Source organism: Scomber japonicus, chromosome 14, assembly GCF_027409825.1.
Source record: "Scomber japonicus isolate fScoJap1 chromosome 14, fScoJap1.pri, whole genome shotgun sequence".
NCBI classification, from domain to species: Eukaryota; Metazoa; Chordata; class Actinopteri; order Scombriformes; family Scombridae; genus Scomber; species Scomber japonicus.
In genome coordinates this window covers 9523474-9580043 of record NC_070591.1, presented here as the reverse complement: position 1 = coordinate 9580043, position 56570 = coordinate 9523474, and the positions used below count along the sequence as shown (strand labels likewise).

General features: G+C 37.8%; 6 protein-coding genes across 6 annotated transcripts; 1 reads left to right on the top strand and 5 right to left on the bottom strand.

The window, feature by feature from the left end:
- Positions 1-5163: 5163 nt before the first annotated feature.
- On the bottom strand, positions 5164-14053 carry LOC128373327 (heavy metal-binding protein HIP-like). The gene is made up of 8 exons (XM_053333616.1): positions 13734-14053; positions 13609-13650; positions 13380-13442; positions 6833-6895; positions 6705-6746; positions 6552-6614; positions 6188-6316; positions 5164-5447 (listed from the first exon to the last, which is right to left on the bottom strand). Exons 1-8 carry the CDS (start codon positions 13999-14001, stop codon positions 5164-5166), a joined length of 954 nt encoding a protein of 317 aa, XP_053189591.1. The 5' UTR covers positions 14002-14053.
- A 1164-nt stretch (positions 14054-15217) lies between these two features.
- Positions 15218-19055, bottom strand: LOC128373326 (uncharacterized). The gene is made up of 11 exons (XM_053333615.1): positions 18792-19055; positions 18667-18708; positions 18437-18499; positions 17950-17991; positions 17619-17681; positions 17522-17535; positions 17020-17077; positions 16892-16933; positions 16739-16801; positions 16375-16503; positions 15218-15661 (listed from the first exon to the last, which is right to left on the bottom strand). Exons 1-11 carry the CDS (start codon positions 19036-19038, stop codon positions 15378-15380), a joined length of 1047 nt encoding a protein of 348 aa, XP_053189590.1. The 5' UTR covers positions 19039-19055; the 3' UTR covers positions 15218-15377.
- A 1374-nt stretch (positions 19056-20429) lies between these two features.
- On the bottom strand, positions 20430-31672 carry LOC128372744 (uncharacterized). The gene is made up of 9 exons (XM_053332897.1): positions 31353-31672; positions 31228-31269; positions 29901-29963; positions 27288-27350; positions 26293-26355; positions 23375-23416; positions 23222-23284; positions 21465-21593; positions 20430-20729 (listed from the first exon to the last, which is right to left on the bottom strand). The coding sequence occupies exons 1-9, from the start codon at positions 31618-31620 to the stop codon at positions 20446-20448; spliced, it is 1017 nt and encodes a 338-aa protein (XP_053188872.1). The 5' UTR covers positions 31621-31672; the 3' UTR covers positions 20430-20445.
- A 581-nt stretch (positions 31673-32253) lies between these two features.
- Positions 32254-35254, bottom strand: LOC128373325 (zinc finger protein ZFP2-like). Its single transcript, XM_053333614.1, has 3 exons — positions 34955-35254; positions 33750-33798; positions 32254-33379 (listed from the first exon to the last, which is right to left on the bottom strand). The coding sequence occupies exons 1-3, from the start codon at positions 35252-35254 to the stop codon at positions 32274-32276; spliced, it is 1455 nt and encodes a 484-aa protein (XP_053189589.1). The 3' UTR covers positions 32254-32273.
- A 1239-nt stretch (positions 35255-36493) lies between these two features.
- LOC128373316 (ubiquitin carboxyl-terminal hydrolase 37-like) lies at positions 36494-40086 on the top strand. Its single transcript, XM_053333605.1, has 11 exons — positions 36494-36514; positions 37303-37379; positions 38211-38252; positions 38402-38533; positions 38655-38778; positions 38877-39028; positions 39245-39344; positions 39433-39509; positions 39663-39771; positions 39871-39931; positions 40046-40086. The coding sequence occupies exons 1-11, from the start codon at positions 36494-36496 to the stop codon at positions 40084-40086; spliced, it is 936 nt and encodes a 311-aa protein (XP_053189580.1).
- A 6832-nt stretch (positions 40087-46918) lies between these two features.
- On the bottom strand, positions 46919-52777 carry LOC128372745 (galectin-related protein-like). The gene is made up of 5 exons (XM_053332898.1): positions 52621-52777; positions 51987-52070; positions 51815-51903; positions 50872-51058; positions 46919-47630 (listed from the first exon to the last, which is right to left on the bottom strand). Exons 1-5 carry the CDS (start codon positions 52651-52653, stop codon positions 47487-47489), a joined length of 537 nt encoding a protein of 178 aa, XP_053188873.1. The 5' UTR covers positions 52654-52777; the 3' UTR covers positions 46919-47486.
- Positions 52778-56570: the final 3793 nt, after the last annotated feature.

Below are 56570 nucleotides of genomic sequence, written 5' to 3'. Positions count from 1 at the left end.
TCATTTTTCAAAAATAAATATTCAGAATATGTAATTATCTTCTGATTTACTTTAAGCTTTTACTGTTATCATTGTATTGCCTGTGAAGCATTATTAAACATTATTATGTTTCCAATGAATCTTCTCCCACCTGACAACTCTTCCTGTTTTGTCCCATCCTGTCCTCCTCCTCAGCGTCCCCATCAATCTGCAGGCTGCTGACTTGTTCTCTAAACTGAGTCCAAGTTTTCCCCTCCTCCTGAGCCCTCTGCTCCTTGAACTCCGCCCACGACCCGTCTACATCCTCTTGCGTGGGCGCAGAGCAGAAATCTGCGAAGCTGTCACTCGGCGGGAGGCTCCCAAGAATCTGCACCCCTACCTCAGCTGTTTGGGCGTGATCGTAATCCCTGTGAGGCTCAGAACTGCCGTCTTTGAAGTCTGCAAAGTCACCGCCTGTATATGTTGCACAGGACTGTTTAGAGGTAGCAGAAGTTTCCTGAGTCGCAGATTGGTCGCAGTGATGATGAGAATCCTTCTCTGCCTCTGACTGTGACGGTCTGAGATTTGTCATGCAGCTGTAGTCTCCCAGTTCTTCTTCCTCAGCATCAGTCTGGTCCACGTCAGTCTGATCATCTCGTGAAGCCAACGATGAAACATTTGGCTCAAAATCCTCAGAGGGACACTCAAATGAAATGTCATCACAGCAGGATCCCAGGTCCTCTGTAGCAGACTCATACTCACTGACTGTTTGGGGCACTGTAGAAACACTGTTCTCTCGATCTTCTCCATCTTCCTCTGCCTCTCTGTAATCCTGCCCCTCAGGAATTTGTACAGAATTTAACTGATGCCTCCTTTTGCTCTGGCAGTCTGCTGTCTTGCCTTGCTCCTCATCCCCAGAATGAGATGGATAATCAAAAGCTGTCGCTGCTGCAGCTTCCTGAGACTGACAGTGGTCCTGAGATGATTGCACGATGGCCGCATCTCTTTCCTCACAGTGCTTGACCTTGGTGCAACCGTTTTCTCTAGCCTTATTTGCACAATGAGATCTAGGCTCAGAGTCCATAATTATCCCATGTACTGGATCACAGAGTTTTTCACCCATACCGTTTGTCCCTCCTATTCCACCACCCCACTGCTCTGTGCTGCCCATAGGAGAGAAGCCACAGCACCAAGGATGTGCTGCCTGCTCTGTAAACACAGTGAAATCAGCAAACCCTGTTTCCTCTTTAGGAGAGCAAGCACCTGATGTAGAAGCAGTGTGAGTCCCAGAGATGTGGTTTCTTTCTGCGTAACCATTCGTGAGGTGAAAAGGTGATTCGGTGTTACTATATTGGCCCCTGCTGGACCCTGAGTTACCAGTAGATTTGGGTTGGGATTGTTCAGCTGGGCTAGGGTTAAAGCTGGAGTTGGGTTGACGGGTGGCTGCTTTTATGGTTGGTGAAGGCTGTCTGAGTCTGGATGGTGGCTCAGTAGAATCAGCGAAGCCAACAGAGGAATAGGAACCCCCATCAGAGAATCCTCCAAACTCCCCAAACTCGTCCTCTTCTGATCCCACCTCTCCGTCATCATCATCCAGTGGAGGAGGGGAAGACGAGTGAAAGGGCATGATATCTGACTCCATGAGTTCTCCTGACAGGACCTGAAGGCTTCATGCACCTGTAAGAGAAAAAATGAAAAGGAAAAAGTGTTTAAAAAGTTTTCTAAATCACTGCTACAATACTACGTCAATGAATTTTGCTTTTGTCTAGACTCTTGAGGGCGATCAGTGAAAGTTGGAGAAGTGAAATGACACGGCATATGAGATATTACTCCAGTTTTAGCATCCTTTCTTTGGCTGCCTGTTTCTTCCAGGTTTGGTCCTCAAATTGTATTCGTTACCTTTATAAATCATTAAAGATAATGGCATTGGGTCAAATTCCAGAGTTACTCCCCATGAATGCAGCCTGAGGTCTTCAGACATGAGCCATCTGCCTGTTTGATTTGTAATTGGGTTAAAGAATGGTCTAAATAGCTCAGATAGATAGAAGAGAATTAAACTGAAAACAAAAAAACAGCTGTGTTGTGTACCTTTTACCCACAACTGTCATTATATCCACATTACTGATGATTACTTATCAAAAATGTCATAGTGTAAATACTGTGTGAAAGCATCAACAGCCATCTCTACAATATTGTTGCAATATCGATATCGAGGTATTTGGTCTAAAATATTGTGATATTTGATTTTGTCCACATCCCCCAGCCCTACCATTTAGCAAACTGTTAAAAATAGAGGAACCTGCACACATGATTGTTCCTCAAAATCTGGAAAAAATCTGAACTTCATGAACTTATTACACAATATGATCCTTTGACAAACCCCCTTTGTGTCTCTTAAAAAATAATCTGTCATATGTTTAATGTCTAATTGAGATTTTTAATCAGCTCTATATGACTCCCCTCCTGAACCTGGAGTGGAAAAAGTCTCCAGTAAACTGATACAGGAAACACTATCCGCAGCCTTGTGCTACTTACTTAGGGATGAACAGTTCAAACCAAACCCTGAGCCAGAAGAAGCCAACTCAGGATCATGGACTAGTTTGTAACACTCTTGTTTTATTTTTATTTTTTCTAAAATTATAATTTGCTTTATGTTTATTTGTAATTATTATTTTTTTCTAGGCTATTTCATACTTATTTTTAAACTAACTTGTGAATTCTGCATAATATAGGTAGAGGCCCTGTATAAGCCTCTTTTGGGTTTCTTGCCACTACCTTGCACCTTTCTTTTGTTATTTCATTATCTTTTGCTTTTTTGTCTTCTTATTGTGCAGAATTAAAAAATTAAAAAATGTTTCTGCATTAAAACCTACATCACAAACATGAATCTACTCCCTTAAAAATACATTGTGGAAAATACAAGAAATATGCCTGTTATTTTTTAAGACAATGTATATCATCAATATTATTTTGCACACATCAGCTGACATCCTGCCATTTTCTCCTGTTTCTCTTATCTGTGGACAGAGCAGGTGTAAAAAAAAATGCCATGACATGAACAGCTGATTGTGCAGCCGTGTAAACATGACATGTAAACTGAACGCTGGCAAGGTGAAAGTTAATATAAAAGGTATTTATTTAGGGGGGGACTAATTTAACTTAACTAAAACAAGGTGCAAAACCAACGTCACAGCAGCTGATTAGCTGGCATCACCGCCACTAGCTCATGTTAGCCAGTTCTCTAATAATGCTAGGCAACCTTCCATAGCAACCACACGTTGTCACGCAATTTAAATGAGGCTTACAGCTCACTAGAAATACAAAATTACTTATAAATTCATGTACCTGCAATCATTCACTTCGCCTTCCCGTCACTTCTCGTGTATCAGTGGTGCAGTCTTGCTCCCCATCACCTCCCAACATTATTGCTAGCCGGGATGTGTTTTAAAAAAGAAGAGCACTCACTATGTGCTGTTAACTAGTACCGTAGTTACTCAGCAACAAGGGCGGTTGGGTGTTCGTTTTGTAGGCTGGATAGTGGCGCCTCTTCATAATAGACGATCTTTGCTGTTTGGGGCGGACAGCACCGCCTGCTGGTAGTGATGGGGAAGTGAAGCTCTTTGAAGCATTGGATCAATATTAAACAACCGCATTGACAATTCTTCACTGCTTCCAAGAATTTGATAGTCAAAATGGCGATATCTGTTGGTAAAATATTGGTACTACACTTGTAAAACTGAATTTAAATCGATGAGAGATTATAAATAAAAAAATATATAAATATAAAAAACTAAACTCAAAACCTACCTGTTCAGCCTGCCTAGCTTTCGGTTGATAGATGTTTATAGTGTTTTGTAATATTTTATTGTATTTGTTTTGATCTTTATTCGTTTTAGTCGAACTTATAGTCCATAAAGTGAAGATTACTTTCTATATTCAATTGTAACAAAAATAAATACAAACAATGGGCAAGATCTCAAGAACTTGTGATTGAAATTTTCCAATTTTTCTTTTTTTGTTTTCACTGTGTATTAGTAAATCCTTGGCTTAACTGAGTGCTTGGGTTGATTGTCGAAGTAATCTTTTTTCCCAGAACCCAGAAACTTCATAAAATAGATGTTTTGTTCTTAATTTCTACAAAACTACCATTTGTTATCCATATCAAACAAATGAGGTAACCACTGCTACCATCTGCTGTTAATGGGGTCATTTCTCCCATGAAATGAAAAATGAAAATCTGTCAATGTAATATCCAAGGATGAATATGACTCTCTCTATCCTAAATTATGAATGAAAGCTCATCAATGTTGGTGTGTGTGTGTGTGTGTGTGTGTGTGTGTGTGTGTGTGTGTGTGTGTAAGAGGGAAAGTACACATTATTTATATTTTTATTTTCTTCTTTAGTACCATTTACTGCTTTTTCTATTGTTATTGTATTGCTATTGATGCTGCAGTGTAGAGGAGCTGAAACCCAACAATGTTATCCCCTTAAAGTTGAATAATGGGATGTAACAATTAGAGCCCCACTGATATATTGGTCAGTCGATATCATTGGCTGATATTGACCTATCACACATATATTGGAGTCGGTGAATATGTTGTCTGATATGTGCCGATTTTCTTTTTTTATTGTTTAAAGTTTTAGAGGTTCTTAATTAAGTTTAATATATAAATGTTCATTTTCTTTTCTTTTTTTATTCATAGTTAATTATAATTATTGTATAAAATGACATCAGTGCAATGAAACAGTAATCAATGTAATGTAATAACGTTTATTGTTAAACAGTGAAATGTCCTGCCTACATTACATATCTTTGTCAAAAGTGTTTGATAATCACATTTGAGGGATCATTGCAAAAAAAGAAAAATAATTTATATATTCTGTACATAACATTATCAGCCAATATATTGATATCAGAATTTCTTTGAAATCCAGTATTGGTAGGGCACTAGTAACAATAAATGAATATTGAATTATTTATTTGACTAGAAGCCCAATTTGTGAAAAGCCAGAGTCAGCACTTTGTACTGACTATGAAGTCAGTCATGACTTCATAGTCATTCTTTTATTTCACATGTAGTTTGTTACAGAGCAAAGCCAACACAGCAACAATGTGCATCCTTTCATTTACATATGAATACTGTATGACTTGTTTGTAGACTATGCAAAAAACATTTGGGGTAAATACATTCTCATGTTTTAGTCTCACAGTGGAAAAAGCAGAAATCCCTTAAAGGTAGTACCATTATTGGTATTATCATATAGACTATAGTTAGCAGGTAAAACCATGTAGACCACATCCCCCTTTTCCAGCTGAAGAACCAGTGAACTAGAAAGTCTGGTATAGCCATGTTCATCATTGTAATTATCATTATACAACAATCTCTTTTCATTGTGATAGAGACAAAAACCACTCCATACGTTCTTCCGGAAATCCAGTGTATTGAGTGAGAAGTAGTAGACTCCTCTGACTGGGGCTGTGAAGTGACCTGCATCAGAGGAGAAAATCAGTGAGACTTTTTCCTGCTGTTGAACTACCTCTTCTCTAAGTTCAGTAGGCTGTTGCTTGCTTCTCAATACTTTGGTCAGACTGCTGTAGGTGGGTTTGTCTAATCTGAAGGAATTGTTGTTCAGTGCTCTTGCTTTGTTAACATCACATTTACCCAGCGACTGTATAGTCTGTAAAAGTTGAGAGCTCTCAGTTACACATTCAGTGAGTCAGTTTGCATCCCATAATGTTTATAGAAAGTGATATAACAGAGAGATATAAGTGATCACCTTAAAACAGATCAAAAACCTGTCAAAGTCTTTGCAGAACATTTCATTCTCTTGTGTTTTGTAAACTATCTGTAAATGTCTGTGCAAAGGTTTCACAAAACTGCATAAAGGAGAAACTCACTTCATCATAAGAACCTTATCAGTCACCAAATTAAATGTAATTACATAACACAAAATCACACATGACTCAATGTTGGCAAAGTACCAACAACCAGGCTCGAGCCCTCTGAGAGGACACAGAGGAACTACATTAAAAGTGTCATGATGCACTTTAAAAGGTAAAATGGGTGAAATCTCAAAAAAGCCAATTCAAAGAGAAATTTCTCCTCCTCAAACAACCAAGTGTGCAGCTGGAGCCATAGTGGAGAAAAAAAGCAATTACAAAAGAATTATAATGAGTTCATTACATTATAATAGTTCATTTGTGTGTGTAGCAGAAAGAGATGAGTACCTGTAGTTGGACTGTAGGCCTGACCAAAGTTGCTGATGACTCTACTGAACTTAAGTGTGATGTCAGTATTGAATGGTCCAACTTGTCCATCATCAGTGAGACTAAGTGAGAACGCCACCTTTGGTCGGTCTGTGTGAATGTGAGAAGATTCACATAGAGGAAAAACATAGCTCCACTTATAAACAGTTGATGAACAAATTGTATTGTGTCTCGTTTGGTGAATAGTATTCATAGAAACTGATGTTACTCTGATCCTGTTGCATTTGGACTTTTTGAACGGAGCATGGAACTTCTGTGAGACGGCAGTATGAGCAGGCTGATTACTGGATGAAGTTACTCTTTAATAATGATATAATCAGTTTACCTGCATTCTGTCTCTTCAGCTCCTCCACCTCGTTTTCATTGGCAGTCATCCTGGCCTCCAACACTGTCAACACATTTAACATTAATATTATTGTGAACTATGTTTATGGCCAACAGGTTTTAAATTGTTCACATGATCACTATGGAGGCTGACCTGTGCTCTTATCTTCAAATGATGTTACTCTGGATTGAAGATCTGCAATAGAAGGCAAAATTAATAATCAGATTAAAAATTGATCAACAGGCAGCAGTTTTTACATTTCAATGATTGTTGTAGTTTACCTGTGTTCTCCTTCTTGAGCTCCTCCATCACATTTTCACTGGTGTTCATTCTGGCCTTCAAAACTGTGAACACATTCAACATTTTTATTTTAAAGGAGATAATCTACATAACTGGAATTTGAAATATCTGTATGTGTACCTAATAAACTAGCAGCTGTGTATTTTGCAGCTTTCTTCAGCTCCTCCACCTCGTTTTCATTGGTGTTCATTCTGGTCTCCAACACTGTCAACACATTTAATATTAATATTATTGTGAAGTGTGTTTATGGTCAGCAGGTTTTAAATTGTTAACATGATCACTATGGAGGCTGACCTGTGCTCTTATCTTCACTCGCTGTTACTCTGAATTGAAGATCTGCAATAGAAGACAAAATTAATAATCAGATGAATAATTGATCAACAGCAGATTAAAAAATTGAATATTGAACTTGTCTCTGCTAAATAGATAAATATCTTTTGACTTCTCTTCAGTCACTTTGGGAATTAAAACTGGCAAAAGTGCATCATTAGCGACACCTTGATATCAAATACATGTATTCTCATTGTTACCACACAGTATAAAAGAGACATTTTTACATTTTATGATTGTTGTAGCTTACCTGTGTTCTCTCTCTGGAGATCTTTGACCACATTTTCACTGGCGGTCATTTTGCACTCCAAAACTATCAACACATTTAAAGTTTTTCACTAAAACATTTATTTTGAATCTTTGATTTTTATGTCATTAAACATATCTAAGAAATTGTTACATTTAATTTTTTTTTTACATTTAATCTTTTGACTTCTCTTCAGTCACTTTGGGAATTTAAACTGGCAAAACTACATCATGAGCAACACCTTAATATCAAATACATGTATTCTCATTGTTACCACACAGTATAAAAGAAACATTTTTACATTTTTTACATTGTATTGATTGTTGTAGCTTACCTGTGTTCTCTTTCTGGAGGTCTTTGACCACATTTTCCAAAACTGTGAATACATTTTTAATTTTTACAATTTTAATTCTTTAATTTGACAGAAAAAAATCACAAACATAAATGAATGATACACTTTATAAAATATAAATATATACCTGCATTGTTGCTTTCACTGGCTGTCAGTCTGGCCTGTATGTCTGGAATAAAAGCAGTAAATTACTCCTAAAAGTAATGTTTATGTGAACATTACATGAATTTGTTGATCACTGTATGATCCATCACATCTTCACTGGTTTTCAAAAACTATCAACACATTTAACATTTTTATTTTAAAGGAGATAATCTACATAACTGGAACTTGAAATACCTGTATGTATAACTAATAAACTATCACCTGTGTATTTTGCAGCTTACTGTTGTTCTTAATAATGATATAATCAGTTTACATGCATTCTCTATCTTTATTTATAGCATTTCATTTATATTATGTAGATTACCTGTGTTCTCTCTGTTGAGTTCCTCCACATCTTTTTCACTGGCGTTCATTCTGGTCTCCAACACTGTCAACGCATTTAAAGTTTATCACTAAAACATTTATTTTGAATCTTAGATTTTAATCTCATTAAACATATCTAAGAAATTGTTACATTTATTTTTTTAGTTTGACAGGAAAATAATCAGAAACATTAATTAATTATATAGTGTTTTATAAAATATAAATATTTACCTGCATTCTCTATCTTGAGCTTCACCATCTCGTTTTCACTAGCCGTCAGTCTGGCCTGCATGGCTGGAATAAAAGCAGTAAATTACTCCTAAAAGTAATGTTTATGTGAACATTACATGAATTTGTTGATCACTATGTGAATGAACCTGTATTCTCCTGCTCCAGCTTCTCCATCTTGCTCTTGCTGTTGCTCAGCTCCACACTGTGTTTGATGGCCATGTCTCTCAGCTCCTTCAGCTCAGCCCAGATGTCAGGGGTGACGTTGGTCTGATCAGTGGTTGCTTTGACACCCAGGATCTCAGACTGAACCTCCGTCTGAGTGATATCATTCCCTGTCACCCCTCCACTCTCACCCTGAGCCCTCGTCCAGTACAGACAGAGCAGCAACGCCAGAAAAGCTGCAGCACGCCTCATTGTGAAATATCACCTCTTTAGACAGCAAGATGCAGTCTGACACCACTCCTTCAGTTCCGTCTTTATATCCACGTAAAACAGGTCACTGAACTGCTGTATGAGAATTAAACAGGTGTCTTTGATAAGGAATGCAAAAATAGCACCAAAGATCCTTGAACACTGAACTTAAAGCAAACAACAAGTTAGAATGATGTTCTTTCATAAATCGTTGGTAGTGAAAATTTGTAGTGTAAAGAGATGATAAGAGCAATGTCAGTGTTTTATTAAGCATAAATATGTATGTGTTTGTTTCCCAGACTCAAGTTGTAAAGAGTCTGGGTCATCGTCCATCTGATGTGTATTTTTATGTGTCTGAATTTATTGCAAATCCAACACAACAAAAAATATGCACTAAACATACGTTAAGACTCTGCTGCACTGTTATGGACTAACTCAATCTCATCAGATGGGATCCCTAAGACTACATTGGAGATAAAAAAAAAACCTAAAACTGACATTATAAAGACATGTTTCAATACAGAGGTTAAGATATAGCAGTTTACACAAACTATACATTATTTATATTTGTATTTTCTTCTTTAGTACTATTTTACTGCTTTTTCTATTGTTATTGTATTGCTATTGATGCTGCAGTGTAGAGGAGCTGAAACCCAACAATGTTACCCCCTTAAAGTTGAATAATGGGATATAACAATTAGAGCCCCACTGATATATTGGTCAGTCGATATCATTGGCTGATACTGACCTATCACACATATATTGGAATTGGTGAATATGTTGTCTGATATGTGCCGATTTTCTTTTTTTATTGTTTAAAGTTTTAGAGGTTCTTAATTAACTTTAATATATAAATGTTTATTTTTATTCTGTTCATTTTCTTTTCTTTTGTTATTCATAGTTAATTATAATTATTGTATAAAATGACATTAGTGCAATGAAACAGTAATCACCGCTGGAAATGTAATAACGTTTATTGTTAAACAGTGAAATGTCCTGCCTACATTACATATCTTTGTCAAAAGTGTTTGATAATCACATTTAAGGGATCATAGCAAAAAAAAGAAAAATTATTGATATATTCTGTACATAACATTATCAGCCAATATATTGATATCAGAATTTCTTTGAAATCCAGTATTGGTAGGGCCCTAGTAACAATAAATGAAAAGTGAATTATTCATTTGACTAGAAGCCCAATTTGTGAAAAGCCAGAGTCAGCACTTTAACTTCATAGTCATTCTTTTATTTTGTTACATCATTTATTTTGTTTAGTTTGTTACAGAGCAAAGCCAACACAGCAACAATGTGCATCCTTTCATTTACATATGAATACTGTATGACTTGTTTGTAGACTATGCCAAAAATTTGGGGGTAAAGAAATCCTCATGTTTTAGTCTCACAGTGGAAAAAGCAGAAATCCCTTAAAGGTAGTATGATTATTGATATCATCGTATATACTATAGCTGGCAGGTAAAACCATGTAGACCACATCCCCCTTTTCCAGCTGAAGAACCAGTGAATTAGAAAGTCTGGTATAGCCATGTTCATCATTGTAATTATAATTATACAACAATCTCTTGTCATTGTGATAGAGATGAAAAGCATTCCGTACGTTCTTCCGGGGATCCACTACAGTGAATGAGAAATAGTAGGCTCCTCTGACTGGGGCTGTGAAGAGACCTGCATCAGAGGAGAAAATCAGTGAGACTTTTTCCTGCTGTTGAACTACCTATTCACTAAGTTCAGTAAGCTGTTGCTTCTCAATACTTTGGTCAGACTGCTGTAGGTGGGTTTGTCTAATCTGAAGGAATTGTTGTTCAGTGCTCTTGCTTTGTTAACATCACATTACCCAGCGACTGTATAGTCTGTAAAAGTTGAGAGCTCTCAGTTACACATTCAGTCAGTTTGCATCCCATAATGTTTATAGAAAGTGATATAACAGAGAGATATAAGTGATCACCTTAAAACAGACCAAAAACCTGTCAAAGTCTTTGCAGAACATTTCATTCTCTTGTGTTTTATAATCTATCTGTAAAAGTCTGTGAAAAGGTTTTGAAGACCTGAGAACCTTATCAGTAACTAAATGAAATGTAATTACATAACACTAGGGGTGTGACGATATTTATACGTTGTTCTACATGTGTGTTTATGTGATACAGGATTTGTGCAATTTACTTTTATTTGTGTGTTTTTTTATTAGCAATATTTTATAATTTGTGATTTGTGATTGGATTCTTTATTTAATTTATTGTATCTAAGTTTTGTATTTTATTTTATGTTATTTCCATAAAAACCAAAATTATCTATCTATAAAATGTCTATGTATATGGGGAAAGCTTTTACAGTGCTTGAATTGTGCATTTTGCATACTGCATATGATAATTATATATTCAGAAAGTAGAACTGAAGTGATTCATTACAAGATGATCTGTTAAAACATTTCAAAATGCACCTGCATTATTTCCATTTTGTGAATTTCAAATAAAAGAACAGTCATATATTTTCTCATGTTTTCTTAAAAATATAGTTAAAATCTCATCTGGTCTCGTCTTGTGTATCGTCACACGCCTACATAACGCAAAATCACACATGACTCAATGTTGGCAAAGTACCAACAACCAGGCTCGAGCCCTCTGAGTGGACACAGAGAAACTACATTAAAAGTGTGATGATGCACTGTTAAAGGTAAAACTGGTGAAATCTCAAAAGAGCCAATTCAAAGAGACATTTCTCCTCCTCAAACAACCTAGTGTACAGCTGGAGCCATAGTGGAGAAAAAAGCAATTACAAAAGAATTATAATTAGTTCATTACATTATAATAGTTCATTTGCGTGTGTAGCAGAAAGAGATGAGTACCTGTAGTTGGACTGTAGGCCTGACCAAAGTTGGTGATGACTCTACTGAACTTAAGTGTGATGTCAGTATCGAAGGGTCCAACTTGTCCATCATCAGTGAGACCAAGTGAAAACGCCACCTTTGGTCGGTCTGTGTGAATGTGAGAAGATTCACATAGAGGAAAAAAATAGCTCCACTTATAAACAGTTGATGAACAAATTGTATTGTGTCTCTTTTGGTGAATAGTATTCAAACTGATGTTACTCTGATCCTGTTGCATTTGGACTTTTTGAACGGAGCATGGAGCTTCTGTGAGACGGCAGTACGAGCAGGCTGATTACTGGATAAAGTTACTCTTTAATAATGATATAATCAGTTTACCTGCATTCTGTCTCTTCAGCTCCTCCACCTCGTTTTCATTGGCAGTCATCCTGGTCTCCAACACTGTCAACACATTTAACATTAATGTTATTGTGAACTATGTTTATGCTCAGCAGGTTTCATATTGTTAACATGATCACTATGGAGGCTGACCTGTGCTCTTATCTTCAAATGCTGTTACTCTGGATTGAAGATCTGCAATAGAAGGAAAAAATAATAATCAGATTAAAAATTGATCAGCAGGCAGCAGTTTTTACATTTTATTGATTGTTGTAGTTTACCTGTGTTCTCCTTCTTGAGCTCCCCCACTTCATTTTCAACGGTCTTCAATATGGCCTTCAAAACTGTGAACACATTCAACATTTTTATTTTAAAGGAGAAAAATCTACATATCTGGAACTTGAAATATCTGTATGTATACCTAATGAACTAGCAGCTGTGTATTTTGCAGCTTACTGCTGTTCTTAATATTCAACAGTAAAATCTAGAATAGAATTTAAAATCCTCACTTTTAAAGCTCTCAATGGTCAGGTTGCATCATATCTTAAAGAGCTTATAGTACCTTATGTACCTACTAGAACACTGCGCTCCCAGCATGCAGGCCTACTTGTGGTTCCTAGTATCTCTAAAAGTAGAATAGGAGGCAGAGGCTTCAGCCATCAGGCTCCTCTCCTGTGGAACCATCTCCCAGATTCAGTCCGGGTGGCAGACACCCTCTCTTCATTTAAGAGTAGGCTTAAAACCATCCTTTTTGATAAAGCTTATAATTAGGGTCCGCCAGGCTTGTCCTGGACCAGCTCCTAGTTTATGCTGCTATAGGCTTAGACTACCGGGGGACTTCCACTCCCATGATGCACTGAGCTCCTCTCTCCTCTCTCTCTCTCTCTCTCTCTCTCTCTCTCTCTCTCTCTCTCTCTCTCTCTCTCTCTCTCTCTCTCTCTCTCTCTCTCTCTCTCTCTCTCTCTCTCTCTCTCTCTCTCTCTCTCTCTCTCTCTCTCTCTCTCTCTCTCTCTCTCTCTCTCTCTCTCTCTCTCTCTCTCTCTCTCTCTCTCTCTATTCATCCATCTATATCCATTAACATTCATGTACTAGCATTCAATAACCTAAACTTCTTCCCTGCTAAGTGCTTGCTCATGTGGGAATGTTGGGTCTCTTTAAAATTAAAACCTGAAGAGTTCGGTTTAGAACCTGCTCTATGTGTAAAGTTGTTGTGGTTTGGCGCTATACAAATAAAGATTTATTGATTGATGATTGATATAAGCAGTTTACCTGCATTCTCTATCTTGAGCTTCACCATCTCGTTTTCACTGGCATTCATTCTGGTCTCCAACACTGTGAACACATTTAAAGTTTTTCAGTAAAAGCTTTATTTTGAGTCTTAGATATTAATATCAGAAAACATCTTAAAGAAGTGTTTAAATTTAATTCTTGAGTTTGACAGGAAAACATCGCAAACATGAATTAATTATATATAATTTTATAAAATATAAATATCTACCTGCATTCTTGCTTTCACTGGCTGTCAGTCTGGCCTGTATGGCTGGAATAAAAGCAGTAAATTACTCCTAAAAGTAATGTTTATGTGAACATTACATGAATTTGTTGATCACTATGTGAATGAACCTGTATTCTCCTGCTCCAGCTTCTCCATCTTGCTCTTGCTGTTGCTCAGCTCCACACTGTGTTTGATGGCCATGTCTCTCAGCTCCTTCAGCTCAGCCCAGATGTCAGGGGTGACGTTGGTCTGATCACTGGTTGCTTTGACACCCAGGATCTCAGACTGAACCTCCGCCTGAGTGATATCATTCCCTGTCACCCCTCCACTCTCACCCTGAGCCCTCGTCCAGTACAGACAGAGCAGCAACACCAGAAAAGCTGCAGCACGCCTCATTGTGAAATATCACCTCTTTAGACAGCAAGATGCAGTCTGACACCACTCCTTCAGTTCCGTCTTTATATCCACGTAAAACAGGTCACTGAACTGCTGTATGAGAATTAAACAGGTGTCTTTGATAAGGAATGCAAAAATAACACCAACGATCCTTGAACACTGAACTTAAAGCAAACAACAAGTTAGAATGATGTTCTTTCATAAATCATTGGTAGTGAAAGTTTGTAGTGTAAAGAGATGATAAGAGCAATGTCAGTGTTTTATTAAGCATAAGTATGTATGTGTTTGTTTCCCAGACTCAAGTTGTAAAGAGTCTGGGTCATCGTCCATCTGATGTGTATTTTTATGTGTCTGAATTTATTGCAAATCCAACACAACAAAAAATATGCACTAAACATACGTTAAGACTCTGCTGCACTGTTATGGACTAACTCAATCTCATCAGATGGGATCCCTAAGACTACATTGGAGATAAAAAAAAAACCTAAAACTGACATTATAAAGACATGTTTCAATACAGAGGTTAAGATACAGCAGTTTACACAAACTATACATTATTTATATTTGTATTTTCTTCTTTAGTACTATTTTACTGCTTTTTCTATTGTTATTGTATTGCTATTGATGCTGCAGTGTAGAGGAGCTGAAACCCAACAATGTTACCCCCTTAAAGTTGAATAATGGGATATAACAATTAGAGCCCCACTGATATATTGGTCAGTCGATATCATTGGCTGATACTGACCTATCACACATATATTGGAATCGGTGAATATGTTGTCTGATATGTGCCGATTTTCTTTTTTTATTGTTTAAAGTTTTAGAGGTTCTTAATTAAGTTTAATATATAAATGTTTATTTTTATTCTGTTCATTTTCTTTTCTTTTTTTATTCATAGTTAATTATAATTATTGTATAAAAATGACATCAGTGCAATGAAACAGTAATCACCGCTGGGAATCTGGCTACATTACATATCTTTGTCAAAAGTGTTTGATAATCACATTTGAGGGATCATTGCAAAAAAAGAAAAATAATAATATTCTGTACATAACATTATCAGCCAATATATTGATATCAGAATTTCTTTGCCCCTTTATATCTGTATCGGCATCAGCCACTAAATCCAGTATTGGTAGGGCCCTAGTAACAATAAATGAATATTGAATTATTTATTTGACTAGAAGCCCAATTTGTGAAAAGCTAGAGTCAGCACTTTAACTTCATAGTCATTCTTTTATTTCACATGTAGTTTGTTACAGAGCAAAGCCAACACAGCAACAATGTGCATCCTTTCATTTACATATGAATACTGTATGACTTGTTTGTAGACTATGCCAAAAATTTGGGGGTAAATACATTCTCATGTTTTAGTCTCACAGTGGAAAAAGCAGAAATCCCTTAAAGGTAGTATGATAATTGATATCATCGTATATACTATAGCCGGCAGGTAAAACCATGTAGACCACATCCCCCTTTTCCAGCTGAAGAACCAGTGAATTAGAAAGTCTGGTAAAGCCATGTTCATCATTGTAATTATCATTCCACAACAATCTCTTTTCATTGTGATAGAGATAAAAAGAACTCCATACGTTCTTCCGGGGATCCACTGCAGTGACTGAGAAATAGTAGACTCCTCTGACTGGGGCTGTGAAGTGACCTGCATCAGAGGAGAAAATCAGTGAGACTTTTTCCTGCTGTTGAACTACCTCTTCTCTAAGTTCAGTAAGCTGTTGCTTCTCAATACTTTGGGTTTGTCTAATCTGAAGGAATTGTTGTTCAGTGCTCTTGCTTTGTTAAAATCAAATTTACCCAGCAACTGTATAGTCTTAAAAAGTGGAGAGCTCTCAGTTACACATTCAGTCAGTTTGCATCCCATAATGTTTATAGAAAGTGATATAACAGAGAGATATAAGTGATCACCTTAAAACAGATCAAAAACCTGTCAAAGTCTTTGCAGAACATTTCATTTTCTTGTGTTTTATAAAGTATCTGTAAAAGTCTGTGAAAAGGTTTCACAAAACTGCATAAACGAGAAACTCACTTCATCATAAGAACCTTATCAGTCACCAAATTAAATGTAATTACATAACACAAAATCACATATGACTCAATGTTGGCAAAGTACCAACAACCTGGCTCAAGCCCTCTGAGAGGACACAGAGAAACTACATTAAAAGTGTTATGATGCACTGTAAAAGGTAAAATGGGTGAAATCTCAAAAAAGCCAATTCAAAGAGAAATTTCTCCTCCTCAAACAACCAAGTGTACAGCTGGAGCCATAGTGGAGAAAAAAGCAATTACAAAAGAATTATAATGAGTTCATTACATTATAATAGTTCATTTGTGTGTGTAGCAGAAAGAGATGAGTACCTGTAGTTGGACTGTAGACCTGACCAAAGTTGCTGATGACTTTACTGAACTTAAGTGTGATGTCAGTATTGAATGGTCCAACTTGTCCATCATCAGTGAGACTAAGTGAGAACGCCACCTTTGGTCGGTCTGTGTGAATGTGAGAAGATTCACATAGAGGAAAAACATAGCTCCACTTATAAACAGTTGATGAACAAATTGTATTGTGTCTCGTTTGGTGAATAGTATTCATAGAAACTGATGTTACTCTGATCCTGTTGCATTTGGACTTTTTGAACGGAGCATGGAGCTTCTGTGAGACGGCAGTACAAGCAGGCTGATTACTGGATCATGTTACTCTTTAATAATGATATAATCAGTTTACCTGCATTCTGTCTCTTCAGCTCCTCCACCTCGTTTTCATTGGCAGTCATCCTGGTCTCCAACACTGTCAACACATTTAACATTAATATTATTGTGAACTATGTTTATGGCCAACAGGTTTTAAATTGTTAACATGATCACTATGGAGGCTGACCTGTGCTCTTATCTTCAAATGCTGTTACTCTGGATTGAAGATCTGCAATAGAAGGCAAAATTAATAATCAGATTAAAAATTGATCAGCAGGCAGCAGTTTTTACATTTCAATGATTGTTGTAGTTTACCTGTGTTCTCCTTCTTGAGCTCCTCCATCACATTTTCACTGGTGTTCATTCTGGCCTTCAAAACTGTGAACACATTCAACATTTTTATTTTAAAGGAGATAATCTACATAACTGGAATTTGAAATATCTGTATGTATACCTAATAAACTAGCAGCTGTGTATTTTGCAGCTTTCTTCAGCTCCTCCACCTCGTTTTCATTGGTGTTCATTCTGGTCTCCAACACTGTCAACACATTTAACATTAATATTATTGTGAACTATGTTTATGGCTAACAGGTTTTAAATTGTTAACATGATCACTATGGAGGCTGACCTGTGCTCTTATCTTCACTCGCTGTTACTCTGAATTGAAGATCTGCAATAGAAGACAAAATTAATAATCAGATGAATAATTGATCAACAGCAGATTAAAAAATTGAATATTGAACTTGTCTCTGCTAAATAGATAAATATCTTTTGACTTCTCTTCAGTCACTTTGGGAATTAAAACTGGCAAAACTACATCATGAGCGACACCTTGATATTAAACACATGTATTCTCATTGTTACCACACAGTATAAAAGAGACATTTTTACATTTTATGATTGTTGTAGCTTACCTGTGTTCTCTCTCTGGAGATCTTTGACCACATTTTCACTGGCGGTCATTTTGCACTCCAAAACTATCAACACATTTAAAGTTTTTCACTGAAACATTTATTTTGAATCTTTGATTTTTATGTCATTAAACATATCTAAGAAATTGTTACATTTAATTTTTTTTTTACATTTAATCTTTTGACTTCTATTCAGTCACTTTGGGAATTTAAACTGGCAAAACTACATCATGAGCAACACCTTAATATCAAATACATGTATTCTCATTGTTACCACACAGTATAAAAGAAACATTTTTACATTTTTTACATTGTATTGATTGTTGTAGCTTACCTGTGTTCTCTTTCTGGAGGTCTTTGACCACATTTTCCAAAACTGTGAATACATTTTTAATTTTTACAATTTTAATTCTTTAATTTGACAGAAAAAAATCACAAACATAAATGAATGATACACTTTATAAAATATAAATATATACCTGCATTGTTGCTTTCACTGGCTGTCAGTCTGGCCTGTATGTCTGGAATAAAAGCAGTAAATTACTCCTAAAAGTAATGTTTATGTGAACATTACATGAATTTGTTGATCACTGTATGATCCATCACATCTTCACTGGTTTTCAAAAACTATCAACACATTTAACATTTTTATTTTAAAGGAGATAATCTACATAACTGGAACTTGAAATACCTGTATGTATAACTAATAAACTATCACCTGTGTATTTTGCAGCTTACTGTTGTTCTTAATAATGATATAATCAGTTTACCTGCATTCTCTATCTTCATTTATAGCATTTCATTTATATTATGTAGATTACCTGTGTTCTCTCTGTTGAGTTCCTCCACATCTTTTTCACTGGCGTTCATTCTGGTCTCCAACACTGTCAACACATTTAAAGTTTATCACTAAAAGCTTCATTTTGAATCTTAGATTTTAATCTCATTAAACATATCTAAGAAAGTGTTACATTTATTTTTTTAGTTTGACAGGAAAATAATCAGAAACATAAATTAATTATATAGTGTTTTATAAAATATAAATATCTACCTGCATTCTTGCTTTCACTGGATGTCAGTCTGGCCTGTATGGCTGGAATAAAAGCAGTAAATTACTCCTAAAAGTAATGTTTATGTGAACATTGCATGAATTTGTTGATCACTATGTGAATGAACCTGTATTCTCCTGCTCCAGCTTCCACAGCTCCACACTGTGTTTGATGGCCATGTCTCTCAGCTCCTTCAGCTCAGCCCAGATGTCAGGGGTGATGTTGGTCTGATCAGTGGTTGCTTTGACACCCAGGATCTCAGACTGAACCTCCGTCTGAGTGATATCATTCCCTGTCACCCCTCCACTCTCACCCTGAGCCCTCGTCCAGTACAGACAGAGCAGCAACACCAGAAAAGCTGCAGCACGCCTCATTGTGAAATATCACCTCTTTAGACAGCAAGATGCAGTCTGACACCACTCCTTCAGTTCCGTCTTTATATCCACGTGAAACAGGTCACTGAACTGCTGTATGAGAATTAAACAGGTGTCTTTGATAAGGAATCCAAAAATAACACCAAAGATCCTTGAACACTAAACTTAAAGCAAACAACAAGTTAGAATGATGTTCTTTCAAAAATCGTTGGTAGTGAAAATTTGTAGTGTAAAGAGATGATAAGAGCAATGTCAGTGTTTTATTAAGCATAAGTATGTATGTGTTTGTTTCCCAGACTCAAGTTGTAAAGAGTCTGGGTCATTGTCCATCTGATGTGTATTTTTATGTGTCTGAATTTATTGCAAATCCAACACAACAAAAAATATGCACTAAACATAAGTTAAGACTCTGCTGCACTGTTATGGACTAACTAAATCTCATCAGATGGGACCCCTAAGACTACATTGGAGATAAAAAAAAAAAAACTAAAACTGACATTATAAAGACATGTTTTAATACAGAGGTTAAGATACAGCAGTTTACACAAACTATACATTATTTATATTTTTATTATCTTCTTTAGTACTATTTTACTGCTTTTTCTATTGTTATTGTATTGCTATTGATGCTGCAGTGTAGAGGAGCTGAAACCTAACAATGTTACCCCCTTAAAGTTGAATAATGGGATGTAACAATTAGAGCCCCACTGATATATTGGTCAGTCGATATCATTGGCTGATACTGACCTATCACACATATATTGGAATCGGTGAATATGTTGTCTGATATGTGCCAATTTTCTTTTTTTGTTTAAAGTTTTAGAGGTTCTTAATTAAGTTTAATATATAAATGTTTATTTTTATTCTGTTCATTTTCTTTTCTTTTTGTATTCATAGTTAATTATAATTATTGTATAAAATGACATTAGTGCAATGAAACAGTAATCACCGCTGGAAATGTAATAACGTTTATTGTTAAACAGTGAAATGTCCTGCCTACATTACATATCTTTGTCAAAAGTGTTTGATAATCACATTTGAGGGATCATTGCAAAAAAAGAAAAATAATAATATTCTGTACATAACATTATCAGCCAATATATTGATATCAGAATTTCTTTGCCCCTTTATATCTGTATCGGCATCAGCCACGAAATCCAGTATTGGTAGGGCCCTAGTAACAATAAATGAAAAGTTAATTATTTATTTCACTAGATGTCCAATTTGTGAAAAGCCAGAGTCAGCACTTTAACTTCATAGTCATTCTTTTATTTCACATGTAGTTTGTTACAGAGCAAAGCCAACACAGCAACAATGTGCATCCTTTCATTTACATATGAATACTGTAAGACTTGTTTGTAGACTATGCCAAAAATTTGCGGGTGAAGAAATTCTCATGTTTTAGTCTCACAGTGGAAAAAGCAGAAATCCCTTAAAGGTAGTATGATAATTGGTACTATCGAATATACTATAGCCGGCAGGTAAAACCATGTAGACCACATCCCCCTTTTCCAGCTGAAGAACCAGTGAATTAGAAAGGCTGGTATAGCCATGTTCATCATTGTAATTATTATTCAGCAACAATCTCTTGTCATTGTGATAGACATAAAAACCACTCCATGCGTTCTTCCAGGGATCCATTGTAGTGAATGAGAAGTAGTAGACTCCTCTGACTGGGGCTGTGAAGAGACCTGCATCAGAGGAGAAAATCAGTGAGGCTTTTTCCTGCTGTTGAACTACCTCTTCTCTAAGTTCAGTAAGCTGCTGCTTCTCAATACTTTGGTCAGACTGCTGTAGGTGGGTTTGTCTAATCTGAAGGAATTGTTGTTCAGTGCTCTTGCTTTGTTAACATCACATTACCCAGCGACTGTATAGTCTGTAAAAGTTGAGAGCTCTCAGTTACACATTCAGTGAGTCAGTTTGCATCCCATAATGTTTATAGAAAGTGATATAACAGAGAGATATAAGTGATCACCTTAAAACAGACCAAAAACCTGTCAAAGTCTTTGCAGAGCATTTCATTCTCTTGTGTTTTATAAAGTATCTGTAAATGCCTGTGCAAAGGTTTCACAAAACTGCATAAATGAGAAACTCACTTCATCATAAGAACCTTATCAGTCACCAAATTAAATGTAATTACATAACACAAAATCACATATGACTCAATGTTGGCAAAGTACCAACAACCAGGCTCGAGCCCTCTGAGAGGACACAGAGGAACTACATTAAAAGTGTTATGATGCACTGTAAAAGGTAAAATGGGTGAAATCTCAAAAAATCCAATTCAAAGAGAAATTTCTCCTCCTCAAACAACCAAGTGTGCAGCTGGAGCCATAGTGGAGAAAAAAAGCAATTACAAAAGAATTATAATGAGTTCATTACATTATAATAGTTCATTTGTGTGTGTAGCAGAAAGAGATGAGTACCTGTAGTTGGACTGTAGACCTGACCAAAGTTGGTGATGACTTTACTGAACTTAAGTGTGATGTCAGTATTGAAGGGTCCAACTTGTCCATCATCAGTGAGACTAAGTGAGAACGCCACCTTTGGTCGGTCTGTGTGAATGTGAGAAGATTCACATAGAGGAAAAAAATAGCTCCACTTATAAACAGTTGATGAACAAATTGAATTGAGGCTCTTTTGGTGAATAGTATTCATAGAAACTGATGTTACTCTGATCCTGTTGCATTTTGACTTTTTGAACGGAGCATGAAGCTTCTGTGAGACGGCAATACAAGCAGGCTGATTACTGGATGAAGTTACTCTTTAATAATGATGTAAGCAGTTTACCTGCAATCTGTCTCTTCAGCTTCTCCACCTCGTTTTCATTGGCAGTCATCCTGGCCTCCAACACTGTCAACACATTTAACATTAATATTATTGTGAAGTATGTTTATGGTCAGCAGGTTTCAAATTACTAACATGATCACCATGGAGGCTGACCTGTGCTCTTATCTTCAAATGATGTTACTCTGGATTGAAGCAATAGCAAAATTAACAATCAGATTAATAATTAATTAACAGCAGATTTGAAATCTAATATTTTCAGATACCCTGGGTACACAAAAATGACAGATATTTCAAAACTATTCAAAGTCAACTATGGGAAATTGATGGGTCAAGTAAAAAGCAGATCTCACAAAATGATAAGTAGCCAGGGACATAAGACAACTAGGAGCCCTAATTGGAAAGAGTTTGGATGGAAGATTAAAATTAGATACTAAACTCCACGTTACATCAAAATGGAGCAATACCTCAGAACAGTGCTGGAGGGGATGTGGCTTAGTGGAAGACCACAGGCATATATTGGGACTGTCCAGAACTATCAGAATATTGGTAAAATGTATAAAAAGAAAATAAATAATGCCTATTTATAGAATGACCATTATAATCTTCATACTTCATATCTGGGATATTACCAGATGATCTTGAAGAGAATAACCAAACATATCTGTTCAGAGTTGATAGTAAATAAAGTAATTACAGCCTCCTGACTGAAGCCACACCCTCCCACAATAACACAGTGGAGGGAAAGAATTCAAGATGTTTACCACATTTAAAATATGACTGTGGCATTACAGATGAAATCAGATGCCTTCATTAACAAATGGACCCCCATTGCCCTACATTTCAACCTGATATGATACACTAGTTATCCTGCCCCCCTCTTCCCTCTTTTATTTTCCCTTCTTCTTCTTCTTTTCCTCCCTGGTTAGAGTTTGACTGGTCATTTTTAATCCTATTCTTCTGTTGTAATGTATATCTAAATGTAATACTGTGCATAATGCAATATTGTGGTGATGAACAATCCTCATTTAGCCTACATATTCTGTGTTGTTATGTTTTGCCCATGATCGGTAAGGTTGAGAGATTCTTGGACTAGTAACCCCTCAAGACATTTATACCGATGACATTTTTTATTTTATTATATTTTTTCTCTTATTGTAATGTATAAAAGATGTATTGTATGACTGCACTTGATAAAAGGCAAAACAGTTTCAAAAAATCTAATATTGAACTTGTCTCTGCTGAATATCGTTTGACTTCTCTTCAGTCACTTTGGGAATTAAAACTAGCAAAAGTTCATCATGAAACACACATTAATATAAAATAAATGTATTCTCTTTGCTAGAATATGATAAAGAAGAAAAGGTTTTGCATTTTAATTTATTGTTGTAGTTACCTGTATTCTGTCTCTTCAGCTCCTCCACCTCGTTTTCACTGGTGTTCATCCTGGCCTCCAACACTGTCAACACATTTAACATTAATATTATTGTGAAGTATGTTTATGGTCAACAGGTTTCAAATTGTTAACATGATCACTATGGAGGCTGACCTGTGCTCTTATCTTCAAATGCTGTTACTCTGGATTGAAGATCTGCAATAGAAGGCAAAATTAATAATCAGATTAATAATTGATCAACAGCAGATTAAAAATTGAATATTGAACTAGTCTTTGCTAAATAGATAAACATCTTTTGACTTCTCTTCAGTCATCATGAACAACACCTTAATATCAAATACATGTATTCTCATTGTTACCACACAGTATAAAAGAGACATTTTCAGATTTTATGATTGTTGTAGCTTACCTGTGTTCTCTCTCTGGAGATCTTTGACCGCATTTTCACTGGCGGTCATTTTGCACTCCAAAACTATCAACACATTTAAAGTTTTTCACTAAAACATTTATTTTGAATCTTAGATTTTTATGTCATTAAACATATCTAAGAAATTGTTACATTTAATTTTTTAGTTTGACAGGAAAATAATCAGAAACATAAATTAATTTTATAATGTTTTATAAAATATAAATATTTACCTGCATTCTCTATCTTGAGCTTCACCATCTCGTTTTCACTAGCTGTCAGTCTGGCCTGTATGGCTGGAATAAAAGCAGTAAATTACTCCTAAAAGTAATGTTTATGTGAACATTACAAGAATTTGTTGATCACTATGTGAATGAACCTGTATTCTCCTGCTCCAGCTTCCACAGCTCCACACTGTGTTTGATGGCCATGTCTCTCAGCTCCTTCAGCTCAGCCCAGATGTCAGGGGTGACGTTGGTCTGATCACTGGTTGCTTTGACACCCAGGATCTCAGACTGAACCTCCGTCTGAGTGATATCATTCCCTGTCACCCCTCCACTCTCACCCTGAGCCCCCGTCCAGTACAGACAGAGCAGCAACACCAGTAAAGCTGCAGCACGCCTCATTGTGAAATATCACCTCTTTAGACAGCAAGATGCAGTCTGACACCACTCCTTCAGTTCCGTCTTTATATCCACGTAAAACAGGTCACTGAACTGCTGTATGAGAATTAAACAGGTGTCTTTGATAAGGAATGCAAAAATAACACCAAAGATCCTTGAACACTAAACTTAAAGCAAACAACAAGTTAGAATGATGTTCTTTCAAAATCATTGGTAGTGAACGTTTGTAGTGTAAAGAGATGATAAGAGCAATGTCAGTGTTTTATTAAGCATAAGTATGTATGTGTTTGTTTCCCAGACTCAAGTTGTAAAGAGTCTGGGTCATCGTCCATCTGATGTGTATTTTTATGTGTCTGAATTTATTGCAAATCCAACACAACAAAAAATATGCACTAAACATAAGTTAAGACTCTGCTGCACTGTTATGGAATAACTAAATCTCATCAGATGGGATCCCTAAGACTACATTGGAGATAAAGTCAGAGTCAGCACTTTAACTTCATAGTCATTCTTTTATTTTGTTACATCTTTTATTTCACATGTAGTTTGTTACAGAGCAAAGCCAACACAGCAACAATGTGCATCCTTTCATTTACATATGAATACTGTATGACTTGTTTGTAGACTATGCCAAAACTTTTGGGGTAAATACATTCTCATGTTTTAGTCTCACAGTGGAAAAAGCAGAAATCCCTTAAAGGTAGTATGATTATAGATATCATCATATAAACCATAGCTGGCAGGTAAAACCATGTAGACCACATCCCCCTTTTCCAGCTGAAGAACAAGTGAACTAGAAAGTGTGGTATAGCCATGTCCATCATTGTAATTATTATTCCACAACAATTTCTTGTCATTGTGATAGAGATAAAAACCACTCCATGCGTTCTTCCGGGGATCCATTGTAGTGACTGAAAAGTAGTAGACTCCTCTGACTGGGGCTGTGAAGAGACCTGCATCAGAGGAGAAGATCAGTGAGGGCTTTTTCCTGCTGTTGAACTACCTCTTCTCTAAGTTCAGTAAGATGCTGCTTCTCAATACTTTGGGTTTGTCTAATCTGAAGGAATTGTTGTTCAGTGCTCTTGCTTTGTTAACATCACATTACCCAGCGACTGTATAGTCTGTAAAAGTTGAGAGCTCTCAGTTACACATTCAGTGAGTCAGTTTGGATCCCATAATGTTTATAGAAAGTGATATAACAGAGAGATATAAGTGATCACCTTAAAACAGAGCAAAAACTTGTCAAAGTCTTTGCAGAACATTTCATTCTCTTGTGTTTTATAAAGTATCTGTAAAAGTCTGTGCAAAGGTTTCACAAAACTGCATAAACGAGAAACTCACTTCATCATAAGAACCTTATCAGTCACCAAATTAAATGTAATTACATAACACAAAATCACATATGACTCAATGTTGGCAAAGTACCAACAACCAGGCTCGAGCCCTCTAAGAGGACACAGAGAAACTACATTAAATGTGTTATGATGTACTGTTAAAGTTAAAACTGGTGAAATCTCAAAAAAGCCAATTCAAAGAGAAATTTCTCCTCCTCAAACAACCAAGTGTGCAGCTGGAGCCATAGTGGAGAAAAAAGCTATTATTATTTTATTTTTATCATTTTTTATATTATAATGAGTTCATTACATTATAATAGTTCATTTGTGTGTGTAGCAGAAATAGATGAGTACCTGTAGTTGGACTGTAGGCCTGACCAAAGTTGGTGAAGACTTTACTGAACTTAAGCGTGATGTCAGTATTGAAGGGTCCAACTTGTCCAGCATCAGTGAGACTAAGTGAGAACGCCACCTTTGGTCGGTCTGTGTGAATGTGAGAAGATTCACATAGAGGAAAAAAAAAAACTTCACTCATAAACAGTTGATGAACAAATTGAATTGTGTCTCGTTTGGTGAATAGTATTCATAGAAACTGATCCTGTAGCATTTGGACTTTTTGAACGGAGCATGGAGCTTCTGTGAGACGGCAGTATGAGCAGGCTGATTACTGGATAAAGTTACTCTTTCATAATGATATAATCAGTTTACCTGCATTCTGTCTCTTCAGCTCCTCCACCTCGTTTTCATTGGCAGTCATCCTGGTCTCCAACACTGTCAACACATTTAACATTAATGTTATTGTGAAGTATGTTTATGGTCAGCAGGTTTTAAATTGTTAACATGATCACTATGGAGGCTGACCTGTCCTCTTATCTTCAAATGCTGTTACTCTGAATTGAAGATCTGCAATAGAAGGAAAAATTAATAATCAGATGAATAATTGATCAACAGCAGATTAAAAATTGAATATTGAACTTGTCTCTGCTAAATAGATAAAAATCTTTTGACTTCTCTTCAGTCACTTTGGGAATTTAAACTGGCAAAACTACATCATTAGCGACACCTTGATATTAAACAAATTTATTCTCATTGTTACCACACAGTATAAAAGAGACATTTTTACATTTTTTACATTTTATTGACTGTTGTAGCTTACCTGTGTTCTCTCTCTGGAGATCTTTGACCACATTTTCCAAAACTGTGAATACATTTAAAGTTTTTCACTAAAACATTTATTTTGAATCTTAGATTTTAATCGAAGCAAACATCTTAAAGAAGTGCTTACATTTTAATTCTTTAATTTGACAGAAAAAAATCATAAACATAAATGAATGATACATTTTATAAAATATAAATATCTACCTGCATTCTTGTTTTCACTAGCCGTCAGTCTGGCCTGTATGGCTGGAATAAAAGCAGTACATTACTCCTAAAAGTAATGTCTAAGTGAACATTGCATGAATTTGTTGATCACTGTATGATCCATCACATCTTCACTGGTTTTCAAAACTATCAACACATTTAACATTTTTATTTTAAAGGAGATAATCTACATAACTGGATCTTGAAATACCTATATGTGTACCTAATAAACTATCACCTGTGTATTTTGCAGCTTACTGTTGATCTTAATAATGATATAATCAGTTTACCTGCATTCTCTATCTTTATTTATAGCATTTCATTTACATTATGTAGATTACCTGTGTTCTCTCTGTTGAGTTCCTCCACATCTTTTTCACTGGCGTTCATTCTGGTCTCCAACACTGTCAACACATTTAAAGTTTATCACTAAAAGCTTTATTTTGAATCTTAGATTTTAATCTCATTAAACATATCTAAGAAATTGTTACATTTATTTTTTTAGTTTGACAGGAAAATAATCAGAAACATAAATGAATTATATATTATTTTATAAAATATAAATATCTACCTGCATTCTTGCTTTCACTGGCTGTCAGTCTGGCCTGTATGGCTGGAATAAAAGCAGTAAATTACTCCTAAAAGTAATGTCTATGTGAACATTACATGAATTTGTTGATCACTATGTGAATGAACCTGTATTCTCCTGCTCCAGCTTCCACAGCTCCACACTGTGTTTGATGGCCATGTCTCTCAGCTCCTTCAGCTCAGCCCAGATGTCAGGGGTGACGTTGGTCTGATCACTGGTTGCTTTGACACCCAGGATCTCAGACTGAACCTCCGTCTGAGTGATATCATTCCCTGTCACCCCTCCACTCTCACCCTGAGCCCTCGTCCAGTACAGACAGAGCAGCAACACCAGAAAAGCTGCAGCACGCCTCATTGTGAAATATCACCTCTTTAGACAGCAAGATGCAGTCTGACACCACTTCTTCAGTTCCGTCTTTATATCCACGTAAAACAGGTCACCGAACTGCTGTATGAGAATTAAACAGGTGTCTTTGATAAGGAATGCAAAAATAGCACCAAAGATCCTTGAACACTGAACTTAAAGCAAACAACAAGTTAGAATAATGTTCTTTCAAAATCATTGGTAGTGAAAGTTTGTAGTGTAAAGAGATGATAAGGGCAATGTCAGTGTTTTATTTAGCATAAGTATGTATGTGTTTGTTTCCCAGACTCAAGTTGTAAAGAGTCTGGGTCATCATTGCAAAAAAAAAGAAAAATAATAATTTATATATTCTGAGCATAACATTATCAGCCAATATATTGATATCAGAATTTCTTTGAAATCCAGTATTGGTAGGGCCCTAGTAACAATAAATGAAAAGTTAATTATTTATTTCACTAGATGTCCAATTTGTGAAAAGCCAGAGTCAGCACTTTAACTTCATAGTCATTCTTTTATTTCACATGTAGTTTGTTACAGAGCAAAGCCAACACAGCAACAATGTGCATCCTTTCATTTACATATGAATACTGTATGACTTGTTTGTAGACTATGCCAAAAATTTGGGGGTAAAGAAATCCTCATGTTTTAGTCTCACAGTGGAAAAAGCAGAAATCCATTGAAGGTAGTACCATTATTGGTATTATCATATAGACTATGGTCAGCAGGTAAAACCATGTAGACCACATCCCCCTTTTCCAGCTGAAGAACCAGTGACCTAGAAAGTCTGTTATAGCCATGTTCATCATTGTAATTATTATTATACAACACTCTCTTGTCATTGTGATAGAGATAAAAAGCACTCCATGAATAAGTCCGGATATCCGCTGTATTGAGTGAGAAGTAGTAGGCTCCTCTGACTGGGGCTGTGAAGTGACCTGCATCAGAGGAGAAAATCAGTGAGGCTTTTTCCTGCTGTTGAACTACCTCTTCTCTAAGTTCAGTAGGCTGTTGCTTCTCAATACTTTGGGTTTGTCTAATCTGAAGGAATTGTTGTTCAGTGCTCTTGCTTTGTTAACATCACATTACCCAGTGACTGTATAGTCTGTAAAAGTTGAGAGCTCTCAGTTACACATTCAGTGAGTCAGTTTGCATCCCATAATGTTTATAGAAAGTGATATAACAGAGAGATATAAGTGATCACCTTAAAACAGATCAAAAACCTGTCAAAGTCATTTCATTTTCTTGTGTTTTATAAAGTATCTGTAAAAGTCTGTGAAAAGGTTTCACAAAACTGCATGAACGAGAAACTCACTTCATCATAAGAACCTTATCAGTCACCAAATTAAATGTAATTACATAACACAAAATCACATACATGACTCAATGTTGGCAAAGTACCAACGACCTGGCTCAAGCCCTCTTAGAGGACACAGAGAAACTACATTAAAAGTGTTATGATGCACTGTAAAAGGTAAAACTGGTGAAATCTCAAAAAAGCCAGTTCAGTTCCAAAAGAAATTTCTCCTCATCAAACAACCAAGTGTACAGCTGGAGCCATAGTGGAGAAAAAAGCAATTACAAAATAATTATTATGAGTTCATTACATTATAATAGTTCATTTGTGTGTGTAGCAGAAAGAGATGAGTACCTGTAGTTGGACTGTAGACCTGACCAAAGTTGCTGATGACTTTACTGAACTTAAGTGTGATGTCAGTATTGAAGGGTCCAACTTGTCCATCATCAGTGAGACTAAGTGAGAACGCCACCTTTGGTCGGTCTGTGTGAATGTGAGAAGATTCACATAGAGGAAAAAAAATAGCTCCACTTATAAACAGTTGATGAACAAATTGTATTGTGTCTCGTTTGGTGAATAGTATTCATAGAAACTGATCCTGTAGCATTTGGACTTTTTGAACGGAGCATGGAGCTTCTGTGAGACGGCAGTATGAGCAGGCTGATTACTGGATGAAGTTACGCTTTAATAATGATATAAGCAGTTTACCTGCATTCTGTCTCTTCAGCTCCTCCACCTCGTTTTCATTGGCAGTCATCCTGGTCTCCAACACTGTCAACACATTTAACATTAATATTATTGTGAAGTATGTTTATGCTCAGCAGGTTTTAAATTGTTAAAATGATCACTATGGAGGCTGACCTGTGCTCTTATCTTCACTCACTGTTACTCTGGATTGAAGATCTGCAATAGAAGGAAACATTAATATTCAGTTTAAAAATTGATCAGCAGGCAGCAGTTTTTACATTTTATTGATTGTTGTAGTTTACCTGTGTTCTCCTTCTTGAGCTCCCCCACTTCATTTTCAACGGTCTTCAATCTGGCCTTCAAAACTGTGAATACATTCAAAATTTTTATTTTAAAGGAGAAAAATCTACATATTTGGAACTTGAAATATCTGTATGTATACCTAATGAACTAGCAGCTGTGTATTTTGCAGCTTACTGCTGTTCTTAATATTCAACAGTAAAATCTAGAATATAATTTAAAATCCTCACTTTTAAAGCTCTCAATGGTCAGGTTGCATCATATCTTAAAGAGCTTATAGTACCTTATGTACCTACTAGAACACTGCGCTCCCAGCATGCAGGCCTACTTGTGGTTCCTAGTATCTCTAAAAGTAGAATAGGAGGCAGAGGCTTCAGTTATCAGGCTCCTCTCCTATGGAACCATCTCCCAGATTCAGTCCGGGTGGCAGACACCCTCTCTTCATTTAAGAGTAGGCTTAAAACCATCCTTTTTGATAAAGCTTATAATTAGGGTCCGCCAGGCTTGTCCTGGACCAGCTCCTAGTTTATGCTGCTATAGGCTTAGACTACCGGGGGACTCCCACTCCCATGATGCACTGAGCTCCTCTCTCCTCCTCTCTCTCTCTCTATTCATCCATCTATATCCATTAACATTCATGTACTAGCATTCAATAACCTAAACTTCTTCCCCATTAAGTGCTTTCTCATGTGGGAATGTTGGGTCTCTTTAAAATTAAAACCTGAAGAGTTCGGTTTAGAACCTGTTCTATGTGTAAAGTTGTTGTGGTTTGCCGCTATACAAATAAAGATTGATTGATGATTGACATAAGCAGTTTACCTGCATTCTCTATCTTGAGCTTCACCATCTCGTTTTCACTGGCATTCATTCTGGTCTCCAACACTGTGAACACATTTAAAGTTTTTCAGTAAAAGCTTTATTTTGAGTCTTAGATATTAATATCAGAAAACATCTTAAAGAAGTGTTTACATTTAATTATTGAGTTTGACAGGAAAACATTGCAAACATGAATTGATTATATATAATTTCATAAAATAAAAATATCAACCTGAATTCTTGCTTTCACTAGCCGTCAGTCTGGCCTGTATGGCTGGAATAAAAGCAGTAAATTACTCCTAAAAGTAATGTCTATGTGAACATTACATGAATTTGTTGATCACTATGTGAATGAACCTGTATTCTCCTGCTCCAGCTTCTCCATCTTGCTCTTGCTGTTGCTCAGCTCCACACTGTGTTTGATGGCCATGTCTCTCAGCTCCTTCAGCTCAGCCCAGATGTCAGGGGTGATGTTGGTCTGATCACTGGTTGCTTTGACACCCAGGATCTCAGACTGAACCTCCGTCTGAGTGATATCATTCCCTGTCACCCCTCCACTCTCACCCTGAGCCCTCGTCCAGTACAGACAGAGCAGCAACACCAGAAAAGCTGCAGCACGCCTCATTGTGAAATATCACCTCTTTAGACAGCAAGATGCAGTCTGACACCACTCCTTCAGTTCCGTCTTTATATCCACGTAAAACAGGTCACTGAACTGCTGTATGAGAATTAAACAGGTGTCTTTAATAAGGAATGCAAAAATAACACCAACGATCCTTGAACACTGAACTTAAAGCAAACAACAAGTTAGAATGATGTTCTTTCAAAATCATTGGTAGTGAAAGTTTCTGTAAGAGATGAGAAAAGTAAAGTCTTTTATTTTTCATAATTATGTATGTGCAAAACACACACAGACAAGCTATTTGGATTTCTTGAGTGCTCATATTTTTTTAACAGAGCAAAGTTGCAACTGTGTAAAATGAACTGCATCATAGCTGCACTCACAGAGGGAAAACCAGAAAACCATCAAAGGTGGTACAAATTATTCTTTTCATCCAAAAGAAGGTAGTTTGAAGAGTCAGGTGAAACATCATGACCACACTGAACTTTTTCCTATGACCTGACAAACCTCTCAAACACTCATTTGCATTTGCTTTGAGGTTTTTAGACTTATCCATTAAAGGCACAAAACGCCACTTTGCTTTTCTGCACATTTTGTTTTAATATCCAACATTAGCACATTAGGCAGTCTTCGGTATCACAGACTCTGATGTTCTCTCAGACATGTTTTACATTTTTTTCTTCTAACTCTTGTCCTTGCAGTTTCTCACTGATGTGCCGTTTCCATGACTCGTGAACCTCCATGTGCACATTCAGGTCTGAGTCTGTGTGAAAGCTTCTGCCACAAGTGATGCAACGAAAGGATTTGTTTATCCTATTGTGTTCTGTTCCCGTGCACAATTTGAGATGATGGCTGCTTGCGAACCTCTTGCCACACTTATTACAAAAATACGGTTTCTCTCCAGTGTGCTGTCTCATGTGAACGATACGATTAGAGTTCTGCGTGAACGTCTTGCCACAGAAATCACAACTGAAGGGTTTTTCACCACTGTGAACTCTTGCATGCAGAACTAGCTGGTGCTTATGATTAAACGCCTTTTTGCATTCAAAGCATTTAAAGGGCTTCTGCTCTTTGTGATTCTCATCCACATCCTCGTTTTCTGGTGTGATTTGGCACTCATTCTGCACTTTGCAAAATTTGAAATGATTGCTTGTGGCAAAACTTTTCCCACACTTTACACAAAAATATGGCTTTTCCCCAGTATGCACCCTCATGTGAGCAAGTCGACTTGAGTTCTGAACGAACGTTTTGTCACAATAATCACAACTAAAGGGTTTTTCACCCGTGTGAATTCTTATGTGCATGACTAGCTGGTAACGTTGTTCAAACTCCTTGTTGCACTCCAAGCATTTAAAGGCCTTGTGTCCTTTGTGACTCTTGCCCACATGTCTGATCAGATAAGAGTCCCTCTTAAAACTTTTACCACAAAAACGACAAGACTTTTCCTGCCTCGGAGGCTGTTCCAGTTCCACATAGACTTCAACACCATGATGAGGCGACGATGAACTGTCACTTTCATTCCATGTCTCATCATTTACAGTCATAGTTTCAGTGCTGGAGGATGGTAACAGCTCCCAGTCAGTGGTCGGTTCTGATTTAGGATGTCTGTCTTCATTGTCATTGGAAGTATCAGCCTCCACGTCTGGACTGATGCACTCATCCACCTGCTCCTCTTTGATCTGTGAGTGTATCTCTGTTTCCTCCACCTTGACGTCACATTGCTGCAGTGAGGGAAGCAGCTTTCCAGAGACAAACTGGGTGTCTAAAGGATAGAGAGGACATCTTCAGTATTTTAGCATGTCAGGTTTCCAGCAGATACCTTAAAATATATCACACAAACAGGTGTACTGTCCACCTTGGTATGATTAACAGAGTTTCTCATTCGTGTTTAAACAAGGAAAACAGACAAATCCACTCATTAGAAAAATATTGTATAAAGTATCCTGATGACCGTGACTTGTGTTGGAAACTCTGTCTCTCCTCATCTATGTTTCCTGTTTGTCTCTTTGCTTTAAACCGTCCAGTAAAGGCAAAATACAAAAAATAAATAACCTTTAAAAAAAATTGTACTGACAATTCTCTTCTTCTCTGGCCTTGCAGTGAAAAAGCACAGCACACACTTCATGCCTTACCTTCAGAGGAGTCCAATGAAAGATCCTTGGTCCTGCTGTTTTCTGATTCCTGTTGAAAATGAACTCCTGTCAGTATGCATCATAGGTAAGAAAAGCTTTCATCTGACTTAACTAAATCACAATTACGAACAGTGCTATAAACACCGGTCTTACAAAAAGCAGTGTGTAGTCGGGGTCACATTTCAGATGTCTATGAGTAGTTAAAGCTCCTTCAAATGGTGATTTTTCCCTCTAAACTTCTCACATGGTTTCATTTCAATAAATGTCAAAGTGATCTGACATTTCAACAAAAACTGAAGATAAGAGAAAAAGTCCAAAAACTGAAAACAGATTTATGTATCAGAACTTCATTGTTTCCTCTTCCATAAACTAATTAAACTAGCTAAGTGTATATAAAGTAGTGTAAACTAGCTCCACCTCCAGCAGCTACAATAGTAACATGCTGCTCTAACACTGATGCTTCAATATTAATAATCTAATGATGTCATAATAATATATCAGCCAGAGGGACCAAACCACTACTTGAATCAATAATATCTTTAAAGTCCCTTCTTAAACTATACATTTCATGGACAGCCTTTACTGGTTTTATATGAGTTGATACTCATGTTGAGAAAAAAATTGTAATTAAATTACATTTACTTATGAAAATTTTGATGATTACAAAGGTGGTTACATCTGAAGTCACTCCTTAAAGATTTTGCTCTGGAGGGTTTTATCCTCATTATTAATATTTAACATGCATTTTGTAAATAAATCATGATGTGGGCTTATTTGGAGCACACATGGGCTTAAATAGTGTCACAGGACCAATTAAGCCAATGCCAGACTTCTGACTTTTTTAATAAAATATCTTTATTATTATTTTTTTATGAGAGATTAATCTTGCTTTATAAGAAATCTTCCTTATACATCATGTCAGTATCCATGAAAAACATCTGAACTTAGATTTTGGTGGGCATAATGGACCCATTACTTAATGGACCCGTACTCTTAGGCTAGCCCAACAGCATTCATTAGATTAGACAATTTAAAAAGTAACCAAATGTAATAAGTTACATTATTTTGATTAAGTAATCATGTAGGACTTTTACTTGCAATAGAGTATTTTTACACTGCTGTATTCAATAATTCTTGCACTATTTATTTAATCTGCTGATGTGGATAAAATATAATATGAGCATCACTAATGAACTGTTAATTACCTCGGTAGTGTTTAGTTGAAGCTTGCCAGAGGAGACGGTCGGGACAGCTGTAGGCGTCAGGAAACGGTGCATCCTATCGCTCCCCGGCTGTCCGTTCACGGTGTAGTCCTCCGGTGCAAAATGCTCCGAACAGACAATACATTTCTTTAACTCCTCTATGGGAGTCTTTTTTTCTACCTTTAATGCAGACAGCCACAGTTTGAGCCGCTCTGGTTCCCTCACAGGCAGGCGGTGAAACGAAAAAGCAGAGCCAGGCTTTGCTTTATTTCTGCACGTCTTCACAGCACAGGAGTGAGGCATGTTATAGTAAATTTCCTCATCTGAAAAAGACAAAATGTTATGAATGCAACAACAGTCCTCCTGTGATTGAAGTTTGACCAAAACAATCACACCTACTTCCTGGTGACGACATCTGTACGTCAGCGTCTACATGCGCCCATAGAAAAAGTAGTCCTAAATTAGAGATGATCTGGTGAAGGACATTAAGGAAAACTGTTTAAATGGCAACAACACTCAGCAGCCTATATGAAGACTAAAATTAGTTGTTTTTTCTGTAATCATTCCTCCTGTTCATACTAGCTATTGAAACAAAATATCCCCTAAAAATGTGCTTTCAATATAAAGGGCCAAAACCCACAGTGTCCACTCATTTTGTGTAAAAATGCATTTAAAAGTTTATCTGAAGGTGATGAGGCTTCAGCGGTCTGAGTTTGTCATATCAAGTGGATATCTGCCACATAAATACAGTCTTTTTAGCATCAAATCGCTCTTTTTGTTTCCCTGTTGAGCTGTGGTGGAAGTATAGTAACAAAAAGAGGGAATTTGGCACTAAAAAGACTGTAACGTTGAAAGATATCCACTTGATTTGGCTCATTTGGACGGCTGAAGCTTTGAAAATCCAGGTGGGACAATCTTACATCCCCCAAGAGAAGATTACATTTCCTGTATTTTGGTGCCTTTGGGTTTTGATACTTCTGGCTATTAGTCTGGGGATATTGTGAAAATCTGGGACTAAATTCCTTACCAAGAGTGAGTATTGGTATAAGCACTCTATAAAATAAATTATCATTATTATTAGTGATCTATGATTATTATTTGCAGTAAATACATTATTTTAAGTTCATTTAAATATACACAATCATTTATTAAATGTGCACCAAGCTGCTTTCAGGTTTTTCTGCACATAAGGAGGCTCGTTGAACATTTGTTGACACTTTTTGAAGCACTCGAGACTAAAATACTGTATCCGCTGTTAGTTGCTATGGCAATATATGATTTTAATATTATACACAAAAACATGCAGTATGGATCATAGACTGTACAGCAGTGTATATGTCATAATGGGCCACATTCTAGAATGATGTTAAAAGATGATATGTGATGTCATCGACACAGTTAGAGGTTCTAAAATAGAATCACCTCAGTTCACTTTGACTATAGGATCGCTGAGACCAGTTCGTTGGTTCACAGTTGGTTCGCAGTTTAAGTTTAATTTATTATTTATCTTTATTTGTAGAAAACTCGACAAACAAGTTAAAGATGCCTCACTTTCTTAAGAGGGTATGTTTTACAACTCTGACACAGTTTCTATAGTTTCTACACAGTTTATGTGAAGGTAGACAAGTAGTGCTGAGTTTTTTGTAAATCACAATGTCTGTGAAAAATTAATTTACAGTTAATTTGGTACATTTTTCCTTATCCCAAACAGAAAAACAAAGTATTTCCAGAAGCTCAAGTTAAGCCCCAGGTCCTCTCCGCCTTTGGAGCAAAGTAAGTAAAGTTCCTCATGCACACAGCAAATTGAGTGACCAGAAAAATAGAAACACGTGTACAATGAGATGCAAACTGTGCTGATGTTGATGCTAAAATGTCAAACTATGATTATGTTTATCACCAGCGTCTCTGTGACTGTTGCTCCTGAAGTCAAGTCTTCTGCAGGGACTAATTTGCTGCGAAGACTGCTTTGTCAACCAGTGGTATGTTTGACAGGAACCTCTTCACATTTACCTGTTTTTGGCAGTTTGTAAGATGTGTTTTTGGTATTTAGACACAAAAGGTGTCAGGCATTGTTTATACTTAAGATAGTTTTGGTTGTCATTTCACAGCATGACAATAGGACGAAGAAAGACAAAAAGACTGGTGGGAGATTCAGCTGGTTCTCCTGCTGCCGTGTAAGTTTCATTGCTTCACATTAATCACAATGTCATCAGTCTGGACAAACAAATAAAAATCCTTTTAGTATTTTTAATCCTTTTTGTTAATTTAAGGATTTTAAAAATCCTTTTAGTGTTTAAAAACTAAAAGGATCTGTCTTACTGAACCATGATATTTTTTGTTTTCTTCAACAGAGAAATAGACGTGTTGCTCCAGCCCCTGAGAGCAACGGAGACAAACCAAAAGAAATCCCAAAGCAACCTCGTGGAAGGTACACAATTTTTTTGTCAGGAAGAAAGAAAGTAAAGCCAAAACAAAGTCTGCTACAGAATTATAACCTGTCTCTTCCTTCACATTGCAGCCGTGCTGATAATGACATTGTGGTGGTGTCATCCAATGTACACGGAGAGGAAAAAGAAGAAGAGAAGAAGGAAGAAGAGAAGAAGGAAGAAGAGAAGAAGGAAGAAGAGGAGACGGAAGAAGAGAAGAAGGAAGAACAGAAGACGGAAGAAGAGGAGACGGAAGAAGAGAAGAAGGAAGAAGAGAAGAAGGAAGAAGAGAAGAAGGAAGAAGAGAAGAAGGAAGAAGAGAAGAAGGAAGAAGAGGAAACGGAAGAAGAGAAGAAGGCAGAAGAGAAGAAGGAAGAAGAGGAGACGGAAGAAGAGAAGAAGGCAGAAGAGAAGAAGGCAGAAGAGAAGAAGGCAGAAGAGGAGACGGAAGAAGAGAAGAAGGCAGAAGAGAAGACGGAAGAAGAGAAGACGGAAGAAGAGGAGAAGGAAGAAGAGAAGACGGAAGAAAAGAAGAAGGAAGAAGAGGAGAAGGAAGAAGAGAAGAAGGAAGAAGAAAAAAATAAGACTGAAAATAACAGGTAACTTCACAAACACCTTCACATGTTCATAATTCGGATTCAAAAACACAAACATAACAACTGTTAGATGTATGATGTTGTGAATATGATTCTATGATCAGATATTTCCTGATTGTAATAAACATTTTGTCAGTATCAGTTACAGTATCAGCTTTGGCAACACATCTGTAATCGTTACATCACTTTTAAACATGAAAATAATGACCTTGTATTTGTGTTTGTCTCTTCCTGTAGAGCCAAGACACAGAACCTCTGTCAGCAGGTTGAATGGTTTGGGTGAGTAAAACATACACTTACATCTTTAAACTAACAAATGTATATGTGAAAGAAAATCAGTCCATGAAATCTAACTAGTGAGAGAAAAGCAGCTGCAGTTAGTGATGTTATGTGCGTGTGTGTGCTGATGTGTTGTGTTTGTGTGACAGGTTTCGAAATCCAGGCAACCTTTGCTATGTAAATTCAAGCCTCCAAAGCCTTATCACTCTCAAGGGCTTTATAAATGATATCATTATGCAGGTGGAGGTATGGAAAGGAATAGCAGAAGCTCAACTTATCAGGTACAGTACCCCACCACCACCATACACACACACACACACACACACACACACACACACACACACACACACACACACACACACACTGAAAAAGCACTAATTCATTTTTTTTCACCCTCTGCAGAGCATTCATTAATATTTTAATTCTGCACCGCTCCACGGACGCCGAAAGAAAATGCCAGGCGGTCTACGTGTTCAAGTGTATCCTGTCTAAAAAAAATCCGGAATTTCAAAACCAAGGCCAGAAAGTAAGTCAGCTGCTTTGATTTTTTTCTGCTGTTTCACCTCCTCTGAATAGTTTCTTTTCTGTGCATTAAAACCCTGTATGTGTCTCTGTGTGTTTCAGGATGCACATGAATTTATAGTAACGGTACTGGACCAGCTCAGAAATTTAGCCCCACTACTGCGGCAAGAGGCTGCCCTCGTGGGGAGGAAATACAGATGCCCCGTAGAAGAACATTTCATTTTCAAGATGGAGAGCACCAGGACCTGCAAGGGGTAAAAGCACACAGTTAACACATGACACACAATCACACAGCTAAACAAACTCTTTTTTATGTCCATGCCATGTCACATCACATATCTTCACATAAAAAAAAGTTTCCACATTAAGTCTTAATGTGAGATTTATTGTTTTAATTTAAATGAAAATAAGAACTACCTCATCATGACGTCTGCAGCTGTAATTTTATGTACTGTCCCTTTAATGTGCAGATGTGGAGCCCAGTCTTCAAGAGACGAAGAATTCAGCAACCTCTCATTGAATCTGGTGCCTGGAGCGTCGGTGCAAGACGTGCTCCAGAATTACCTGAAAGTAAGATGCACCTGTGGTCCTTCGATGACATCATCATTGTTGTTTTATTCTGCAGTATATCACTGACAGCGTGTTGTCTGTTGTTTAGGAGACTGACATAGACTTCAACTGCGGCTGCGGAGCCAAAAGATCTGGCCAGCAGTCCAGTTTTGCAACGCTGCCAAAGTGAGTGACATCACATCCAGCAGTAGTCCACTGACCTTAAAGGACCTGCTGTACTACACACCCACACACCCACACACATACATACTTTACTTGTTCCTGCATCTCCTCACCCTCATGTCTTCTCTTCTTCTTGTGTCTACGTCCTGTCTACAGGATTCTGATGCTACATCTGAAGCGGTTCACGTACAGTCGGCCCATGCAGCTGGAGAAGCTGCACTGTGCGGTGGATGTGTTTCGAGAATTAATGGTCACCTCCAGACAGGTAAGAAACAACTCACCTGAGTTCAAATACAAAGTAATCATGTGGTCTGTTTCTACTGCTGTTTTATATGTGTCGGTTGCTGACTGTGTTTCTCTTCAGGGTGATGGCTGGTACTCCCTGGTTAGTGTAGTCAGTCACTTAGGCATCAAGGGACAACAAGGTAATTAGATCCATCAGAGGTAGAAATATGTTCACACTTACTCTCCCTGTGGAACAGCTGTGGAGCAGCTGTGGAACTGTTTTACCTGTTTGAGCATTTTTGTTAAACCATCAGTTGACCTTCATAACTTCTGCACATTAAGACACCTGATCTAACAATGACTGCTCTCTTATTAGGACACTATGTAAGCAACGGGGTTCATCCAAATGCGGGGCTGGACGACCCTGCCGACAGGTGGCTGCACTACAATGACGCACACGTCACAGAGGTTCAGGGGGACTTTGTGTGCGAGTTGCATCGTACTAACGCCTACGTGCTTTTTTATGAAAGACGGGTGAGTGGACAAAATTAAACTGATTCTGATGTTTGATCTGAACTGTTTCTCCAGACAGTGAGCCCTCACACACATGGCTCTGTACTAATTGCAAGTGTTCTTCTCTGTTCACAGACGTAGATGAAGATGGAAGATGGATGCCGCTCAACAACGTGGCCTGAAAGAAGCAGGAGATCCCCATAACCCTAACTTAATATTTTGTTTCCCTCCCTAGTGTCGCCCTGCAGGTAGTGAAGAGAAGATGGAAGATGGATGCAGCACACAACGTGGCCTGAAAGAAGCAGGAGATCCCCTTAACCCTAACTTGCAGGTTAGTATTTTGTTTCCCTCCCTAGTGTCGCCCTGCAGGTAGTGAAGAGAAGAAGATGGAGGTAACTCGTATCGTGGCTCTAAAAGCATCAGGAGGTCCCCCTAGCCCTCAGGAGGAGGGGCATGTCCCAGAGAGCCTGGTTCCTCCCGAGGTTTCTTCCTGTCAAAGGGAGTTTTTCCTCGCCACTGTCGCCACCGTCACCACCGTCACCACCGTCACCACCGTCACCACCGTCACCACCACCACCGTCACCACACAACTCATCTCCTACATATATTATCATGGCTTGCTCTCTGGGAACAACGACTAAGAAGAAGAAATAATACCACTAACTAAATGTAACTACTAAACTGCAACTAAAATAAAAAATAAAAAACAAAATAAATTGTCTGTTCTTTATTTGTGTATTTTACTCTGTGTCTTTTAGTCTTTATGGTTGAAATGGGTTTCAGTGATCATGAAGTCTCATCATTTGTCCACAACAGTAATCTCTGTGTTTATGTTAAATCAGAATAAAGAATGAAAAGCAAGGTCTTAAACAGATGTTCATACTCATACTATTGAATTATTGCTTAATGTGTTTTAAAGGACATGTAACTGCTGGCTGGATTATATTTGTTGACATGTTCTCCTTTCTGTCCACGAAGTGTTCGACAATGACTGATAATGATAGGTAACTAGTCAGACAACTAAGCATCACGTGAAATCACTTCAACTCATATTCATATACTATTTTATCATTGCCAACAGACAGAGAAGCATCAGATGAGAGGATGGAGGAGTTTAATTCACCAAACAGGATGTCCTCGCTCACTCCAGCCTTATTTTGAAAAGACAACACTTACTCAACAGACACATCATCTCAACTGTCATCTCAACTGTCAAATATGCTAAATAAGTAATAATTTTAGAAGGAAAACTCCTGATAACTCCCACTCCGATACTGATTATGGATCTACAGCTAACTGACTAAAATCTGTTAATTACTGACAGAACAGAATTAATGTGAGGGAAAAATCAGCAATGAGTAACTCAATGGAAGACCTGGGCGATATGAAAGAATTTTTAAAAAAATCACAATAATCATGGAGGACTTTCTCCTAAATCTTAATCTATATCATGCTAATGGGGTGGATAAAAAAGTAAGGAACACTCTTCAATATAATTCACTGCAGTAGGCACCATCACCAAAAACAATCTAAATAATAAAAGAAGAATTATAACCTTTCTGACAATGTCAATAAAAAGCAAAAATGTATAAGCTTGATAACTGGAGAATTCAAAAGTGTTGAATTGGATTGCATTATATTGCACAGGCATTCCTAATAAAGTGCTTGGTGAGTGGTCACCACTTAACTCAACTTGAGCGGACAACAGAGCTCTCTAGTGGCCAAATCACACAACTGCAAAACAACTACAAACTAAAGCAGCTAAAAGAAAAAAATAATTAAAATATGACCAATGTAATCAGGCATTGTGCATTTTGGAAGTGATCACATAGCCTTGTTAAGATATAACCCCCCCCCCCTCCACCACCACCACCACCACATATGCAGAGTTTGGTTCAAATGCATTGACCTTTTTCTCGTTTCTGTCTGGGTGAATATTTTCTGTATGTTAATAAGTGTTGTAACATCTGAGCAATGACACACTGAGCACAAGCAACCTTCCAAGATGAGAAGTTTATTGGTTTGCAAAGAAGCCGTTTTTACAAAAGCATGAGGAGGGGGGGGGGAAAAAGGAAGATTTGGAGAGGTCTAACACAATGGCAGAATGTACTGTCTTCATCTAAATACTGGTCCAAGTGCATATTCTCAATGAGACACGAAATCAGGGTCGTCTCAGGATATTTCTGGAATTTCTTGTACAGGAGAGCACTCACGTTTCTTGTAGTGACAGAACAGACATCTGCTCCACCGTACAAAAAATAAAATAAAAAAGCAGATGAAACAGCACAGAGAGGGCCAACATGAGGCTCTGTAACATGAAAGACGTTCAGAAGATCAAAGTAACAGCAGCCAGCACCCGGTGAACCTCAAACCTACAAAACACCCTAGTCAAAATTATGGTTTGCCTTGTTTTATGGTTACAAATTGCAAAAAGAACGAATCTACGGGGACAGTTTGACCCAATACTTGTTTCATTTCATCGTTAACATTTGTGCATGACATTAGTCTTTGACATTACCGTCCCAAATTCAGTTTCATCTGGACAAATTCCTAAAACAGTCATTGTTATAAAAATGTTTTCAAGATGCCTTCATATAAACAGCAAAAATTAGTATGTTACCAAATACAGTAGGAATGACTTTACCACGCACACACACGCACAACCCTGCTGGTTACACTGTAATAAATAGAAATGATAACATGATTGTACAACCACACACAATACATTAGCAACAGATCAGCCTACTTCTACTCCGAGGACACTTTTATAAATGGACATCATGATGTAGCTGTTCTCACAACAGCCATCTAAGTTTTTAGCACTTAATAGAAAGTCATTTTGTCGTTCTACTTGTTAAAACTCATGGGAGAAAAAGCTTTAATTAGATACTTAAGTTCATATTCTTGCTTTGTGCATCCTAATGTTTGTGTTCAAAAGTTGTAATTTAGTTATGTACTAAACTGGAATCTTCATTAATACTAGGCTATGAAAAGGTAAACAGGCCAAAGAAAAATTCACCCACAAGGGGAAATTTGCCCTTTGAAAAGTGCCTGATAGATGTAACATAAAAGCATGCTTGATCTGAACAAAAACTGGCAATATAATAATACCTCAATCTTTCATGTACACAAGATCGCCAGGTACTAGCTTACATGCACAACATAATGCTTCCTGCTTGTTACTCAGTTTGGTATTCGTCGTGTTTAAAAAAAAAAACGAAGCCTGTGAGGCAAGGTTCATAAATATGTACATCCAAAGTCCAAAAAAGCAGGGCAACGTACAGACCTGGGTCAAATAACATCAGATTTTTCAAATGAGGGTAGGAAGTCTTTGAAATAGACCTGAACAGATGTGAAGCCGGGATCCTAAATAACTGGAGGTGAGAACAGTATTTCCACCTCTGCATTTATCATCAGATTACAATCAGGAAGAGAAAGACATTCAATTTATTTTAGTGGTACTTTTAAAGGGCTGTAATTAAAATAATAGTTAAGAAGAATAATTACATTTTTCTACGGTTGCTTTTTAAAAAAGGACATGGGATCATTAGGAGATCAATAACTGGGATTGGTTGTGTTTAACACTACATAAGCACATGTACCGGTTCTGCGTCTTTGCTTACTGGAATACAAAGCAATTGTGAGTTTCTTTTTTCCCGCCAAACTCCTTCTTTTTAAAGTGCACCAGTACCAAATACGTAAGCTCAAGTACCCTGCATGCTTATCGTGTACCTGCACCACACTCAACTGTGCAGCAAACCAAATGGGAAAACACAGTCACAACAGTCACTAAAATAATTTGCTAATTATATTAAGCAAAATACACTCCTTGCACACGCACCCACACACACACACACACACATAAAGAGCTCCCTTTCAAGCCCTTTAGTACAGGAAGTCTCAAATTGTCTCCCTCCCCCATTGGCTCCATGTGCAATAAACGAAAGCAGAGGAGCCGAAAACAGTAACTTGTATTACACTTCAACACACATCTTGTTTCTACATCAATGAAACATACTGTGGAGTCATGGTCATAATCTTTACATAGTGTATATTAACATGGTTTTGCATGAAACTGTAGAATTATAAATGTATGGTCAATTGTTAATAGAAACAACACAAAAAACAGCACCCAAAAAACACACCCTGTCCACACAATTACATAGTATTTGTTCTGTTGTAATACTGGAGTAATGATGCATCGCACTGGCTTAGAGCTGCACTTCTCACTGCCCTCTCATTCCTAACTGAACTCGTTTCCTGTTTGTGTCTGAAATAAACCAGTGGCTGCCAAGCGACAACGACAGCTCTGGCATTCAGGAAGACCAACCAGGAGAAAATAAGTTTGCCTCCAAAGCAAGAGTCAAGTTTTTTGGAGCAGCAACTTTATTGCTACGTGAAAAGAATTGGAAAAAGCTCAGTGCATGAACGTACAGCGAACAGCATCTCTGTATCTTTTCGATGAATGCTGCACACATAGCTGCATCCAACTGAGATGTTAAGCAAAGGAGGTTTTATATAAGTTTCCACAGAAATCTACAAGGCAGCTTAATTAGCATGAGCCGAATGGTACGCTTCATTTAACGAGCGCCCCGTGGTGATATGCAGAGAGAGGTCTTGCACAGATGTCATGGCTTACTCCAACTTCACAGCAGCAAAAGGTGATGAGAAAACCTTCACGAGCTTAAGAGCAACACTGAATATTCTGTGTAAAAATGTAAAAATGGTAGTTCAGTGCAGCCTTGGGAAAAGTCTAACAACAAAAAAAATGTTTGCTTCGTCACTGTTTTTGGGCGGCTCTGACAAATGACACTTTTCAGTCTAATATGAAGAATAATATCTGCTTCTGGAGGTGATCAAACAAGCTTCTCCAACCTGGTTTAAGTTTTATTGTTTTATCTATTTAGAAGTTTCTAGTAAGTTAGCCTTCATAAATGGTTTATAAATAATGATAATATTCATGGTTAATAAATACTTTACTAATGCTTTATACATCAGTTAGAAGCCATTAATAAGAACCATTTCTGAAGTGAAAAATCCTCCAACAGTATGACACTTGCAGAACAATCTGATGGACCAATGACATGATTTAACAACATTATTATCATTATCATCAATTTACTGCTTAGCTTATTAGCAACATTTACAGCTGTATTACTGAATTGAAAAGACAAAATACAAAAAAAAGGGGTTTTTCATAACCTGAAAACCCAGAAATATTTCTCGTTAATGGCTTCTAAAAAAGTATTTTTTACCTATTAAAAACACCATTAGGTACAATTTATCAACCAATTTATAAAGGGTGACTTATTAGAAAGTAACACCCAGAAATCTATGTAGTGATATTCTTACAGCTCTATGTGTTAAAGTTTGCAGAGTATAGTGACTGTTCATCCTGTAGGAGGTGTAAACGCAGCACTTTGAGACATAATACTTTTCATACCTGTGAGTTTGACTTTACATGTTTCCTAAACTATTATCTGCCTCAGTGAAGGAAAAAGACGCCTTGTGCAGAGTGGAAGAGTTCTAGAGACAAAACCATGCGACGCAAATAAGACGTAACAGTGCCTGTTAGACCTGCTGGTTTCAATAAACAAGGATGTAATTGCTTTGTAACCTCTAATCTGCCTTAGTGTGGACAAGACACTAATGTGGAATGATTCAGAAACACATAAAAAAAACAAAAAGTAAGACATACAGTCGAACTGTAAATGTACTATAACAGCACCAGCCATACCACCAAAAAACTGTGACACTGAGTAATCGTTTTGTGCATCACTATGTCATCTATGCTACTATAGAAACATGAATACTATACATTCAAAATACCATCAGGATCTGATCCTGCTTCCAAACAACCAACTGACTGCTGAATGTGACTGAATGTTTAGGTAATTTTAGTTTGCACTCTTTGACAGCACAGTTTCTTCTAAATATTTACTAGTGTGTGTGTTACTGTGTGTGTGTGTGTGGGTGTGTGTTCTTTTATGCAAGAGAAGTTGCATATCTTGCTATTGTGCAGCTTGGATGAGGTTTGTATGAAAAATGTGAGTGAAATAACAGAGATCAGAGTCCAGTTCAGCAACTTCCTGCTAAGCAGCTCCTCCCGCCACACCAGAACTTTCTACCAACAAGAGAACAACTGCAGTGAAGACTAAAATGAGTGCAAACTACCAACACACGCAGTGTACAGTATGGGACGCTTTCCGCTACATCTTGTCATGATATAATCCTCATTTTTGGGTATTTAGGTCGGTGAGATTGCAGCGTTGTTACCATGACAACTGGAATAAACCCAAGGGAAGGCAGGGGAGTGTCTACGGAGTTGGAGACGCATCAGCACAGAGAAATCAGGGTGTAATACTCGACTCTTATCATCTGCAGGTTGAGATTTAGAAGATAACTGCAGCAGTAATCCCACATCCAGCTGAGTGAATCTGAAAGCACCAAACGACCTACAATGTTTTAATTTAAACCAGTTTTATCTGATATGAAAATCATTTTTATGCCCTTGAGGGAATTAATCAAGGCTCAGTTTTAATATCTCAACACTGCTCAGGTCCAAAACAGCGTACGTGCTTGTCACAGTCGCTGGGTGAAAATCTTCATCGTAAGCCGCAAAAAGCTTCAACAGTACATATTTTACAATTTATCCAAGACATTTTGGAGGGCAACTCAACAGTATAAGTCTTTAAATTTGTGTTAAAGCATCTAATCAATCACCAAATTTGGAGGTTTCAATGACATGTTTCATTTTAGCTAAGTAGCAGATCTTTTTCCTGAGTTTTCGGTTGCTTAACGTCTTCTTTAAGAGTTATTTTTCCACACCTGCCTCTGTTTCAGCATCCCTAAAGGATTCAACGTAAAAAATTAACACACTATTAATAAGCTGCGAGATCCCTGATCTGACAAAATTGGGGCTACAAGGAGGAACAACCTGAAAATGGAGCAAACACATTCACCCGCAAAGATATCAGATCCTGGTTAAATACAAAGGAATGAAAAGAAGTGAATGAACTTAACTAGAGGACTCTAACTTGTCACTGTGAGAGACTTTTTTTTCCAGTTGTTATTCAGCTGCAGTGTTGCATGATGGGTTACGGATGATGACGTAACAGACGCATGCGTGCGTTTGTGTGTATATGTATGTGTGTGTGTGTGTGAGAGTGTGTGTGTGTGTGTGTGTTCATCTGTTATCAAGTCCTTGCTTCACACACGACTTTGCAGAGCTGGAGCGGGAAGTTAACCGAGCTTGGTGATCTGTAGGTCTCCTTGTATCCGTACTGTGTCGATAGAGGGCAAAGATTTTACTTTGTGATAAAAGTCAAAGAGCTGGTGTCCGTCCACGAATATTCGGAACCTCTGGTGCTCGCAGTGGATCTCAATCTGCAGAGAGAAGAAAGCGATAGAAAGAAAGAGAGGTGACAGAAACAGAAAGAAAGAGAGGAAAAGAGGATTGGATAACTCAAATTATTAATAATGCAAATTCAGATGAACAGAAATGACAGCAGGGCAATGACGATAATCTTATTTTCTTCTCAATCACTTCTCTCTACTTTATAAAAAGGAAATTAACAATACAAGAATAATCAATTAACTCTTATTAGAGCCTGAGAAATTGCGTTTTTTCTTGCTAGTAGTGTGTGAGATAGTGATTTAAGGATGCAAACCTATTCTGATGCTGCATTTATGGCACGTTACACGGAATAAAAGCATCAGCTGACTGCCTTAAATATAGAAGCAACTTCACACCAGATATGTGTGCAGGGATTTTATTCAAACTGTGGAGCTGTGACACTTTGGTTGAAAGTGTAACTGCACTTCCACTCAAGTAGAAGAACTGTTATTTCACTTAACTCAAGTAGAGGTTGGATTATTTCCTACTAGGAGTTTATTTAAGTACTCAAGCAGCTCTTTTAAAGACCAGCTAAAAGCTATGTGTCTCTTATTTACATATTGGACACCATGACAGGGTCAATGTGGTATCCTGACCATAAAAACTTTATATAAATATGTTCCAGTAACTAATCCCCTGAAAGTAGATTTACTGATTTTAGAGAGTTCATAAAAGGGAAAAAGCTACTCAAATAAAATAAAAGCACTTATTTTAGCATTTGACATAAACACTGATCATTTGGGTGGGAAAGAAAATGTGTGTGAACGAACACCAATTTCTTCCACTTAAAAAACTGAAATAGTATGGTATAGTAAAGGTGTGCAGAACCCTTAATGACTCTTTTGTATGAAGTTAGGGGCTTGAATAAGGCCCGGTCAGTCTTGGCTGATCCTATCCATCCCCCGTCCAGAGAATTTGAGTTGCTCTCGCCTGGCCGCAGATACAGTCTGCCTACATGCAAGACCAACAGGCTTAGGAATCCTTTTGTTCCAGCTGCTATTGGCCTTTAAAACAATGCACTGCAATATCTCGTTTTATGTCGTGCTGTATTTCTTGCTTTTAATGCTCAGTGTGTTTGTTCCATTTATTGTTTTGTCTGATGGTTGTGTGGCGCTGCTGGCTGAACGATAAATTGCCCCTCTGGGATAATAAAGAATTCCTTGATCCATGATCCAATAATCTGAGAGCAATAACTCAATCTGAAGTAAACAAGTTGAACCTATTACTTAACACAAAGTTTTAATGGTTACCCATCTGATTATCCTGCTTGGAAATCAAAAACAGTTGAACAAGTGGCCTGATGCTTAAAATGAGCACCATTTGAATGTGTTTTATCTTCTATCAAAGCACCAGAAATCTCTCTGATAATGAAGCTACAAGTGAATCCATGTCATGTTTGATTACAAGCCCCGACTCTGCTGTAGCAGCACAGCGTGACTCTCAACAAACCAAAGACAAAAATGCAACACTGTAAACCTTTCTAAATCTTTCTCAGTACAGCTCTGGAGCACAAACTCGCAGGTATGATCTCGCTCCGAGGCAGCTCCGTTTGGATGAAGAGAGTAACAGGAACGCTCTGAAACCACAACACATCATGTGTCTCGTCCTCATGCTTCCCAGTTCATGAGGCAGTTTGTTGGAAGCAATCTGTATGACAGCCTTAATCTCCAGCCCCCAGCTTTCTGACAGTCATGACTGTGCTGACCTGCTTGGTCACGCTCCGACCACAAACAATGACACTTTATCACACAGACTGACGTTATATAACCACATGCAGGGATCACCTCTAAAAAATAAGTTAAAAATAGTAGTTGTTGTGTCTCTGTCTCAGTTATTTGAGCGATAATTGTATCTTGTACTTTAATTCTATTCTTTAGAAACAATTTAGGGATGAACTTTCTGTCTTTTAGTACATATGATGGTATGTTTCCACTCATCAGTTTCAGAGCTTAGTTCACTTACTGGACTGACACACCTCAACATATATTTTTAGTCAAACATCATGTGCGTTTTTTACGTCCAAACTCAGAATTATTAGAGCGGAATATGACATTACGGAGATAACAAGACCTCAGGTCCTATGACAATTACTCATCGTCCATATGCGCTGCCGTTCAAACCCCCACCCCACCCCCACCACTAACAGCTGATGCGGCCCCTCATGCAGTAAACACACCACTGTACAGGATACAGCCTGTATTTACATCAGATGGATGAACCATTTCCTGTTTGTCTCTTATTTATTGCTGTAAAATGTGATTAACTCTCTTAGAGATGATCGTTTGCAATGCTTTTAAAAAGCTTGTTGACAACGGTCTGATCATCTGACTACTTTATGTGGTTTGCCCTTATGAACTCTTGTAACTGTGTCTGTAGATCCAAATCATTGCAATGAAATAAGTCAATAAAATGTTATTATCACCAATAGAATCCAACAAAAAATCTGGTTTCATACACATAAAAACACATCTTCCGATTCACTAGTGTTCAAACCTTTGGCTGGTACTGTATCTGAACTGTAACTGTAACCATAATAATGAATAACAGATCAAAGATGAAAGATGTCTCAGTAATCGAGAACATCTCTCAACCGCCAAGGTCACAATCTGTGATGCTCACAAGCAGCATCTACAACAATAAAGCCTCTTATGATGAGTTATACAGTAATGGTGGAAATGGATATGCTTTTATAACTGCCATTTCCTTAAGATATTTAATATGTTAAGTTTTGAAGTTTTCTATAATTCTATAAATGTCTCAATGACCAGGCTCTTCAGTTGCTCAGAGAGCTGGTGGGTCAGGGTTAGGACTTCTAGCTTAGTAACATGCTGGGAATTGTACGGTGCCCTTTCATAAATCTGTATTTAGACAGACGACTCTTTCCGTTAGTGGGACCGACATGAGGAAATTCTTATGCACAGAACTCAAAATGGATGATGACTGTGATCATTTCAGACTCAAATTGAAACCTCATGTAGTAATGCGTGATTTGGTGCTTGTTCTTCATTGCATCATTGTTTTGTGCTGTTCTGTTTTTTTTTGTATTTTACAGGCATTGCAAACTACTTAACTATAAATGCTGTGGTATGTGGCATGAGTTTGTGCTAAGTACTTTTCCTCAACACAAATAACCATCCAATAAATAAATAAATCTGAACCTTCTTGCAGACAAGGAGTGTCCAGCGTCGCCTGACATGTAAATAAGTCATGAATGCACAAAGGTGTCTTTACCCTAAAAGGCTGATCGGGGATGAAAGGAAAGTAGGCGGTGGAGGCCTCCTCCTGTAGCCACTTTCCAGAGATCCGGGCGCTACGCAGGAACTGGCGGTCAGTGAATCGGGCGGTGAGCTTCAGGGCCACATCGGACGCCGGCCCCTCCTTCTCTGAATCACGGCCACAGGTCAGGCTCACGTCAAAGCTGAGGGAGGAAGGGGGTGGGAGGTTTGAGAAGTCAGATGGGCAGCATGGGGTGGAAAAATATGTAGCATGTGAGGTCAATAGCTAATCTGGGATCAGTCAAATGCATAATTCTGCAGTCGCTGTGTAAGAGCAAACTAACTGCGTGTTAATTATGCATAATCCCTGCTGCTAGTTTTGGTTTACCTCCCCTCCCCTGCAGCTGTGCTGTTTGCACACAAGCATCTTTGTGCTAGTGTGAGGAAATGATTATTACAGTGACTGCTGGTGATTATTATGGTGTTGCTGGGATGCAATGAAGGAAAACACTTGAGTATTTTGCACCATGGAGCAGCTAAGTCAGCCAGGGCATTCACATGAACTTTGGCTTGGATACTGAGCCAGCTGCAGCCACTGAACATGATGAGGTCATGGAGAGGTTTCTTCCAAGTTTGACACAACTTTCCATGTAGGGTAAGGACACACCCAAACAAGTCTGTTTCACTGGGTCTTCTATTTTCTTTATTCCCCCCTTTTTTTTCTCCCTGGGTGCTGGGGGAACGCCCTGTCTCTGCATACTTAAAAAGCCACCATTCTCTCTGGCTCTCTGGCTGCCCACACATTACTCAGAGTGTCCTGGAGTGGCTGTTCAAGTCTGACTCGCCTTAAAAACAAAAGCTTATCTTCAAAATCATGTGGATGTCATAATATAGACTGATTAGTAAGTTAAAGTTAGCCTCCAGATAAGGTGTGCATGCTTTGTGAAGTCTTATCTTACCTGTCTGGCTCCAAGTCAATAATGCCCATCACTATGATCTTCTTTCCTGGCCGCATGCCGCCCCGGATGCGTCCGCTGAATGGCACCGTCTATGCAAAGCAGTCAATGTATTACGCACAGATCCCGGAGCGAGTATCAAAAACTTAGGAGACTATTAAATCATCTTTCATACCAAGAGACGTGATAAATCCTCCTTATCAGGTGAGATGAGGCCGGGGTTCCCCAGCGAGTCGTTCAGCTGATCATCTTCCACATTCTTCAACACCAGTGACAAAAAAAACACAGGATGCAAACTGTCATTTATCGCACAGTCAGGTAGGATATAACCTGGCCTGGCTAAGGTGAAACACCCAGCATGAGGCTGCAGGCCTGTTGGAGAAGAAATACGCACGGTGTGGCCTCGACTGATCCCAACAATGACGAGGTGGCAGCGGACCTGTCATGTTGTTATCGGGGCTCCTGCCGTGAGCCATGTGAGGTCATAACATTAATTTATCACACGCAGCAAATTGGCCGCATCTTGCACTTGCGATGTAAACGTGAATGCTCACATTGAGAGCACCGGCTGAGCGGCCTAGGTGAGCTCACAGCACCGATACATTTCACCGGGAACGTATTGGATTTCCCATTTCCCTCCCGGATGAAAGAGGAGTCGCACGGCGCTCCGCATTTACAATAAGCGCCACAAGGATAATTGAACACAACGTTGCGCTTAACCCACGGCCCACCATGCAAACACAATAAACACAACAGCCAGTACATCCAACCCCCCCGCCCCGGTTCCCCTACACCTCCAAAATACTCACTATTCCGTCCTTTTCCGCTGCCTGCACCGCCATCTTGAGCAGAATAGCATAGGATGCTTATTATCGGAGCAGAGGCAGCCCTGCCGGGGCGTGTGTGTATGTGTGTGTATGTGTGTGTGTGTCAGCGTCGTGGCACTGACTCAGGAGGATATTCCTGTTCCTGCTCTTAGTCCAGGGTCTCCACGTCTGAGCCGGCTTGGCACGCAGCTCAGTCACCTATAGGACATCCCTCCGCTCCCCTGACTGTCTGAAATGGGTGGATATCTGCTGACGTATATGCTTTATAATAATTACAGACTAAAAGCTTAATCCCTGTCTGTTGGAGAAGGCTAATCAGACAGATTTTCCTCAACCTTTCACCCAATTAGGCAACGTGTTCTTTAGACTCTTTTTCGGTTTTATTTCCAGATTCTGCAGAAAAAGCTCAGCAGATAACTTTGACTCAATAACTTTATTTCCTTTGAGTGTGATACCGTGTGGTGATCTGGCCTAATTGGCTAAAGCATGCACACTCAATATTTTTGAATGATTAAACAATACTGCACGCCTCTGAAGCGACATCGAGTTAAAAATAGCTCTGAATAGACCCGTTTCTGCCCAGTTGTGATCCTGGAACTTAATTGCTTTTCAGTGCATGAACTGGACACTCACATTGTTCCCCTTTCATTGACCTTTGCACATTAAACCCCCCCTTCTGCCCTTTTCCCCTCTATCTGTCCATTCCTCTGCATGCAACCCCCCTCCATACCTCTCTTTAACCATACTGGGTCCTGCTTTAATTTAATCTGATCCAGTCTGCCCCTCTGTGGGCTTTTAAAGACATTACAAGTTAAAGCACAACATTTCCAAGTCATTCCCAGTTCAGGATGTGGATGCACATAAAGTGATTATTGATATCATCCATTTAGCTCTTAAAACTGTCTGAGCCAGGTATCTTAGTGTCACTAGGCCTATTTCTTTTATCTCTCCAAATAGTTATATTTATTTTATTCGTCTATTTAAGAGGTCACCATACAGATAAATAGTGTTACACACTGATAAGCAGTGCAACAACAACAACAATCAAATAAACGTAAATGTAGACGGGGCATCTATCTGAAGCTAATGTGCATCACCCATCCTCAAACTATCAAGTGTATTAACTCATAAAAACAAACAACAGGTAAAACAGACAGGTAAAAGTGTATGTATTGTATAGATTAACATGCAAGTGTGGTATTGTGTATGTATGAGTGTGTGTGTGCAGTATGCGACGTATATTTATCACGTGGATACAGTCCCATAAAATTGAGGGTGCACATCTTTGTTGATGTTTAAGCCTTTGTTTGACTTTTGTAGTGAAAACTTGAAGTTCTGAATGTGTTTTTAGTTCTCGTGGTATGATGTTTCCATGATTTAGAGCCTTTACTGAAAACAAAACTAGCCAGAAATCATATTTTTAAGAAGTTGACAGATTATACCCTTGGTGTGGTGATTTGATTTATGTACTTAAACATTGTTTTAATGAAGCTGAACTTTATAAAAATCATCAAAACTTCGATTATGTTTTGGTCATGAATTAAGTCTTTCATTCAAAGTGCTTTGAAACAAGACATTGTGTCCATGTGTTGCCCAACTGGGACATAAAGCCTAAATTATAGCTGTAGTAGTTATTATGCTCTAAATTCAAATTTGTAAAATACAGTTTTAAATATGTGAGCATTGACAGCTTTAGGACAGCTGCCTCAGAGCAGGTGGGAGTTTTATGTTTTCCTTAATGGCAAAAAATCAAGCCAGAGACATTCACAAGGTTTTACATCCATTGGCTGGTTTGGTTTTTACATCATGTCTCTATTTTCCAGCCAATGAAAACCTAATAACCTTTTTAGAGCCTCAACCTTTTTTTTGGGCTGAATATTCAATGTAATGCTCAATTCAACAATCGCCAAATTGTTATTTAGGCAACGAGGACACACAACATAAAAATGCACCACCCACACTATACAGCATGCCATTAAAATCATGGAAAGATTGTTGTATTTATGGGTTAGGGTTAGGGTGGGTTCATTGCACCTAAACTCAGTGTGCTTTACTTTAAAGTGCATACAGCAAGTGACACAGGAATATATTAAATACAATACAATAACAAACAACACTGAGAAGCATTCATTCTCCATAAAAAAGTCTGTTAAGTCATGTCCAATTAAAAACAGCATCCAAAGTCATGATTATATCTCTACATGCACTCTACAGCAATTTAATTTCCCCCCCTCACTTCCACTATAAAAAGGCAGAGTTATGACCTACTAATTTGATTAATTCATTTGTTTGTTTCATGGTCTGGGCAAATGCAATTCCTGTTTACACTGTTTCACAGGGAACAATAACACTGTGTAGTTTTTGTAGGCAGAAGTCAGTGAGTTATTTATTCTGCTACATTTCTCCACCTGTAAAGCTGTTATCACACCATCACCCCCCCCCCCCCCTCCCTTGTGGCCACCACTGATAATGTAGCAGATTGAGAGGTTAGCATCAGCAATATAGCAGACTGATAGGTATCAGGCGGGGAGTTCTATGAAATGAGGCCAACACGGAAGTAACTTAGAACTGTATTCTATCAAAAGGCCACCAAGGGGCGACTGTTTTGGTGTCAAAAGGACTTACGTCTGAATACAAGTCAATGGAGAATTCACCAACTTCTCACTTGATTTCTAACCTCAGTAAACGTTTTCAAAATGTGTTTATGGTCTCAATCGCTAGTTTAATGCTTTCTTCAATGCAGTATGATGGTCATTTGTGAAATGTTGGCCTCCCTGATTTTATATTTGACGATAAAGCAGGGTATGCATTGGGGCGTGGCTATGTCCTGATTGAGAGGTTGATTGACCAATGTCCTCGAGATCCAGCCCTTGCAACCTTTCTTATATACAGCTTGCAACCTATCGCAACCTCCCCGCTCCGCCCATGGCCCCACGCCTCATGCCCATATAAGTAGACTCCGTGTTTTTATTTTTCCCAGCATGCACCTGAAATTTTCAAGATGGCGCTGCCTAGATTCGAAACTACTAAAATAAAACATTTTGTGAGAACTTTTGTAATCCTCAGCCTGCTACTTGGAACAAAGCAAAATGCAGTTTATGTTCTCCCTAGAAAAAAATTCCTTTGATTTTTAATTAATTATTCAGAACAAAACTACAACTTTTTTTTTGCAATTTTCACTGTCTTCCGCAATTTAATTGCAACAAAAGTGCTTAAAACATCGCAACATTTACCGCAATTTTTTAAAAATGCTGCCGCAAAATCAGGCATTTTAGGCAGAGACATTATAATAAGAAGGACTTTGTTTTAGGCCGCAACAATCAAAAAAAAAAAAAAAAACCCGCGAAATCCTGGAGGGACTGATAGACGTAACGTTATTAACGTTATCACTCATCAAACAGGTAAATACGTTAACGTTAACCTCCTCGGAAACTTTGCTAACTGAGTTTTCGCGGCAACGGGGCTTGCTTCGTTCTGTTTCTCCATTTATATTCCATACTATGGTATATATTAAATACGCTGACACTTACAGTCTGTATACGGTCCGACATCCTTCTTGTTTGTTGTTCGGCTCATTCTAAATCTCGCGTGGTTTAATCATAGACTGTATTTAAGGTTTAATGCGGTTTCCCCTTTTGAGGTGGGCGTGTCGAGTAGTGCCGTCACTACTCGACATGCCTCTGTCTTGCAGGCCGCAGACAGACCCTACTCAACTATTGGCTTCTTATATACAGTCTATGCTTCTGAGTAGCATCAGTAATGTAGCAGACTGAGAGGTTAGCATCAGAGCAGCTTTCTGCAGCTCATCAGATGGTGTCATGGAGTCTTTTCAGTGTTGATTTCTCCCTCAATTCTGACTAAATTTATTAGACCCAATGCTGTGAATACACAACGTCTCCATCTCTCAATGACAAGAGTTAATCATATATTTA

Coding starts and splice junctions, on each gene's coding strand:
- LOC128373326 (XM_053333615.1), bottom strand. CDS start 19,038: ATGAGGCGTGCTGCAGCTTTTCTGGTGTTGCTGCTCTGTCTGTACTGG. Junction 18,500..18,666: donor CAGTGAAAGCAAGAATGCAG/GTAGATATTTAT, acceptor ATGTGTTGACAG/TGTTGGAGACCAGAATGAAC. Junction 16,934..17,019: donor GCTCAAGAAGGAGAACACAG/GTAAACTACAAC, acceptor CTTCTATTGCAG/ATCTTCAATCCAGAGTAACA.
- LOC128373327 (XM_053333616.1), bottom strand. CDS start 14,001: ATGAGGCGTGCTGCAGCTTTTCTGGTGTTGCTGCTCTGTCTGTACTGG. Junction 6,896..13,379: donor GCTCAAGATAGAGAATGCAG/GTAAACTGCTTA, acceptor ATGTGTTCACAG/TTTTGAAGGCCAGAATGAAC. Junction 6,615..6,704: donor ATTTGAAGATAAGAGCACAG/GTCAGCCTCCAT, acceptor ATGTGTTGACAG/TGTTGGAGGCCAGGATGACT.
- LOC128372745 (XM_053332898.1), bottom strand. CDS start 52,653: ATGGCGGTGCAGGCAGCGGAAAAGGACGGAATA. Junction 52,071..52,620: donor CAGCGGAAAAGGACGGAATA/GTGAGTATTTTG, acceptor CTGGTGTTGAAG/AATGTGGAAGATGATCAGCT. Junction 51,904..51,986: donor AGGATTTATCACGTCTCTTG/GTATGAAAGATG, acceptor TGCTTTGCATAG/ACGGTGCCATTCAGCGGACG.
- LOC128373316 (XM_053333605.1), top strand. CDS start 36,494: ATGCCTCACTTTCTTAAGAGG. Junction 37,380..38,210: donor CCAAAGCAACCTCGTGGAAG/GTACACAATTTT, acceptor CTCTTCCTGTAG/AGCCAAGACACAGAACCTCT. Junction 38,253..38,401: donor CAGCAGGTTGAATGGTTTGG/GTGAGTAAAACA, acceptor TTTGTGTGACAG/GTTTCGAAATCCAGGCAACC.
- LOC128372744 (XM_053332897.1), bottom strand. CDS start 31,620: ATGAGGCGTGCTGCAGCTTTTCTGGTGTTGCTGCTCTGTCTGTACTGG. Junction 29,964..31,227: donor TAGTGAAAGCAAGAATTCAG/GTTGATATTTTT, acceptor ATGTGTTGACAG/TGTTGGAGACCAGGATGACT. Junction 21,594..23,221: donor GCTGAAGAGACAGAATACAG/GTAACTACAACA, acceptor ACATTCACACAG/ACCGACCAAAGGTGGCGTTC.
- LOC128373325 (XM_053333614.1), bottom strand. CDS start 35,254: ATGCCTCACTCCTGTGCTGTGAAGACGTGCAGAAATAAAGCAAAGCCT. Junction 33,799..34,954: donor TTCAACTAAACACTACCGAG/GTAATTAACAGT, acceptor CATTTTCAACAG/GAATCAGAAAACAGCAGGAC. Junction 33,380..33,749: donor TTCATTGGACTCCTCTGAAG/GTAAGGCATGAA, acceptor TCTATCCTTTAG/ACACCCAGTTTGTCTCTGGA.